The sequence below is a fragment of the Hyperoodon ampullatus genome (assembly GCF_949752795.1).
Source record: "Hyperoodon ampullatus genome assembly, chromosome: 7".
NCBI lineage: Eukaryota > Metazoa > Chordata > Mammalia > Artiodactyla > Ziphiidae > Hyperoodon > Hyperoodon ampullatus.
Window position 1 is genome coordinate 99,371,278 of NC_136920.1, and position 72,089 is coordinate 99,443,366.

At 41.7% G+C, this 72,089-nt stretch overlaps 2 protein-coding genes and 1 pseudogene across 4 annotated transcripts; 2 read left to right on the forward strand and 1 right to left on the reverse strand.

Moving 5' to 3' along the window:
* Nucleotides 1-12,633: 12,633 nt before the first annotated feature.
* On the forward strand, nt 12,634-17,075 carry LOC307055669 (nucleus accumbens-associated protein 1-like; annotated as a pseudogene). The gene is made up of 2 exons: nt 12,634-14,174; nt 16,971-17,075. The product of its transcript is annotated as a nucleus accumbens-associated protein 1-like (transcript).
* Nucleotides 17,076-19,078: 2,003 nt separating this feature from the next.
* RBM7 (RNA binding motif protein 7) lies at nt 19,079-26,113 on the reverse strand (the record flags this gene model as incomplete). Of its 2 annotated transcripts, none has more annotated exons than XM_079708545.1 (5): nt 19,079-19,578; nt 21,382-21,463; nt 24,227-24,314; nt 24,958-25,120; nt 26,018-26,113. In XM_079708545.1, the coding sequence occupies 5 exons, from the start codon at nt 26,111-26,113 to the stop codon at nt 19,216-19,218; spliced, it is 792 nt and encodes a 263-aa protein (XP_079564671.1). In that variant the 3' UTR covers nt 19,079-19,215. The 2 variants fall into 2 exon arrangements, with proteins under 2 accessions (XP_079564671.1, XP_079564670.1); XM_079708544.1 differs by having other exon boundaries at nt 21,382-21,472.
* Nucleotides 26,114-26,447: 334 nt separating this feature from the next.
* Nucleotides 26,448-26,843, forward strand: LOC307056099 (uncharacterized protein C11orf71 homolog; the record flags this gene model as incomplete). The annotated part of the gene is made up of 1 exon (XM_079708572.1): nt 26,448-26,843. One exon carries the CDS (start codon nt 26,448-26,450, stop codon nt 26,841-26,843), a length of 396 nt encoding a protein of 131 aa, XP_079564698.1.
* Between the last annotated feature and the right edge of the window lie 45,246 nt (nt 26,844-72,089).

Sequence of the window (72,089 nt, forward strand, 5' to 3'; positions counted from 1 at the left end):
ACTCACCTTTTTGGACTATGTAAACTGTCAATATATTACTTTGACATATAGCCCTTTGATGTATATCCGTTTGTCTCAAAAACTTACATGACTGTGCTTTGACCTCTAACAAGTGGAACAGTCCTCAGAGCTTTCTGAAAGACTGTATCCTGGGTTATAGTCCTCAGGTTGGCTCAAATAAAACTATTTCTTTCTTAGAATGACTGTTGATTAATTTTTTTCATTGACGCAGAAAATAAAGGAAGAAAATTTTGAATGAAGGTGTGAAGTCATTGGTATCAATCTCGGGATGAGGTCTGCAAGATGTCATTGTATTTGGTCATTAGAGCACAAAATTCTGCTGCAAACTTGAAAAACAAATAAGAGAATCTGCAAGTTGAGAACATAGGTAATAAAGGCCCTTTCTTGATACCTTGTAGAGAATGGAAGAGAAGTAGTAACAGAGAAAATGGGTTTGTTTAAAGAGTACAAGCTGATAGGAAAAAGGTCAAGAAGTTAAAGGGAAAGAGGTGGAGAAAGACGTGAAGCTGAGAAAAGGATACAGGCAAAAGATTCTGGGAGAACAAAACATAAAAGCACAGTTGTTGAGATGAGCCTTAGAATGATCATTTTAACAAATGAAATCCTCTCCTTTGAATGAACACTGTTTTTCAAAATAATTCAATTGTCCTGGCAAGATTTTTCAAACATAAGTGCTGACAACAGTAATTTTATTTCTACATGGTAAATTAAGTACCATCTTCAAACCCTTGCATTGAATTTTAAATACCCAAAACAACACAGTATTTAATTTTGAAAGGGGAGAAATCTTGCAACAACAATAGCAACAACAACAAAACTTCATGTGGAAATATAATTGCTGGGAATATTGTATCATTAGCTTAAATCAAATGGCCCTTCCATTTTTAAAAATTGTCATTAACAACAAATAAACTAATATATCAGAAGTATGTTCATGAAATCAGACCCTCTTCAGAGCTTATCATTTACCTTTGAATTTTAGTCATCTTGTGCCACAATTAAAAATTTTAATGACCTATTTGTTTCATCTAATTGCACACATTTGATTTTCTTTTACAAAAATTATCAAAGTGATACTGCTAAATTTAAGCATTGCTTTTGTTAGGGGAACCACTGACTGAAACCGCCTGCCCTGGCCAGGCACAATAATAACCACTTGCATGAGTTATCTTACAACAGGAGGTCCTGGTAAGGAATGAGGAACTAACAAGCTACCACAAACCGGAAGAATTCAGGAAAGGTCAAAAGGAGAGGAGAGATGCCAGTCTGTATGTCCTACCATCCTCCCAGAATCCTTCTCACTGGAATCCATCTTGGTTAAGCCATGTCCGCACCACCAGGAAGGACCCTGAGATGGAATGATTGGCCAGAGACAACCTGGCAACTAATCCCATTACCATAAAACCCGAGACTGCGAGCCACGTGGCAGAGCAGTTCTCCTGGGTTTCCTCTCCCTGCTGCTCTCCTCCCAGGCACCCCTTTCCAATAAAGCCTCTTGCTTTGTCAGCACATGTGCCTCCTTGGACAATTCATTTCTGAGTGTTGGACAAAAGCCCACTCTTGGGCTGTAGAAGGGATCCCTCTTTCTGAAACACTTTAACTGCAAACTCTACAAATTCCTCAGTACTATCGTGCTCTTGGCATTTATTGTATCTATTTTGCTTCCTATAAAAACAATAAGACATATGTGCTGTATGTACTTCACATTAGAGAACACTTTGATTACTAATTCCAAATATCCTAAACAGAAAGACATCTTCCATTTCCTAGCATCTAATTTTGCACTGACCTTAAACTAACCTTTGCATTCCATTCTAAAGGGAAAAGAAATAGACTAAAAAATTAATATATTATTTTCACTTGTATTGGCCACATCTAAACTGTTGTTTCTGTAACAGGGAAGAGCTAAATCGGACTCCATGCTCAATCTGTTTCTTTGACTTTAACCTTTGCTTTTCGTTGAGAATCAGCCTGCCAATGCAGGGGACACAGGTTCAAGCCCTGGTCTGGGAAGATCCCACATGCCGCGGAGCAACTAAGCCCATGCGCCACAGCTACTGAGCCTGTGCTCTAGAGCCCACGAGCCCCAACTACTGAGCCCGTGTGCTGCAACTACTGAAGCCCGCGTGTCTAGAGCCCATGCTGCACAACAAGAGAAGCCACCACAATGAGAAGCCCGCGCACCACAATGACGAATAGCCCCCTCTTACTGCAATTGGAGAAAGCCCATGTGCAGCAATGAAGACCCAACACAGCCAAAAATAAATAAAATATATAAATTTATTTTTTAAAAGAAGAAGTAACTCCTTAGAAAGAGAAGGGATAATATTTTAAAATATTAATGGCAATCTGAAACTAAAATCCAAGTGATTGTGATAAAGCATTGGAGTTGGTCTATATGCTGGTAGTGGGAGAGAAGCACCAAGGAAAGTGACAGTATATTAAAGGTGTTTTCTTGGTGGGGTGCAGGGAAGTCAGAGATAATACTGTTGTGGTGGTGTTGCATTGTGTCATCTAAGCTGGAACTATAGTCCCCAGAATTCCGGTCCATGTCTAGTTTCCATTTAGCTTTCGCATTATATAGTCAAGAATTTGACTGGCCTTTGGTCCTGGTTTCTGGGAGGGAATCTCTAGATTCTCAGAATTTCCCAAGCGATAGGTGTGTCTTTGTTATTCATGGCAGCCCCTAGATAGTTCCCGGATGGGGCTGGCCATACTGGAAAGATCAACCATGTGGTTAGAGGGTTAGGGCTCTGAGCCAAGTAATACCAATTCAATCTCCATGGGGTGGGGGGTGAAGATTGGGGGTTGGAGATTGACTTCAATCACATGGCCAAGAATTCAAGCAATCATGCTCGGGTAGAATAGAATCCCAATAAAACTCTGGATTCGAAGCTTGGATAAGCCTCCTGGCTGGTAATACACATTGATATGCCAGGAGTGTGATGCTTCCTGACTGCCTGGGGACAGGACACAAGAAACTTCCCATTTGAGACCCTCCCAAGGCCCACCCTATGTGTCTCTCCTTTTTTGTCTGGTTTTGATTTGTATCCTTTTGTTATAATAAGACTGTTACCATAAGTATAGCTCTTTCTTGAGTTCTGTGAGTCATTCTAGTGAATTATCAAACCTGAGGGGGTAGTGGGAACCCCCAAATTTGTAGCCAGTTGTTCAGAAGTGCAGGTGGCCTTGGAATCCAGGAGTTGCAGCTTGTGTCTGAAGTGAGAGCAGTCTCACAGAGGACTAAGCCCTTAACCTATGAAGGTTAGCCTAACTCCAAGAAGTTGGTCTCAGAATTACAATGCAGTTCACAAGAGAAATTTGCTTGAGATCCAGAAGTCATAAGGGAAGCAGCAGCCATATATTCCACACGGTGGAAGCTTGGTGGAGGGTGTCATGCACTGTGGTACCTCATGCATGTTGTTGCTGATCTCCTGGCTCACCTTGTTGGTGTGGGGCAGCACCCAGGTCATACAAGTCATCTAAGGTAGAGAATGACAGACAGATACAGGCTCCATTATTTTTCCCCCCAGCAGTTTCCAGTTTGTCCCTGCTCCTGTTCTTGTTCAGCTTTCCTTCCCAACTGCTGGGCTGGCTAACTTATAATGACTTCAGGCCAATACCAGAGGCAGGCAACAAATTGTTCCACCAGCATTCACAATTGCGTCAACTTGAATCCCTATAATAAGTTCCTTATTCATTAATGCTCTTACTTCTGACTCTCTGATTTTACCTTGACTTCCACAGCTGTTTCAGTCTATCCACTGATAGAAAATTATAAATTTAAATGTGATTGTTGAGAACTTAAGAAGAAGCACTACAGGAATAGAAACACTAGGGTTGTCAATCCTGACTTCATGCTACAAGCTTTAAAAAAAAAATGCTGATACCACTCTCCTCCCCAGAGATTCTGGGGTAAAGTTTAGATGTTAAATTGTTTTCTGAAAGGTTCCTAGGTGATCCTAGTATGCATCCAGGGTTATGAAATGCTGCACTAGAAGGAAGAAAAAAAGCAAAGGAAAGGTAATCAATCTTACACACACACAAGGAAGTATAACAGAAATAAATCAAAACATATCTTAATACGAGAGTCACTCCTAAAATCAAGAAGTATTAAAAATTAACTAATAGACATAGCAGGCAAATATTAATAAAGATGTGATATAGTAATATAAAAAATAGAATTCATAGTTAATAGCATGAAAATGGATCAAGGATATTTACATTGATAAAAGTTATAGTATGTGTAAAGAAATGTCATGTTTCTCTTTCTATCTGGCATAGCTTCAGGATACATAAAACAAAAACTGGGAGACATACTCAGAGAAAATAACAAATTAAAATCACCTCTTTTAGAATTTAAAGATCAAGAAGAAAAAAAACATACAAGGTTTGAAAAACATAATTAACAGGACTTACCTACCATATTAGAAGCATGTTTAACTTTAACTCCACACAACTGGTGTTCTCTATTCTTCCTGTAATAAACATCAAAGTCCCTGACATGCTGAAGGCTGGAGGCTAGTAAGCTACTCCTGTATGTCCACCCATGCTTGTTCTTTTTTTTTTTTTTTTTATCAGATTGTGTTACATCCCTGCTCTCTGATACTTCATCACTGTCTGGTATTCTTTTTTTTTTTTTTGAATTTTATTTTATTTATTTTTTTATACAGCAGGTTCTTATTAGTCATCAATTTTATACACATCAGTGTATACATGTCAATCCCAATTCATCACACCACCATCCCCACACCCCCACCGCTTTCCCCCGTTGGTGTCCATATGTTTGTTCTCTACATCTGTGTCTCAATTTCTGCCCTGCAAACAGGCTCATCTGTAGCATTTTTCTAGATTCCACATATATGTGTTAATATATGGTATTTGTTTTTCTCTGACTTACTTCACTCTGTATGACAGTCTCTAGATACATCCACGTCTCAACAAGTGACCCAATTTCGTTCCTTTTTATGGCTGAGCAATATTCCATTGTATATATGTACCACATCTTCTTTATCCATTTGTCTGTCAATGGGCATTTAGGTTGTTCCATGTCCTGGCTATTGTAAATACAGCTGCAATGAACATTGTGGTACATGACTCTTTTTTTTTTTTTTTTTTTTTTTTGCGGTACGCGGGCCTCTCACTGTTGTGGCCTCTCCCGTTGCGGAGCACAGGCTCCGGACGCGCAGGCTCAGCGGCCATGGCTCACGGGCCCAGCCGCTCCGCGGCATGTGGGATCTTCCCGGACCGGGGTACGAACCCGTGTCCCCTGCATCGGCAGACGGACTCTCAACCACTGCGCCACCAGGGAAGCCCCATGACTCTTTTTGAATTATGGTTTTCTCAGGGTATATGCCCAGTAGTGGGATTGCTAGGTCGTATGGTAGTTCTATTTTTAGTTTTTTAAGGAACCTCCATCCTGTTCTCCATAGTGGCTGTATCAATTTACATTCCCACCAACAGTGCAAGAGGGTTCCCTTTTCTACACACCCTCTCCAGCACTGAGTTGTTCCAATCTGTTGAGTTGTTCCAATCCTGCTTATGCTAGGTTTTTCTTTTTTTTTTTTTCTGTCTGCGTTGGGTCTTCATTGCTGTGCATGGGCTTCCTCTGGTTGCGGTGAGCACGGGCTATTCTTCAACGCAGTGGCAGGCTCCTCATTGCAGTAGCTTCTCTTGTTGTGGGGCATCGGCTCTAGGCGCACGGGCTCAGTAGTTGTGGCTCACGGGCTCTAGAGCTCAGGCTCAGTAGTTGTGGTGCACAGGCTTAGTTGCTCCTCGGCATGTGGGATCTTCCTGGGCCAGGGCTCGAACCCATGTCCCCTGCATTGGCAGGCGGATTCTTAACCACTGCACCACCAGGGAAGTCCTATGCTAGTTCTTATTAATGTATGTTCTTAATTTAAATATTATATAAACCAATAAAATATGAACGTGAAAAATAGTAGTTGTTTCTAGAAAACTAAGTTGAATACTTTGAAAAGATCCAGTAAGGATATATCATTATAAAAATCTGCTGTCAGAGTAAGTGTGTGCAAGACAACTGTAAAAAACAAACAAAAAAAAAGGATGTGAACTCTAGAAAACTTGAATACTTCACAAGTGTTTTTCAAACATCTATGGAACCCTTATGAGAGTTGGGAAAAGAAACATCAAGCAGGCATCACTTTGAGCAGGATGAAACTGACAGGCAGCAGGGTCAGCCAAGAATGATCAATATGGTTTCAGATTCTCTCAGCAGCCCCTGGAGAGCTGTGCCTGGGCTGTGGGTTCAGTCCTGCTAGCTCACTGCCAGGCAACCTAGAAAAATCCTGTGATCATCCAGCTAGTGAACTGGTTTGTCTCTCTACAAGTTTTTATCACACAGGCCACATCTTCTGTTCACAAGGCTATAAAATTAGAGGTCACAATAGAAGCATGGAGAAAAAAGTCATTCAGAAATAACTAAATAGAATCTAAGTAATTCAAGTTAGAGGGGGAAAGAAATCAAACATAAAAATACAGACCATTTAAAATGAAGAATGGTCACTGCACTATATATCAAATCCCATGGATTAACTTACACTTCCAGTCAAGAGGGAGTAACAAAGACTAGAATTACCTTTCTGCCTGAAACAATCAATACACAAGCAAAGACAATGGACATCAGGTACAAAGGACAGAGATCCCTGAGAAACAGGAGACGAGTGGGGTGAGCTCTATGATGGCTGCAGCTTGCTGCCTTGAGAAAATTTTCAGGCTGCAGTGTGGTAGGGGGGCAGACAGGCAGAGCTTGGCAAACTCCGAGTTGAGGAGGTAAAGCTGAGTGTTCAGGGAAACTAAGGTCACTAGAATGTCCATTACACAGTACTGAAGAGGATTAAGTTGTACTGAGAGAAAACTAGTGATCTGCAGAAAGTTTCCTCCAGTATTCATGAGAGTACTGATCAGCATACAGGTTTGAAGAAAGTACCCAAGCCTGGGGAAAGAATTGTCCCACAAAATTATAAGTAATACTACCCAACACTCACATAAGATCAGGAACGGTATCTGCTCTCACTGGCCAGACTGAAAAACTTCATAATTCATGGGGTACCTAGTAGAGCATTAAAAAGCGTCTTGCCTCAGTAATGGGGTGAATTAACCCTAGACACAATATTTCTCAAATCCTGCCTAACAAATCTTAAAAGCAAGTCCTGAAGTGATGCAACTGTTAACAAGTAACTGTGTCCCAGAATAAAACTCAAGAATATTTATAGAAATACAAAATATCAAGCACGCAATATGGTAAATTTCACCAATGCCTAGCATTCAACCAAAATTACAAGGCAAGCAAAGAAGCAGGAAAATACATCCAATAAGGAGGGAGTAAATCAAAAGATATTAGAATTAGCAGACAAGAATATTAAAAACTTCTATAACTTTATTTCATATGTTGAAAATTTTAAGTAAAGGTAGTGAAGATATAAAAAAAAAAGATCCAAATCATGTGTTAACTAACTCCATAGGGGGAATTCTTTCACAATGTGTGTGTATGTGTGTGTGTGTGTGTGTAATCATGTTGTACATTTTAAATATATTATAGTTTTATCAATTGTACCTCAATAAAGCTTACCAAAAAAAATGAGAAAAATAGAGATCCAAATCAAACTTCTAGAGAGAAAAACTACAATGTCTAAGATGAAGATTATATTGGAACTAATTGATGATTAGACACTGCATAAAAAAGATTAGTGGACTTGAAGACATAGCAACAGAAACCATCCAAAATGAAACACACAGAGAAAAAATAATCTAAAAAAGAAGCAGCATATCAGTGAGCTATGGGACTATATCAAGCAGCCTAATTAGAGTTTCCAAAGAAGAAAAAAATGGGGACAAAAAAAACTTTTTTTAAATAATGGCCAAAATTTTTCCAAATTTAATGAAAACTGTAAACCCACAGATCTATGCAGCTCAATGAACCCCAAAGCAAAAGAAACATGAAAAAAAACTACGTTAAGGCACATTATAATCAAATGGCTCAAAACCAGCTAGAGAAAATTGACACATTATGTATATATAATGTGTGCATGTTCACAAATGACTCCAAAAGCACCACCAGTCTTTTGATTTTGGGGTTACAAATAAAATTCAGTGAGTAGGGGAATTCACAAAAAAGAAAGCCACAAGTAATGAAGATCTAGTGTATATCAATACAATGGAATATCATTTGGCCATAAAAAGGATTGAAATGCTGTCACATGCTACAACATGGATGAATCTTGAAAACATGATAAATGTGAGAAGCCAGACACAAAAGGACAAATATGAATCTGCTTAGATGTCCAGAATAGGCAAATCCTTTTTTGAGTGTTTTATAGATGACATTTATCAGTTTGAGAAAGTTCCTTTTCATTATTACCTTAACTGTTTTATCATGAAGTGTGTTGAATTTCTTTAAATGCTTTTTTTGTGTCTATGGAGATGATTCTGAGGTTTTTATTTATCTTTTATTCTGTTGATAGGGTGTGGTATATTAATTGATTTTAGGATGTTAAGCCAATCTTACATTGCTAAGATAAATCCTTCTAGGCCATGTTATATAATCCATTTATATACCTCTGGTTGTTTTGCTTGCTATTTTATTAAGGATTTTTGTGTCTATATTTATAAGATATATTGCTCTGTGGTTTGATTTTCTTATTATATGTTTTTTTGTTTCTTGTGATGAGAGTAATACTGGCCTCATAGAATGAGTTGTGAAGTGTTTCCTACTCTTCTATTTTTTGGAAGAGTTTGAGAAAAATTGGTATTCTTTATTAAATATTTGGTAGAATTTATCAGTGAAGCCAGCTGGGTCTGGGTTTTCTTTTTTGGGTAGTTTTTGAGTACTAATTCAATTTCTTTGTTGTCTATTCAGATTTTCTATTTCCTCTTGAGTCAGTTTCAGTAGTTTGCATCTTTCTAAAAACTTGTCCCATCATCTAAGTTAACTAATTTGTTGTCATGCAGTTGTTCATAGCAGTCCCTTATGAAAGAGTCCTTCTTGCATATATGACAGCAGATTTCTTACAGGAAAAAATGCAAGAGGACATTTTAAAAATATAGGCATACTTCATTTTATTGCACTTTACTTTATTGCCCTTTACAGATATTGCTTTTTTTTTTTTTTTAAACAAACAGAAGGTTTCTGGCAACCCTGTGTCAAGCAAGTCTATTGGCACCATTTTTCCAATAGTTGCTCACTTCATATGACTCTGTGTCAAATTTTGGTAATTCTAGCAATATTTCAAACTTTTAAATTATTATTATATTTGTTATCATGATCTGTAATTAGTGATCTTTGCTGTTACTACTGTCATTGTTTTGGGGTGCCACAAATTGTGCCTACATAAAATGGCAAACTTAACAGATAAGTGTGTGTGTTCCAAATGTCCCCTAACCTCTCTCTCTCTCTCTCCCCACTCTGGCTTCCCTATTCCCCAAGACATAACAATATTGAAATTAGGTCAATTTATAACCCTACGATGGCTTCTAAGTGTTCAAGTGAAAGGAAGAGTCAAACATCTCTCACTTTAAATCAAACGCTAGAAATGATTAAGCTTAGTGAGGAAGGCATGTCTAAAGCTGAGATAGGCTGAAAGCAAGGCCTCTTGCGCCAAACAGTTAAACAAGTTGTGAATACAAAGGAAAAGTCCTTGAAGGAAATTAAAAGTGCTCCTCCACTGAAAACATGAATGACAAGAAAGCAAAACAGCCTTATTGCTGATATGTAGAAAGTTTTAGCAGTCTGGATAGAAGATTCAAACCAGCCACAACATTCCCTTAAGTCAAAGCCTAATCCAGAGCAAGGCCCTAACTCTCTTCAGTTCTATGAAGGCTGAGAGAGGTGAGGAAGCTACAGAAGAAAAGTTTGAAGCCAGTACAGGTTGGTTCATGAGGTTTAAGGAAAGAAGCCGTCTCCATAATATAAAATTACAAGGTGAAGCAGCAAGTGCTGATGTGGAAACTACAGCAAGTTATCCAGAGGATCTAGCTAAGTTAATTAATAAAGGTGTCTGCATGAAACAACAGATTTTCAATGTAGATGAAACAGCCTTAACTGGAAGAAGATGCCATCTAGGACTTTCATAACTAGAGAGATGTCAATGCCTGGCTTTGAAACTTCAAAACACAGGCTGACTCTCTTGTTAGGGAATAATGCAGTTGGTGACCTGAAATCGAAGCCAGTACTTATTCACCATTCTGAAAATCCTAAGGGCCTTAAGAATTATGCTAAATCTACTCTGCCTGTGCTCTATAAGTGGAATAACAAAGCCTGGATGACAGCTCACCTATTTACAACACGGCTTACTGAATATTTTAAGCCCACTGTTGAGAACTACTGTTCAGGAAAAAAAGATTTCTTTCAAAATGTTACTGCTCAATGACAACGCAACTGGTCACCCAAGAGCTCTGATGGAGATGGACAAGATTATTGTTGTTTTCATGCCTGCTAACACAACATCCATTTAACATAATATCCATTCTGCAGCCCGTGGATCAAGGAGTAATTATGACTTTCAAGTCTTATTATTTAAGAAATACATTTCGGGGGGGCTTCCCTGGTGGCGCAGTGGTTAAGAGTCCGCCTGCCGATGCAGGGGACACGGGTTCGTGCCCCGGTCCGGGAAGATCCCATATGCCGTGGAGCGGCTGGGCCTGTGAGCCATGGCCGCTGAGCCTGCCTGTCCGGAGCCTGTGCCCCTCAATGGGAGAGGCCACAACAGTGAGAGGCCCACATACCTCAAAAAAAAAAAAAGAAATACATTTCGGGACTCCCCTGGCGGTCCAGTGGTTAAGACTCCATGCTTCCACTGCAGGGGGCACCACTTCGATCCCTGGTGAGGGAACTAAGATCCCGCATGCCATGGGGCGTGGCCAAAAAAACAAAAACAAACAAACAAAAATAAGTACATTTCATAAGGTTATAGCTGCCATAGACACCGTGATTCCTCAGATGGATCTGGGCAAAGTACATTGAAAACCTGGAGAAGCTTCATCATTCTAGATGCCATTAAGAACATTCATGATTCAGAGGAAGAGGTCAAAATATCAACATTAACAGGAGTTTGGAAGAAGCTTATTCCAACCTGAATGAATGAGGGGCTCAAGACTTCAGTGGAGGAAGTAACTGCAGATGTGGTGGAAATAGGAAGAGAACTAGAATAAGAAGTGGAGCCTGAAGATGTGACGAAATTGCTGTAATCTCATGATAAAACTTCCACAGATCAGGAGTTGCTTCTTATGGATGAGGAAAGAAAGTGGTTTCTTGAGATGGAATCTACTCCAGGTGACGATGCTGTGAAGATTGCTGAAATGACAACAAAGGATTTAGAATATTACATAAAATTATTTGATAAAGCAGGAGCAGGGTTTCAAAGGATTGGCTCCAATTCTGAAAGAAATTCCACCGTGGGTAAAAATGCTATCAAACAGCATTGCACGCTGCAGAAAAATCATTCGTGAAAGGAAGAGTCAATCAGTGCAGCAAAACTTCATTGTTGTCTTATTTTTAGAAACTGTCACAGCCATTCCAACCTTCAGCAACCACCACCCTGATCAGTTAGCAGCCATCAGCATTGAAGCAAGACCCTCCACCTGCAAAAAGATTATAAATCGCTGAAGGCTCAGATGATTAGCATTTTTTAGCAATAAAGGATTTTTAAATTAAGGTATGTACACTGGGTTTTTTTAGATGTAATGCTATTGTACACAATAGAATACAGTATAATATAAACATAACTTTTGTATGCATTGGGAAACCAAAAAATTTGTCACTCACTTACTGTGATATTTAGTTTCTAGTGGTGGCTTGGAACCGAACCCACAATATCTCCAAAGTATGCCTGTATTGAAAGGGGAAAAGAAAAAACTGTCAACTTAGAATTCTATACCCAGACAAATTATATTTCAAAAACAAATGTGAAAGAGGCTTTTTCAGACATAGACAAGCTAAAAGAGTTCATCACCAGCAAGACTGCACTATAAGAACTATCAAAACAGGTTCTTCAAGAAGGCGAATACCAAGTGGATAAATGGAGCTACACAAAAGTATGAAGAGCTCCAGAAATGGTAACTTTGGAAAAATATGTTAAGATTTTTTTCTTATTTAAATCTTCTTAAAAGAAAATCTATGTTTTAATACCAACAGTAACAACAGAAAAACCCCAAAGAACAAACAAAAACAATTCTGTGTGGGGTATGTGCATACACACACACACACACACATAAATGTAAAGCTGTTGCACAGTCTAGCAAGCTTGAACAAGGTGTGGGAGGGAAGGTAAAATATATCAGGAGCTAAAACTGGACTATAACTCGAGAGAGGTTTACAAAATTTATGAGAAATACTAGGTACAACTCTATATCCATTAATTTGGAAAGACAGAGGAAATGTTGATTTTTAATAAAGATATGAATTCAGCTGGCCCACAATGAATGGCCTCCGCGGCTGCCGCTGCTGCTGAAGCGGAGGCCGCGGGGCCACGGAGACCGCGGGGGCCGTAGCTCCGGCGCAGGGGGGCGCGCCCCGGGCCCAGATCCGGCCCCAGCCGCCGCTGCGGAGCTGGCCTGGAGCCCCGGGAGCGCGGCCACGGCTTAGCCACCGCCGCCATGGCCCAGACCCTGCAGATGCAGATCCCGAACTTCGGCCACAGCATTCTGGAGTGCCTCAAGGAGCAGCGGCTGCAGGGCCCGTACTGTGATGTCTCAATGGTGGTCAAGGGCCCTGTCTTCAAGGCCCACCGGGCCATGATGGCCGCCAGCAGCTCCTACATCCGGGGCCTGTCCTACAGCAGCCAGAGTGCGGCGGTGGAGCTGCCGGCGGCTGCGCAGCCCCAGTCCTTCCAGCAGAGCCTCAGCTTCCGCTACAGGGGCCGGCTGAGCATGAACATGGGCGACCAGTTCCTGCTCATGTACACAGCGGGCTTCCTGCAGATCCAGGAGATCATGGAGCAGGGCACAGTGTTCTTCCTCAAGGTGAGCTCCCCCCGCTGTGACTCCCAGGGCCTGCACGCCGAAGAGGGCCCCTCGTCCGAGCCCCAGAGCCCTGTGGTGCAGACGGCGAGCTGGCCGGCCTGCGGCACCCCACTACCCCTGGCGTCTCGCGTCCAGACGGAGCAGCAGGAGTCGGACTCTGTGCAGTGCACGCCCGTGGCCAAGCGGCTGTGCGACAGCAGCCAGAAGGCCGGCGGAGGCTGCAGTGGCAACGGACCTGGCAGCCAACCGGCCGCCCCAGCAGGCCCAGGTGGTGGCGGCGGCACAGTACGCCGGAGTGGCTGGCGGGGGTGAGGGGGAAGCCGGCGGGGGGCGTGGCGGCAGGCGGAGTGGTGAGTGGGCCCGGCACATCGGAGCGGACCAGCCCGGGCATCTCAAGCGCTTACACCAGCGACAGCCGCGGCTCTTACCACGAGGAGGAGGAGGAGGACGCAGGCGAGGAGGGCACAGACGAGCAGTACCGGCAGATGTGCAATATGTCTGCCATGTACCGCATGATGAATGTCGGCCAGACCCCCGAGAAGGTGGAGGAGGCCCTCCTTGAGCAGGTGGCCCCCGAGTCCCGGAATCGCATCCGAGTGCGGCAAGACCTGGCGTCTCTCCCTGCTGAGCTCATCAACCAGATCGGCAAACGCTGCCACACCCCAGGCTCTATGATGAGGGTGACCCCTCTGAAAAGCTGGAGCTGGTAACAGGCACCAGCGTGTAGATCACCCGGGCGCAGCTCATGAACTGCCACGTCAGCGCGGGCACGTGGCACAAGGTGCTGCTGCGGCGCCTCCTGGCCTCCTTCTTTGACCGGAACACGCTGGCCAACAGCTGTGGCACCGGCGTCCACTCTTCCAGGAACAGCCCCAGCCGCAAACCGCTGGATAGTCGTGTCCTCCACGCTGTCAAGTACTACTGCCAGAACTTTGCTCCCAGCTTCAAGGAGAGCGAGATGAACGCCATCGCAGCCCACATGGGCACCAACGCCCGCCGACTGTGAGGAAGAGCTGGACCGCCAAGGTCAAGCTGCTTATGGCCGAGGGTGACGCCTACACCACCTTCGTCAGCTGCACGGGCAAGATAAAGCCGGACATGATGGGTGTGGAGCACGGCTTCGAGACGGCCAGCCATGACGGCGAGGCCGGCCCCTCGGCCGAGGAGGCCCTCCGGTACCTCCCACCGGACCCTCCCGCGGGGAGGGTCACACCCGCCCTGTCACACCCGCCCGCCATCTTGGGCACGAGCTTTTGTCTGTCCCTCCCCGGGACCCGCGGGGGGCACTGCATGCTCCGGCCCCTCTGCCCCCCGCCTCCGTCCCACCCCCTGACCCCAGTCCGATCGGGGATCCGGGCTGGGAGAGGACGGCAGGTGGTGCGAGGTCTGCGTTGCCTTCTCTAGCGCACACTCGTGCACAGTCAGGGGGGCTCTTGCTCCCGCTCTCCTAACCCCGAGCAACTGTCTCCCCACTCACCAGGCCAGGCACAGGGAGGGGCTGGCCTGGGGAGCTTGGGAAGACCCCCTTCCCAGGCCCCGGGCCACCTAGCCGGAGCATTCCTCAGCCTCCGCCCCACCACTGCAGCCCCTTGGGACTCACAGGGGCCCCGGGTTCTCAGGACCCCTCCCGCCACCACCTCCCAGTGCTTCCACGTTCCAAAAGCGCCTTCCTGTCTCCCTCGTCTGTCCCTGCGCCTGGGGGCTGGGATAGGCGCGGCCATGAGGACTGCCCGTTTTACAGCTGAGGAAACTGAGGCTCAGAGAAACTCCATGACCGACCTAAGGTGGCGGGCTGTGGCAGGCCCAGCGCCCTTCTCTTCCCCCACCTGTGCTCAGCCTCTCTTGCTGCCACCAGCCCCCTGCGGCCTGAGAGGGGCAGGTCCTGAGAGGGGGGCCCTTGGGCGCAGACCGAGGGTCTCTGAGGATAGAAGGAGACGTTTCTGGGGCTCGCGGAGGCGTGTGGGTGTCCATGTGCGCGCGCGTGCGTAGCTGCTTTTAAACAGATGAAGACGTGAGAGGCAGTAGGACCAGGGGTGGAACCCAGGGGATCAGGCTGGGGGTGCTGCTGCCTTTCCCTCCGTTCCCCACGCCCACCCCGACCCCGACCCCGACCCCCCAAGGCAGGGCTCCCAGCCCCCAGCCCCTGTACATACTTTTTTTTCCCCCCGGTACGCGGGCCTCTCACTGCTGTGGCCTCTCCCGTTGCAGAGCACAGGCTCCGGACGCGCAGGCTCAGCGGCCATGGCTCACGGGCCCAGCCGCTCCGCGGCATGTGGGATCTTCCCGGACCGGGGCACGAACCCGTGTCCCCTGCATCGGCAGGCGGACTCCCAACCACTGCGCCACCAGGGAAGCCCTGTACATACTTTTTAAAACATGCTTTTAGCTAATGAAATATTGAAGTATGAGATTCCTATTATTTTTCAAACCAACGGGACCGTGTCTGATGCCCCCTTCGGTCCTCGGGACTGTGGAAGGCAGGACGGAGTGGGGAGCCGGGGGCAGGCTGAATGTGCGTGTGTGTGTGTGGAGTGGGGGCGTGCATTGCCGAGGGTGGTCCCCCAGGCCCCGCTCTGCCTGGGCTCCCGTGGGTCTGGCCGGCTCCCACTCAACCCTAGGGCCTCCCCCCAAGGGCTACATTGCAAGGGTGTCCCTGGTTTGTCCAGTTGGCTGAGTCCAGCTCCTGGCAGGGCCGGGTCCGCTTCATGGTTACAGATCGTTTGCCGAATCTTCTTTTACCATTCCTCTATTTCTATCCTTGCCTAGCTCCGCGAGTGGTTTTGTGGATTTTTTGAGTTCTACATGTAAACTTGGAGGGTTCTTTTTGCTTTTTAACTCCCCACCCCGCACCCCTCCCCACACACTCTGGGTGTCATTTCTTTGCAATTTCACATTTTTGTCTCTAGCCCTGGTTCTCACCGCCTCTGTCTCCGTGCAGTCTGACTAGCCCATTGCTCCCAGCAGCCTCTCTCTCTCCAAAGGCAAGGGGATTACAGGAGGGGGGGGAAGGGGGGCCAGCTGGGCCACTGGGATCTGACCTGGAGGCCTGCTCACCGCCCCCCAGGAGCCCCTGCCAGCCTGAGGGGAGCAGGTCCTTCCTGACATCTGCTTGCTGCGAGGGGAAGGGTCAGTCCGGCGGGGCCCTGGCGCTCTGCTTTCCTAGCCCAGCCCCAGTACCTTAGCCCTCAGCCGACCCGAGTGCGTGGGGCTGGGGCTGGTGGGGGGGGAAGGGTCGACAGCCCCAGCTAAAGCACGAGCACCTTAGTCGCACCTCCCCTGCCCCCTCAGCCTGGCCTTGACACCCCACCCCAGCACAATATCCTGGTCACTTGGCAAGCTGCCGGGCCGACCAAGGCCGAGGGGTGGGGCTGGGGCTCCAGCCAGGCACCCAAAGGAAGCAGGAGTCCCCAGGCGCTCCCCTCCTTCCAGGCCTTAGCGGGGGCCAGCTCTCTGGGACTGGGGTCTCCTCCCTCCCCACCCCCTTGTCCTGGGCAGGCCCCTGTCCAGCCCCTCCTCGCCTTGTCCTCGGGTGGGACTTGCCCCGTCCCTCCTCCGAGCCCCTGCAGCACAGGGTTGGGTTGCAGAGTGCTCTTGTTTCAGGGACTCCAGGAGGTGCCCCTGGCTCCCTGGACTGTGTGTATAGGTCTGGGGAGGGGGCGGGGGAGAGGGGCTGGGCAGGGGCGCAGGAGAGGAAACTCCTCACCAGGAGAGCCAAAGACAGGGTTGTGCCTTACCCCAGGAGCCACCCCTGCGCCCTCCCGCCCTGTCCTCCCTGCTCTTGGACAGCCTGCTGCTTTTCCTGCTTTCCCTTCCCCTGGCCCTGCCCTGCCCGGAGCTGCATGGACCCCCACCCCCGGGCAGCCAGGAAGGAGAAACATGAATGGAGAATCACCGACCAACGCGAAAAAGACTCTGGGGGCCCCCCCTCCATGTCACCCGGCTGCCCATTCACCCATGTCTCTTTCACGAAGCACAGACCACCCGCCCCGTCCGCGGGGAGTGCCAACACCCTCCCTGCCCTGGGCCCAGGCCCTCCTCCCCGGGCCATAAGTGAGATCGCACATGAACTACTGTAAGAAGAGGAGCCGCACTGGGAAATGTGAACCATGAGAACATCAGTGATACTGATGAGAATAAACTAAATGCCTTTGTAACAAAAAAAGATATAAATTCCTTCTACAAAACTAACAGAACCACAATTCCAAAACCCAACTAAGGTAAACAATTATTTTAAGAAAACCTAATGAATACAGATCCAATAACTTCTTAAAAATTTGAAAAACAAATAGAATTCTAGGGTGTATTAAAGGCACAGTATGTTGTGATACAATTTTTATAATAGGATGCAATGATGGTTCAGGGTTCGGGAATCTATACCAAAGAAGTTTTCAGTGTTGAAGCCTCCTTTTTTCAGTCAATTATTTGACAAACGTTCCTTTATTCATCAAAAATTTACCATGTATGTACATATATTTAGTTTGGTTACTTTCAACTGGATGAGGGTGAAGTGAAAAAGATTCACTGGAACCTCACAAGGGGTGTCCCAAAAACCATTAAAAAAGAAAAAAATTATTCTGGACCAGGGTCACCTGTGAATCAACAGGAACAGATCTGAGCCACAGATAAGTTGCAATAAAGCAGTATTAATTTTTGTTAATATCTACAAATGCTACTGAGTACATTTTCATATAGGTAAGACACCTGAAAATAACAGGCTCATTGGAAACAAATCCTTCTACTATGAAACTGCCTAAGCAAACAGAAACTTGATTTTAACGCTCTGAGTAATTGGATAGCTAGCTCCATTTACGTGGACTCAGAAAAGCTGCATGCATTTAGAAACAGAGAAAACCAAATGTACAAACTCCTAGAGACTAGGGAGAGTAACTAAATTAGTTTACAGTGCTCAGAAACAAACCATGTGTTACTGAAAATCTGATTCTAAAATATAAGTTTGATATGTTCAAAAGGCATATTTCAGGATACTCTAATTAACACCATGTAATCACTGAATAAAAGTATGCTGCTAGCTTTTTGAGTACAATGTTAGTGATGTCAAAAAAAAAACACACCCCTCCTTTTTGTTTTCAATATATTAAAAAGCAACATAGTACAAATGTTGTAGTTAATATTAAAAAGGATCCAAATTTTTCAAGGAATGAATTTTTATAAACAAGTTCTACAATGAAAGGGAAACGGCATATTGATACATAAAAGTTTTGTTAAACAAGATTTTAAAAATTTTAAATCAAAGTGTTTTAGACTAAATTCTTTCAAATGTTCAAACAAAAACAAAAGAACCCTGTACAATCTCCATGATAAAATGTGTCCTTGCACTTTGAAAATGTTAAAATTTTAGAAATTTGAGTGATAGAGGCAGCACTTAAAGGTTTCATGAACCTTTTTTCCCAAAAAAGAATACTTTCAGTAAAACATTTTACTATTTTATCTGACTATGCATTTACATTTTTGTTCTTCCAGAAAAAGATTTACATTAACACTGTATTTTTACTGTAAAAAAAATACATTTAGAGATATTTAACTTCCTGAGTGACTTCATACATCGAACATGATTTAATGAGCAAATTCTAAAATTTTACAATGAAATAGCATGTGTAGATGTATACTTGTATGCTCACTTACAGTAAAACTCAAGATCATGTCACAGAACTTACACTTAAGTTCTCTAAGTTAAATATGATTTATCCCCAAACTTGACCAAAAGGTTTTCTCAAATGTTAGTAAAATGAATCACTGAATTTACATTTTCTCGTTTAGTAACAAAATACTGAGTCATTTCAGACTATCAACTTGAATATTTTCCATTATATACACCAAAAATCTGACTCCCTAACAAGAAATTTCTTGCAATACAAAAAGGTAACAGATAATTAAAATATTTGCTTCATAATACAACTAATCCATATAATACATCCCTTCCTCAACTGTCTAAAATGATTAGGAATTGTGGCACTTTCTTTAGCATAAAACCCTTTCCTCTTCTTAAAACCCTGAGGTGAAAGGTTATTAATGTAATAAAACTAGAACCACAATTCTCGTTTCTGTATTGGACTGCAATTAGGTTTTAAAAATTTTATAAAGAAATGTGGCAACTTGTAAAGCTGCTCTATAGACTTTTTTTAAGAAAAGATTCCCAGAAAAAACGTAACAAAAAGGGCCTAGAATGACACTATGAAAACATCCTTTTAATACTTGTTAGTGTCGAGATGAGCGCCATTTTCCATCTCTACCACTGTCTCTTCTGTTATCATAGTCATGGCTCCAGCCATCGTGGTTTCTCTCTTCATAGAAGAAATCATCTCTGTTTCCTCTGTAATGATGGTCGGACCCATGATCAGTGTAACGCTGTTCACGGCTATAATGTCTATCCACTACGTAGGGATGAGAATTCTGTCTGACTTTTCGCTGTGATAATGGTGTATCTTGGCGCCACTGGGAGGTTGAAGACTGGTTAAAAGTGTGATTATGTGACTGAACTGATGGGGAAAATCCTGATTGATCCAGATGTGGAGAACCAAATTTCCCTCCATATGACATCTGTCTCAAAACACTGTTCATCTGAGTGAAGAGAAAAAGAAGGGAATGTGTTAACCACAAATATTTCTAGATAGCAAAGGCAACAGCTATCAAGCCATGGTCAAACGAACACAATAATGGAAAAGCAAAATCATTCTTGCCTAGCTGAATCTTAAGGTAAACACAACTAAAGTAGTACAATAGCTTCGTTCATTCCAACGTATACCTACAAGATATCTGTACATAACTACTACTCTTTGTCCTCCAGAATACAATTTAGAAGGGAAAAAGTAATATAAAACGACTATAATGTAAATCACTGTATGATGAACACATTAAAAGCAAAAGCTCAGTATCTTTAGGAAGGATTTAATGAAGGCGACATATGATCTGAGTATTAAAAGTATGGATGGAATTTTTTTTTTGGCCATGCTGCTGCACGGCTTGCAGGATTTAGTTCCCCAACCAGGGATCGAACTCACACCCTCAGCAGTGAAAGCGTGTAGTCCTAACTACTGGACCACCAGGGAATTCCCTGGATGGAGTTTTTGAAGGAAAATATTTTAAGGGGGAGGTATGTCAAGGAAAGAAGACTGCACAAACAAAAATAACAGGGAAACACAGAATAGGTTCATAGAATAGCAAGTAATTCTGGCTAAGACAGGTTATAGATCTCATGAGCCATGACTAATGGACGGTAAGGCTAGAAAGGTTTATTGGAATCAGATAATGGGAGCAAAAACACAAGGCTAGGGCTTCCCTGGTGGCGCAGTGGTTAAGAATCCGCCTTCCAATGCAGGGGACACGAGTTCGAGCCCTGGTCCGGGAAGATCCCACATGCCGCGGAGCAACTGAGCCCATGTGCCGCCATAACTACTGAGCCTTCACTCTAGAGCCTGTGCTCCGCAACAAGAGAAGCCACTGCAATGAGAAGCCCGCTAGCCGCAACTAAAGAAAGCCTGCACACAGCAACGAAGACCCAATGCAGCCAAAAATAGATAAATAAAATAATAAATTTATGTTAAAAAAATCACCAGGAAGATAAGCAAAACAGAGTTATAATAGTAATTTTGAAATGGTGTGTGAGATAGACTAGTGAGAAGAAAACAGATACAACTACTAAGTGACTAGACGAGTGGTTCCCAAATTCTGCCTGTGGACAGACATTAACCAATGATGATTTTTTTTTAATGGTCTACAGCAAAATAAGAAAAATATATAATATGTTTATAAAAGTTGATATCTCTTTATATTGGTCTCTCAATTTTATTTTATTTCACTTATATTTTTATTCTGCAGACCTGTGCAATACAAAAGCCTAGGGATCACAATTCAAGATTGTGATTTGGGCAAAGAAAATAAAAAGGAAGAAACAAACGTAAGAAGAAGAAAAAAATGAAGGAGCTGGAGACTGATCAAAGACAAAGATGCAACAGCAAAAGATACCTAAGATTTTATCATTGGTGATATTATTACAGAAAAAAATGGTATGTTCACAAGGGAGGTGGTCTAGAAGACTGTAGTATATTAACATATTAAGTATTAAAGACAGCACATGATAAGAAGTTACTCGGCACAGGTTGCAGAGAATGAGTATCCAATATTTGCAACACACACACACATCACACCAACAATGGTTAAAGAAAAATACAAATGTGACAAGCAGTTGTTCTTTTTATCTTCAATCTTTTAAATATATATTTCAGCCCAGTGAAAACTAAAATGAGTGACCTACAAAGATCATGCTAGTCTAACTAAAATTTAAGAAATGAACTTAAGAATTAAGAATGAATGTTTTAAAAAAGTACGAGTTTTTTAGCAACTCGAGTTGAAAAATCAGCTTACCACTGCTTGTCTCTGAAAATTTTCTGAAGAAGAAAAAGATCTCTGAATTATTGGTGTTGATGGAGTCATGTTATCCACTGTCCTTTCGTACCTATGAAAAGTAAGAAAACCAACATATAATCATTCATTCAGTAAATGCTTACTACATACCAAGCCTGAGCAAGACACAAAGATAGGAATGAACAAGACCAACAAGGTATCTGCTCTCATGGAGCTGGGGTAAGGATTCAGACAAGACAATTTCACATGGTTATAAAGACATAGTAATAAATGACTAAAGAGCAAGTTGAGGTGAGAGAGATAGGGGGTTCTATTTTAGCTTGACTGGTCAGGACTGGCCTTTCTAAAAAGGAGACATTTGAAGTTAGGGCTGAACAAGATTACCTGGAGGCAACACACTCCAGCTGAGGGAAGGACCAGTGCAGGGGTAAGCACACTACAGCCTGTGCGCCAAACTCAGTTTGTGCAAACGAAGTTTTACTAGAACTTAGCCAGGCTCTTTTGTTTTGGTATTATCTGTGTGGTGCTACAATGGCAGAAGAAACTGGCTCCTTATAGAAAAAAAAAAATTTGTCAATTTATAGAAAAAAAATTGTCAATACCTGGGCCAGTAATGCAAAGGCCTAGACTGAGAACTAAAATGAAAAGGATTTGATCAATTAGACATAACAGGTAAGGGAAACAGAAGAAATAAAAGATAAAAATCTAGATTTTTGGCTTGAGCAATTAGGTAGAACTTTACTGAGATAAGACAAAAGAATAATAGGTTTTGGGGAGTAAGGAGTTCTGTAACGTAAACAGAATATTAATCTGAAGGACTTAAACCTTATTCCTCACTTCCTACAGAGGTAACTTGCTCTACAGAAAAACTCAGAAAGGTTTTAATTTTATTTTAAAATATGCCTTTGGAATCAAATCACCAACTGATTTATCTTACAGTTTAGATCTTTTTATTTTGGGTTTTCTTTTTTTCTTCTTTTTTTTAAGCAGAACTGATTTTATTTGTACGCTGTAAAGAAAGCTACTTTTTTTAAAAAAGAGCTTTTATTCTTTATATATATATGTATAAAAATATATATATATATAAATAAACCCGTGCCCCCTGCAGTAGAAGTGCGGAGTCTTAACCACTGGACTGCCAGGGAAGTGCCATATTTTGGGTTTTCTTAAATCGGATTATGTACCTGTATGCTAAGGGGGTAAAAAAGTATAATTTTACTTACAGAGAGTATAAAAATCAGGTACACTCTAGTGTTTGATTAAAACTACAGTATTTACTTGTATATTTCTTCCCCAAGAATTTCTAAGAAGGGTTAAAAACTCTTTCTTTTCCCTCCACCTAAGATACCTTTCAAGAGTCCATAAAAGTGGTTAGAGATGCTTTGAATTCCAACTACACTGGAAAGCATTTAAACACAATTAACTTCAGCTGGGAAGAAAAGACTCTAAGAGGGTACCCTTTTCACATTACTGCTCTCTTACAATTTCACCTTCCAAACTCTTTTCATATCCACACACATCTCTCCAGCTCTTGGCACCACCTTAATCCAAAGCAGCAACCTCACTCCCATAGCTTCCTTGCTACTAACACCAATACTTTGCTACCAACAGCTTCCTAGTCACCCTTGTCCCCTTCAATCCATTCTCTCCCAGTACAACCAACTAACTCATTAAAATACAAACCTGTTCCTCTTACTACCCTACTGAAAACGTCTCAATGTCTTCCAATTGTTCTTAGGGTGAAATTCCAAAATCCTAATTATGGCCTATAAGAAAGACCCTGTATCATCTGCCTCTATCTACTTCAACAGTATCGTCTACTACTCTTCATTTTTTATTCATTATGATCTAGGTACACTGCCCTCTTTCAAGTCCTCATTCACTTACCTCTCCTTGTTAAAACTTTCTAGAAACTTTCTACTCATATCATGGTGGGTGTGCTCAATCACACTGCCTGCGTTTGAAAACAAGCCCACTGCTTATGAGCTGTTCACGCTTGAGCAAGTTAACCTCCAACCTCCATTTTCTTCATACATAAGGCAGAGATAATAATAATCCTTGCCTCATAAATCTACTGTGAGGAATAAATGAGATCATAGGTGCAAAGGACTTGGTGAAGAACCTGACAGGTGACAGGTATTTGTTAACTCTTTCTTGAATGAAGCCATAAATTGATAAATAGCTCTATGGACACACCGGGAAGAAACTGTCCCTGGTGAAATATCAGCCTCCCCAAAGACAATTATTAGTAAATATAAATATGGTACTTCTTCTAATCCTCAGTGGCTAAGAGGTATTTTAGAGATCATTCAAATCAACTTCTTTTCCTTACAAATGGAAAGACAGGGACATAGACTAGCTCAAGATTACACAATTGGTAGAGACAGATCTAGAATCCAATTCTATGAACTCTTAGTCCAGTAGTCTGTTTACTAACAGGTATTTTTAAACTGCAAGCAACAACCATTTAGTGGTCATAAAACTAATGTGACTTTTTGAAAAATAAAATAAAATATAAAATAGAGGATACTACAAGTAGTAAGGGTAAGTAATGTTTTGAGAAATTTTGTCTCAGTTATATACATGTATGTGGGTGTGGGTATATCTTTACAGATGAACATAAATATAGTTACGTACGTATCTATTTTAAGGGAACGATATATAATGGGCCCATAGTCCCCTTAAAATAGATACATATATAACTATAATCCAACATAGCAAATATAGCAGAAGAATAAAGAGGTAGGAGAATAAAGAAAGAAACCAATCACTCATTATACATTTTGAGGTCACTGCCTAAAAAAATTCCTGATAAATGATTTTTAAAATAGGTGAGAAATATTACCTGCTAGGAGATGTGGAAGTAGGGCTTGAACTTCCAACATGATGCTGGGGATATGACAAACTGACCTCCTGTGAGGCATGGCTACTTCCTAAAATGAAACAATTTGAGAAATTCTTATTGATAAAAAACTTAATTTGAAATTTTGTATCCCTCAGCCCAATCACTCCGAAAAAGGTAGACATAGGCTAAAAGTGAAAACCTCAAATTTCAGTAAATTGCTTTATAGTTCATCAGAGTGAAAATTGTTAAGTGTTTAATACCAAATATACCCAAACAAAGGGTTCCCAATAAGGTACTTTCCAATGTATAAATACCCAATCTGGCCATAATATTCTGATCACCACACTAAACTGTAAGACTGACTACAAGGAAAGTTTCATCCTTACATGATCACGCATCAGAATTTGTAAAAGTAAATTACAAAGCAGTCAGGAAAAGTATTTTCAGGAAATAATCCTTGTGCTTTTAGAGTGTGAACCCAAACTCAGTCATTTTAATAATAAAGTTTATGTTCTTTTCACAAACCCAAACTGAAATTTTAACTCTCATTTTAAAATTACAGGTTTCAAAATCCATACTGTCAGTCAATGTTACCCATTTTCAGGGATATATAAAGTTTACTATTCATAAAGCTTAAAGCATTTTCATCCAAAAATAGGTTCTTTAAATAACAAAATTAAAAACAAAGCGGCAAACAACCTCTCTCCTAAACATCATCAGTGAATAGTTACCTGATCTAAACTGAATTTTGATGGGCCTTCCAAAAAGTTTGATTCCATTAAGCAGATTCATGGCATAAGGAACAGATACTTCATGTTTGAAATTCACAAACGCAAACTGCTTTGGTTTACCATCCTTATCTTTTGGAATTTTCACTTTTATTACTGGCCCAGCCTACAGACAAAAAAAGTTTTCAGAATTTCAGTAAGGCAGTTTCAGGAAAATACTCAAATTTTACAAAGTTTAAAGAATTCAAAAATGTAACCAGGGGCTCTAATTTTAAAAATGGATACACTCGGATTTCCATCTCGGTTAAAGATCCTATAGATATGACCGAAAATTAGATTAACTTACTTGGAGGGAGGGAGCCCATAAGGAACCAGAAACCCAGTCACCGACTGAATTTACATTTCACAGCACTTTATGACTTTAACAAGGCGACCAACATCCATCATTATCCCACTGCGTGGAAATTAAGCTTTATCAAGAGTAAGAGAAAGTAGTTTTCTTGGACTAAAAATTCACTTTTGTATCGACTAATCAAACATTACCAGTTGTTGAAAGACAGAACTGGAGGGAACAGGTTTAAAGCATCTTGATACGGATTTTAATACATAAACACTACAGTGCCGCTCTCCTACAGAGTATTTATCAGTCTGTCTTTGCTGCAACTTCGTAAGAAACTTAAGTGGAAAACGGATACTAAGAAAGAAATTGAAATAAAATTTACAAGCGGAAGATGAGAAAAGCAAGAAGAGGAAAAGCACAGCTCAACGAAGGACCCACGCTTACGAGGTCGCTTAAGAGCACTGACTCTTTACCACGTGAATGCCCGATAGAGGACTCTCCACCACCTTTAGTCGTTTCGGCCTGAACTAACCAGGATCCTTCTAATAAAGCGACACGTAGCGAGCGCCTCCCTTTCTAAGCGCGACCCCCACCTCCAGCCCGCCCACCTGTCCGATGCCGGGACGAACCGTGCCGCTTGAGCCAGGAAAGCGGGGATGGCCATTGGGCCGGGCCCTACCCGGGCCGGAAAACGAAAGGGAAAGGCTGATCCCAGCCGCTTACCTGGTGGAAAAGCTCGAAAAGGAGCTCCTCTGTCACTTTCGTTTCAAGGTTGCCCACAAAGAGAGTACGATCCGCTTCCGCTGCCGCCGCCCCCATCTCAGCACTGCCCCCTCCCGAAAAAGGCCGAATGGTCGCCGCCGACGCACCCACTGCGCACTCTCAGAAACCCCACGTCCTCGCGTTCCCAGGCGTCACAAACGTAAACGTCAATCACGTCGGCTCTCAGCGGCGTCGACGTGCGCTGACGGACTGCGCATACTCGGGAGGAGAGCGCTGGGTTAAGGTGGCTCCTTGCTCCGCAGCCGCTCAGGTGATGGCTTCCGATGAAGTCGGTCTCAGTGTTCGAGACCGGCTGGACTGATCAGTGGAGCCGCGAAGAGTCTGCCTTGACCGTGGGACGTAACACAGATACTGCGGGCAGTGTTTGAAGATGGCCCTGAACTATGTGTCCCTGTCTGCCGGCGATCAAAGAGGCCTGGTGGCCTACCGCTCTTCCCACGGCGACCTCAGCTCGTCGGCCTTAGCGTTGGCGATGGTCTCTGGAGACAGCTTCCTCGTTACCAGTCCCGAGGAGATTCTTCCAGGACCTATTCTTCGGTCCACTGGGCGGCTGAACTTCCGGATCGAGAGCCGTCGGGCGCCTGGTGGCGGCCGGAGCCCGACCCGCTTTATAGAGGGAAGGGAACAGGAGGCGCGGAGCCGAAGCCGCCAAGCCAGATTCTCACCTTACCCGGGCCCTGCGGTTAAACTCGACCTCCTACGAAGTGTCCTTCAACAGCGTCTGGTGGCACTTGGAGGTGTTAGCGCAGCCCATCTTTCAGCTTAAAATGAATACGTCTCTCCGCCCCTCAGTTAGCTTGTAAACAAGGCTTCTCTAAAATTCTTTCTTGGTGCAACCGAAGTCTTATTTTTAGAGGGACGTCTTTTCAGTTTAATATAAAAATGCGTGGGAGTCCTGTTACTCTAGCCTAGAGCAAAGTAAAATGTTTACAGTTACTTGATTCAGATGGTTTTAAATAGCCATGATGATTAGATCGGAAGGGAGGAGCAGCAGAGATTTTTTTGAGGTGGTCACAAAGGATGGGATCATCCTTCCCAGAGGTCAATAATCCTTTTATCCTCCCAACAATGGATCCAAATTTGTCTTGCTTTCCACAAGTCTTACACCTCCTCCCTGGCAGATTCTCCTACTTTGAGACTTATAATTCCGAGTTTCCTTACCTGCCTACCTTTCTACCTCAGACTATTCCCTTTGCCTTTACTTCTGTTGGTTTATTACTGTGGCGTATCCTCCCACCTATGGCCCAACACTTCTATCATCTTGTCCTTAAGACTTCTTCCGTTCCCCTCCTCCACTTTTTCTTAAGGAATATCTACAAACTTCAGTCTCTACTGAAACAACAAAAGCAAAACCTAAACCTTGCTACTCTTTCAAATTATTAAACCAATTTACATTTCTTTATTTGCCAAAAGTTCCAAATGAATTTTTACACTTATATTTGTCACTTTATTGCTCACATTCAATCCCAGCTTCCTTAATCTGAATCTTGTCCCAAGCTACACAAAAATTGGAAACTTTCATCTTACAGTTTCCTCTTAGGAAGCTGCTCATCCGTTCACTCTAGCATCTTCCTTAAACGTTCTCGTTTGTCTTTTGCCATTCCACTATTAAATAGTATTTGAAGTTCTTCTCAGTGCTAAGCACTATGGATGAACTTTACATAGCCCGGCTCTCAAGGAGATCAAGGAGTGTACTCAAGATGGAGAGGCTAATAAATCACCACACTGGACTGTTCATTAGGTGCAGTGATGAAAATAAACCTTGGTTGCCATGGCTTTCCGTAATACTGCACTATCCTGATTCTTCCCTTATCTGGCTGATCGGTCCTTATCTGCTCATAATTTTGTCTTAACCATACATTCTCCAAGGTTTAAAGGGTGGTATTGGGAGAAAATTAGTGGGTTTTGTAAGTCGCAACTCCTTATGTAAGCAGGCAGTGTAGCTTTTTCCCAGCGGACTCTGGTCTGTAATTACGTTCAGATAAAGCAAAATTACCACACACCAAACAATTGAATTGTGAGAACTACATTTTAAGAAGAATATTGACAAACCAGAGAGCTTCTGTAAGAGTGATCAATACAGTGAGAGGTCTGGAAACCAGGTCATAAGAAAATCCTTTGAAAGGATGGTAGCTATGTGTAATATGTGCAAGGCAATGTGCTAGAGGCGATTATTCATTGTTTATTCCGATATTTATTGAGCACTTATTCTGTGCCTGCTAGTAACTGTTCCTGCTAGTAACTATGTTAGGCACTTAGAATAAAGTGGTGAACAAGATAGATAAGGTCTCTGCTCTTATGGAGCTTTATGTATGTCATCTAATTCTCACAACAGCCCATAACAAAAATATTATACTTTCATTTTTTTGCCAAGAAACCAAGGCACAAAGAGATGAAGTAAACTTTCCAAGGTCATACAGCTAGATAGAGCCTTGTAGCCATTCAACCCAGATTCCTCATTTGAATCACGTCACACCAAACATGAGTGACTATTTTCTCAATTCTCGCAAAGATAGTAGCTAACTAATGCTATTCTATCAATAGATATCTGAAAAGAAGTTAATTCATGATATATGGATTCCTTAGGCTGGGTGTGGTTGAGAAAGAATCCCAAACCTACATGCTAAGAGTTTTAGATTGGGAAAGAATAATAAAATTAAGGCTGAAGGTAAGAAGGATTTTCATAAAACTTAGAGATGTCTGATGGTGGAAAATACCACCTCACAGGGAAATAAATTAACTCCCCAAAGTTCACATAGAGGCTAAATTCTGTCAAGAATGAAATAAGACTTCTTATTTTATAAGATGAAAAGTCATAGATGACTTCTTCAGTTCTTTCCCATTTAACCTTTACTTCTATACTTTAAATCATAAACTCCAATACATAGGATGATCATATTTACTGTGCAAACCAGGGCACTTGAGAGGGGAAGAGGGGCTATCAATTAATTATGCTTAGGCAATAGGCATAAATAGGGGCTGCCGTAGGCAGCCACGTTGGATCATATCACCCTAGGAGATGGTACAACATTAAATACACCTTTGAAGCCATATTCCTTAGCTTCAGGGAAAGAAGGCTGAGATTTGTAAACAAAGGAGCAAAAGTTTGGCATAAACGTGCACAAAAGCACACAAGAGGAAGAGGACCCAGTGGGAGTGACATAATTTCTGTTTGTTCTCACATAGGGTCATCAGGAGTAGGGCTTTGATTGAATAATAAATAGTGTATATGTGCCAGAAAGAAAATGATATGAAAAAAATTTGTTTGATAAGAGGAGAACCTTGTTCACATTAATGCTCCATCATTTTATTTTTTTTTTGGCTGCACCACGCAGCATGTGGGATCTTAGTGCCCTGGACTGGGATCGAGCCCTCGGCCCCTACAGTGAGAGTATGGAATCTTAACCACTGGGCCGCCAGGGAAGTCCTGATGCTCCATAATTTTAAATCTGAGCCGATGGATGTCTAAATTCTCCTTGTTCTTAACATGTGCACTGGTGTCCAAGTTACAGCATCTGCCTAGAGTCACAAAGACTGTATTGTGGAAGCAAGGACCAACATAAACCTCTTTAAATGAAACAAGTAAGTTTTCCCAAGAGTAGTCAATGTTAGGGCTTCCCTGGTGGTGCAGTGGTTGAGAATCTGCCTGCCGGTGCAGGGGACATGGGTTCGAGCCCTGGTCTGGGGGGATCCCACGTGCCGCGGAGCAGCTAGCCCCGTGAGCCACAATTACTGAGCCTGCGCGTCTGGAGCCTGTGCTCCGTAACAAGAGAGGCCGCGATAATAAGAGGCCTGCGCACCGCGATAAGGAGTGGCCCCCGCTTGCCGCAACTAGAGAAAGCCCTCGCGCAGAAACGAAGACCCAACACAGCCATAAATAAATAAGTAAAATTTTAAAAAATAATAAAATAAAAAAGAGTAGTCAATGTTATTAAAAATCCATATGTTGTTGTACAAAATTACTTTTAATTTAATATCACTGCTTAAGTACAGCATGTTGTCATTCTAAAATAGATGAATTTTCTAAGACAAAAAATAGTCCCCCAAATTAATACTTCCATAAGTTTTTTAAAAGCCATGGTAACTTCCTTTTTGTTCTTATTGGCCATTGTTTTTTATATCATACTAAGCAACTGACTAGTATGTGTCAAAGGGAAGTCCTATTAGTATATTTACTTCCTCTACTCATCAGCTCTAAAACTCTTAAAAAGAATGCCCATTTGGGGTATAGAAAAAAAAGAGGCCAAGGAGATTTTCCCTTAATAGCCAGATTTGGTGCTAAGCCTAATTGTAAGAGGGGTAACTCAGCAGGAAGAAAAGAAAGAAAAGGAGGAAAGTCCTATGGGAGGGAAGAGTAGGTAGACTTAATGGTGAGGCTCAACTGTATTTCGAACAAAATTGTATCTTTTATTCCTTTGATGAACCTATCTAGATCCCACTTAGGTTCAGCTTTTGTCTTCCCAATTTCCATGAAAAGTACTCTCATTTTCCTAGCCAACCAAATGTGTAAGTTTGAGTATCTACGACTTCATACCACCTATTTCCTATCTTTATTGCCTGTGTCAATTCAATTGCAAAGTCCTGCTCATTTTATCTTCACAATGTATTTATGTTATGTTTCCATATATACTTTCATCACCTGGACTGTATTTACCTGGACATCTATCCCGTTTTGTTTGCTTCTGTCTCTCTGCATCCTAAATATATATAGCTCCAGATCAATAAGCCCAAAACATATCTCTCTGATTGCATAGTTAAAGTACAACTTTACAGTACCATAAATTCTTCCAGTGTTTCCCATAGTATATTCCATAGAACCTCTACTAGAAATACAAGATACTCTTTGGAAAAAAGACACGAGGTCAATAAAATTGACAGATGCATGTTTTAACACCTTCTTAGGGTGTCATAATGTGTAATAACATGTTAAAGGGTCTGATAATTCCTTTAGAAAAGGAAACTTCATTTAACCAATGTTTTAACCAATGTTTCACAAATGTATTTGTATTTGTCCATAAATTAAAAAAATTTGCATACTACCTATCTTCCTGAGGAGCCTCAGTTCTACAGAAACAATTAGAAATGCTGCCTACCTAAGAAGCTCCATTGGCTCTCCATGTCAGGTATTAGAAATGGATTTTTATATGGTGTGGCAGAATTTAATAAGTTTCCAGAATGTTATGAGTTACGCAAGCGGGTTGGTTTCCTCACTCATGATTTGACAAAGTTCAACCCCATCTTTATTCCACATGGTTTCTGGTACCTGTCTATGTCTTTGGTGAGTGGGTGGGAGGATGGAGGCAAGCATGTGGCTGCAGATTCCCAGCCACTGAGGATCAAGACTGGCTTTGTTACTAAGGAAAGGCATTAGGAACTTCCCCTGATGAATACAGGTAGGTGCAGTTATTAAGTATGCTAATAGTGTAATGTTAAAAAATTAATTGTTTACTTGGCTTTTATTTCACTGGAATATCTGAAGGCAGCCCTACTTCAAAATACACTTCTTCTGAATCAGAGGAGAAAAATAATTGTCTCCATCTTCCCAGAGACCTGAAAGTAACTGAAGCAGTGCAGCTTTAAAAACTGTACACTCTATAAACAGACTTTTAAGACTTTCCGTAATCTGACCAAGCTATATTGCCAGGCTTCTTTCATGTCCTTAATTCCCCTGGGTGGTTGCTACTCTTTTCTGCCTCTGTGTCTATGCCTATCCTAGACCTTTTAACTAAATTGCTTGTCCTTCTCATTTTCTGCCAGTTAAATTTTTATCCATCCAGATTGATTAAAGTTTCTACTGTTGCAAAGGACACACCCTTTTTAACCAGGTTAAGCAAAAAATGGACTGTATTGACTCACAGAACCAGAAAAGTGTGGTGACTTCTGATATTCTGTCTACCTAACAACTAGTTATCCTTCATCTATAGGAGCACCTTGGTTTTTCCTTTCCTTGGAACCTTCTCCCTCATCCTCTGTTCATGTATTTGGGGTGAGGCTTCACACCTAGCTCCAGGGATAGAGGTATAATCTATTTCTTATCTTTCCTACTACATTGTCTGAGGGCAGACAAATTGTCTAAATTTATCTTTGTATTTATTTGTACCTATTAAGTGCCCAAAGAGTAGATATTTCATAAATGCCTGTTAAATGAATGAATGAACTTCACAGATAGGCTATTTCTCCTTGGAATCAAAATCGCAAAATAGAACATTCCAGGAAGGCAAGTGCAGAAATAAGAGTAATTGTGATAAGACAAAATAAGTTTTCTTCAATTAAAAAAAAAAAGCCATGCCTTTGTAGCTTACCTGGTTTTTTCTTGTTAGAGTGAGAACTACACTCTTTTCACTTTCTGTATTTTAATTGGAGGCCAAATGTGAAAATTATTCTGGCCTATAACTATACCATTTATTTAACCATCTCCAAGAGCTGAGTATTTAGAATTGTTCTAATTTTTCACTATGTTAAATAAATAAACATCTCAGTTTATAAGTAAAAAAGTAATAAATTTTGTTTAAAGGTGTGCTTCGATTTGAAATCAACCTGCCTCTAGGAACATAACCTAACCCAAGATGTGGACAATATTTATGCACATAAATATTTAATGTATTAAAATTTTTCCCTCCCTATAACTTCTTTAATTAATTAATTGTAAAATTTATTTATTGTTGGCTGCGTTGGGTCTTCGTTGCTGCGTGTGGGCTTTCTCTAGTTGCTACGAGTGGGGGACTACTCTTCGTTGCCTTGCAGGCTTCTCATTGCAGTGGCTTCTATTGTTGTGGAGCACAGGCTCTAGGCGCATGGGCTTCAGTAGTTGTGGCACGTAGGCTCAGTTGTTGTGGCTCGCGGGCTCTAGAGCACAGGCTCAGTAGTTGTAGCACACGGGCTTAGTTGCTCCGTGGCATGTGGGATCTTCCTGGACCAGGGCTCGAACCCATGTCCCCCTGCATTGGCAGCCAGATTCTTAACCACTGCACCACCAGGGAAGCCCCCCTACCTATAATTTTTAAAATAGGGAAACTATGTGTCCAAAAAGGATGACAAGTAAAGGAAAAAAAAAAAAAGAGTGCTCGGGCTTCCCTGGTGGCGCAGTGGTTGAGAGTCCGCCTGCCGATACAGGGGACACGGGTTTGCGCCCCGGTCCGGGAAGATCCCACGTACCGCGGAGCGGCTGGGCCCGTGAGCCGTGGCCGCTGAGCCTGCGCGTCCGGAGCCTGTGCTCCACAACGGGAGAGGCCACAGCAGTGAGAGGCCCGCGTACCGAAAAAAAAAAAAGAGTGCTTACTACATGCCAGGTCGCTACTGGTTATTTCCACAAGGATTATTTTATTTAATCCTCACAATCAATCTATGACAAGGATTGGCAAACTTTCTATAAAAAGCCAGGTAGTAAATATTTTAGACTTTGTAATCCAAGAGGCAAAATTGAGGCTATTATGTAGGTATTTATGGAACAAGAAAATTTTCTGCAAAATTTGTATTGATGAATTTCAAAATATAATAATTGATACAGTTTTTTGTAATGCTAATGTAACCGGGCAGGACCCTATGGGGCCTTCCCAGGACAGACTCCTCCCCCATATCCTCTGCTTTAGATCCTCTCTGAAATACCTAGATAATAGTATCTGATGCACACTTCCTGAGTTGTTTTACAGATGCTAAAACCACCAACAAAAGGAAGAAATTAACTACTGGATGATCATGACCCCCAGACCTACTGGCACCTAAGGATGCATAACGTTAACCCCTGTGACACAGCCCTGTTACCGCATCATAAACCAATCAGAGCATTGTGCATGAGCTGACCACATACCCTGTGACCCGCCCCACCCTCACCTGGCCTTTAAAAATGCTTTGCTGAAACACTTTGGGGAGTTTGGGGTTTTAGAGCACAAGCCACCGTCCTGCTTGTATTAGTGCATTTACGGTAAACGCTGCACTTTCCTTCAGCACAATCCAGCGTCAGTAGATTGGCTTTACTACGTGCAGGCGAGTGGACCCAAGTTGGGTTCAGTAACACTAATACTGTTAAGGAGAAGATGGAATTTTTTTTGCTTAACTGGAATTCAAAGTTGGTATTCCCTATCATCAAAATCAATAGCAGGGCTTCCCTGGTGGCACAGTGGTTGGGAGTCCGCCTGCCGATGCAGGGGACACCGGTTCGTGCCCCGGTCCGGGAAGATCCCACATGCCGCAGAGCGGCTGGGCCCGTGAGCCATGGCCGCTGAGGCTGCGCGTCCGGAGCCTGTGCTCCGCAACGGGAGAGGCCACAACAGTGAGAGGCCCGCGTACCGCAAAAAAAAAAAAAAAAAGAAAGAAAGAAAAAAAAAATCAATAGCGAGTGCTCATCTGAAAATCCTGATTTTTAATGAATTTTATGTATTTTATCTTTGAAAATATCTTTGAAATTTTCTTTTCATGGGTACTGCCAAATACTAATATCAGTCCATGAACATATGGTTTTACTTGAGCATATTCATTGCTTGGAAGGCATTTATGCAATTCTATTAAATTCTTCTGATATTTGCCTTTAAGCATGTCATTACATTGTAGATTAATTGCTTTCAATTGAAGTTTACGTGCAAGTTCCTCAATTGCACAGTTAATGGATTTTGAAATACTGGAATTTTCTTTGCACTTAGATCTAGGTCCAAAAGACTGTTGAACAGTAGTGTGAACTCAGAAAATATATCTACTGCAAATTTGTTTGGATATGGAGATCTTACTTCTTAACTTATTAACAGCATAGTAAAGTATATAAACCAGCTTGAGATTGCTTGTGATTCAAACAAGGTTAGTTGTTGAAATGAGTCTACCACAGTATAGGTATGGTGTAGAAGTACTGTTTTGCTTTACAGCTTTAGGTTTAATTCATTGAGAAACATTATCAAGCCTGTAGCAAAAGCTAATTTCCAAAGCCATTTACAGTTCGATAACAGTGGTCTAGGGCAGTTCTTCTAACCACTTAAAAATGTACAATCCATTCTTAGCTGGAAGGTTCTATAAAAATTGGCAAAGGGCTGGGTTTGATCTTTGAGCCTTAGTTTACAGAGGATTTTAGTAACCACCCAAGGGCACAAAACTATTTAATGGTAGAGTGGAGATTCAAGTTTGACCAGGCAGCCTGACCTCAGAGCCCATACTCTTGGGGACTATGCTATACTACTTGTGCTAAGGTAGCCAGCTAGCAGCTGGTGGCCAAATCCAGAGGGAAGTTTTCTTTAGCTAGCAGTTTGGACGTTTTTTCCCCTTTAAAATAGACAATAATATGTACAAGACAGTGTAAGTAAAATGCAACCAATACCCATGTGAATGAAAAAGGTTGCCTATCATATCAGTAAACAAAGGATGTTGCGGCCACCAGGTCACTGCAGCCACACTGAACAGTGAGCCCTGAGGGAACTCAGGGTGGAGACAACCCAGCTGCCTACTGCCAACTCTTTAGCTATTGCAGCCCCCTAACTGTGCACCCAGAAGAGCCTCAGGATGGGAGAGCACGCACGGCATACTGGCCCTAGAGAGCCAAGGTGCACATCAAAGGAATGGCTTCAGTGAGCCCAGACTCTTACATCTTCCCATACATAGAAAAGCGCTAAATTCACTGACTTGAGATATCTGGTGTTCTTTAATTAACAATAATCTTTTGATGTTCTGACTACCTGGTCTTTATTGCAAAACTCCCATATATCCTCGCTCCTCCCTTACCTCTTCAGAGCAGTCCCTCAGAGCTACATGAGAGGCTGCCTCTGGGGCTTGAAGTCCTCAGAAAGTCTGCCAGATGAAACAATTCTCAACTTTTAGGATGTGCATTTTTTTCAGTCAACACCTGGGTGCTTACTACCCAACTTTAAATATTACCCCGCTCTTAAAAATCTCTTCTGTTTATCTCGCTTTGATAACATTGTGCTCACATCACTTTCTCCCACCTGACATAATCACTGTCCTGAATTTGGCGTTTTGCACTCCCTGCTTTACTTTTTTTTTTTTTTTTTTTTTTTTTGCGGTACGCGGGCCTCTCACTGTTGTGGTCTCTCCCGTTGCGGAGCACAGGCTCCGGACGCGCAGGCTCAGCAGCCATGGCTCACGGGCCCAGCCGCTCCGCGGCATGTGGGATCTTCCCGGACCGGGGCACGAACCGGTGTCCCCCGCATCGGCAGGCGGACTCCCAACCACTGCGCCACCAAGGAAGCCCCCTGCTTTACTTTCTAGAACTACTTTCATTACATGTGCATGCCTAGTGTATCTCTAAGTGTAACACAGAATTGTTTTACCTGTTTTAAAACAATATAAATGGTATTATACTATACATATTCTTCTGTGGCTTGCTTATTTTCTCCACTTGATTTTGCCATCATATATTTAAAAATAAAACTAAATTTGAATGCCTTTGGTGGGATATATGTTTTCAGTTACCCTCTATGTCTTATACCCTTACATTTCACATATTTTAGTTACCTACCTGGCCTCTTATGCCATTTGAGCTTGCAACCTCTGATTTAAGATGGCATTCCATTTAGCCGTTCAAATATGAAGTTTTAGATAACATAGGAATTTATTTGTGTAATGACATTTATGTTATATTATATATGACAAAAGCTGGATGTAAAATTGTATATATGATATGCTCTAACCTATATAAACAAAATATATAGAGAAAAGACTAGAAATAATTTTGCCAAAATGTGATTTTTGGGTGACGGCATTTAGTATAATATATGCTGATTCTGTTTTTCTGAATTTACAAAATAATTGTTAATTTTTATCAAAAATTGTTGAAATTTAAATAATCTGTAAAGTATTTTAATAAAGACATTATTAGTCTCTTTATTCTTTAATCATGTTAACTTCAATTAGTTTATGTTCATATTTTTAACTACAAGACATCAATCATCAATCAATTCCTGCATTGTTCTCCTGGTAGATCATTTCAACATAATCATGGATGATAACCCGGTACAAGGGATAGTCTAGGGTAATGAACAACTGTGTTAGCTCCGCTGAATCATTTGTCTTAAACCATATCAAACAAAGATTGCATTAACAGAAAGGATAGCCTACATGGTATTTCTAAAAAAGCAGTTCAATAGGTAAGAATTTGCCTCGCTTTCTCCTGTGAAAGGAAGAGTGTCCCCCAATGTAAGAACATGAATATCTGATCTGTAGAGAAGAATACGAAGCCAGATAAAACTGACAAGTGAGATCCATTAGCTCTTCTTGCTCTGGCTCCAAGCTGACCAAGCAAACATCTATGTAGCATGTCTTTAAGAAGAGAATGGGGGCTTCCCTGGTGGCGCAGTGGTTGAGAGTCCGCCTGCCAATGCAGGGGACACGGGTTCGTGCCCCAGTCCGGAAAGATCCCACATGCCTCGGAGCGGCTGGGCCCGTGAGCCATGGCCGCTGAGCCTGCGCGTCCGGAGCCTGTGCTCCGCAATGGGAGAGGCCACAACAGTGAGAGGCCCACGTACCAAAAAAAAAAAAAAAGAAGAGAATGTATTCATCAGCTCACCTGAGCTTTACAAGGTCCTGTGATTATTGGCACTCTGCTTTACGCATTTACTTTTTGTGGGTTTGGTTAGCATGAAACAGTCCAGAGAATCTAATTACATTTGGAGGCCCTTACATGGATTTCCTTGATTATGAACCTGAAGATTAGATCCTAGAACGAGAGGTCCATATCAATGTACTGCTGTTTCTAGGAAGTCTTATCTAGACAGTCCTCTGGGTCAGCATCTCTTAGATCACAGTCCCTTCACACTCCCTTCTGTGCTTCACAGGTTCAGTTTGATGATAATACTCAATTCTATCTCCATTTTTCAAATTATTAGCAAGCCTATATGTCCAAAGTGAAGACTTGGCAATCACAAGTGCCAATTTAAGTATATTCCAATAAAATCCTACCATTTACCTCTTATTAACTGAGTAAATGAACACAGCGAGGTATTTTTTGCCTGGGTTTTCTGGTTATACCTGACCTCTGACAGTATTTCACATATAAATTATTATTCATAGCCTACTTTCGGGTAAAGCAAAAGATGTTGCCATAGCACAAAGAATTTTCAGATTGTTGTGGGAGAATTCTGTAAGTCTTGCCAAATTAGGGCATACCAGCAATTTTGAAAATAATCCAATATGTTGATGTGGGAAGACTGTGCATATAAATTCTTTAATTATCTCTCCTTTTGGCTTAATTTTAGCTTCGTGGTGTGAGAGTGGCTCTGCATTTTGTACTGCTGCCATAATACTGGATGGCAGTTCCACTTGGCTCCTTTCTCGGCCTGAGTTCAGAGCAATACAGCAGTTATGTGATGTGGACACAGTTTCTATGCTAAAGCCATCCATTTTAATAAAGTAAAGGTCTAGCCCATTGAGCTAGTTGAATACAGCTGTTGCATTGATCTCTTCGGATGCTACAGCCGTTGAGTTCATTTCCTTAATCACATTTTCCATACGGGTAAAAGCATGAAACTGCTTGGTATCTTCCAGAATGCATGCATTCTAATTTCAGAATTTAATCAAATGTAACTGGCTTCCTGACAGAGTAAACAGAGCAAAATACTGCATCCAGACCAGCTGCCAAACTAGCAGCCTGAATTTATTTTTCCTTGCTTTTCTAAATGCATCTTGAATTTTAGAAAACATAGTCCAGGTTCAGGAAATTTAGCGTTTTTGAACCAAGACCAGTCACCTCTAATATTCTTCCATAAATACATCCATTAAATTTCAAAAGTCAGGTAGCTGAGTTAATCCTTTCTCACATGTTTATGGCCAGAGAAGAAAACATGTTCCTCTTTTCTACTGAACACAGGGATTGTGTACATAGACCCTTGTCATTTGGGCTAATCTAATAGTATAGAATACCTGTAAATATCTATACATTTTTTTCTGATTATTACTTCTGTACTTCTTACTTGAGTCTTATAATCTAACCCATATCTAAAATCTTTCTAGATATTTTCTATGCCACTTTTAATATATCATTCCATATATAAATGTCAAAACTTTATTTTAGTAGACTCAGTGTAGCAACCAGGGCACATAGAAATGAACGAGTTAGCTGGGCAGACTACCTATTTCTCAAACCACTTGGCTTGTGAAAAATGGCTTGAGGAGGTACAGAATACATTACCAATTCCTTTGTTATTGATAATTCTAATTTTTCCCTCTGCAAAACAGACTCCTTTGTTGCATGTGTGTCTTTTATTAACCGCACATATTTTATTTATATTTATGTTTCAATTTCATTTATCCTTTAATACCAGGAATGGCCTTTGGAGGGGATGCCTGTATGGACTGAGAACTTTATCATTCACTCAGGAGATACTTAGAAATACACATGGCCTCAATTCAAACAGATACCAGTTTCCACAAGTAGTTTATTTACACCCTAAATTCCTGAAGTCCCTGGAATTCCTCCCTCCTCCCCCTGCCCAGTTCAGTTCACATCCCCAGCTCCTTTTCCAGACTAACTCCCAGTCCCATACCAACATTTAGTTCAGCTATCCCTTCCTCCCAGAAGCCTTTCTTGTTCTCTTGTCTTCTTCACACTCTTTCTTGGTTTCAAATACCATCCCTATGCTAAGGACCCCCAAATTTAAATCTCCAGCCCAGCTCTCTTCTGAGTTTCAGACATCTATGTATAATTGTTTACTCAATATCTCCACTTAGTTGGCATCTTAAACAAAATATGCCCAAACCAAACTTATCACCCTTCCTTCAAAAAACCCAACTGGGCACTAATGTTGAATTAGTTATCTACTGCTGTGAAAAAGATTACTGCAAAATCTAATGGCTTAAAACAACAATAAACACTGATGATCTCACAGTTGCAATGGGTCAAGGATTTGGGGTTATCTTAGCTGGGTGATTCTGGCTCAAAGTCTCTCATGAATTTGCAGTCAAGATGTTGGCCAGGGAAGCAGTCATTTGAGGGCTTGAATGGGGATGGAAGATCCCCTTCCAAGATGGCTCACTTATATGACTGGCAAGTTGATGCTGTCTTTTGGTGGGAGACATCAGTTCCTCCCCACACAGGCCTTTCTCTGGGTGCCGTAGAGAGGCTGGCTTCCTCCAGAGCAAGGTGATCCAAAAGAGAACAAGGAGAAAGCTGTTATATCCATCATGACTTGGCCTCATAAGACAAACACCATCAGGTTCTCAGTATTCTATTGGTCACCCATGCTAGCCACGATTCAGTGTGGAAGGGTACTACACAAGGGTGTGAATACCAGGAGACAAGGATCAATGGGGCCATCTTCGAGGCAGGTTACCACCACTGTCCAATCCACTGCTCATATCAGAAACCTGAGAGTCATCTTTGACACCTTCTCTCTCTACGACCTTCAGTCAATACCAAGTCTACCTCATCTATGCTTTGAATCTATTCTCTTGTTATCACTATGTTGTTTTCATGTGATCAGATCCCACTGAGACTACAACATCTCACTGCATGAAGCCAAGTGCTGAAGGGGAAAGTGGGAGAGAGTTTGACCTCTTCTGTAATGCCACCTTTCTTTTTTTTCCCACGCCACACAGCTTGTGGGATCTTAGTTCCCCAACAGGGATTGAACGCAGGTCCTCAGCAGTGAAAGCGTGGAGTCCTAACCACTGGACCGCCAGGGAATTGCCTGTAATGCCGCTTTATATTTTATAATGGAAGCAGTCCTGGACCATAATTCAAGAAACCACAGTGTTGTTTGTCTGAATGGTACTACACCCTCCAACTTCTTTACCTACAGGATGTTGGAAAATGAGGGAAATTAATAATTATTGAGTGCTGGACACTTAGCATGTGTTATATCTTTGAATTATGACACCAAGCCCCTAAAAAAGGGGTTTTTATCTCCATTTTACACAGCAGGAAACTGAATCATGAAGTAATTAGCCCATGCTGTCACAGCTAGTGAGTAGCCAAGCTGGGCTCCGGATCCAGGTCTATCTACTGTGGATCTTGTTTCAGGTTCTGCTTTCCCAGAATTTCTCCTTCAAGGCACCTACCTAAAGTCAAGGCGGGAGCCTGATTAGTGTGGTCTTTTGATAAGGAAGTTTCTATCTTGATATAGAATAAGGTGAAAGTATGAGTTAGAAATAGGCTTTTAGATCTTCCTTTCCCCTCTAAAGAAGTAAATAACATTTGCCTCAAAGAAAGGTCAAGTGATCATAGGCTAGGAGGAGAAACTGGTCTTTAGGAGAATCAAGGCCTACAGCAGGGGGAGAATTTAAAGAAAGATCAGAAGCCAACATGAGTGTGTCAAATTGAAAGTTGGAGGGAAAGAAAAAGATTTCTGCTTCCAAAACCAGTCTAAAGCATTCAGACTGTGCCTTGTTTGGTATAAATTTGTCAGTAGGTAGATGGCATGTGAATCAAAGGTGAAGTTTTTTAGAGGGAGCAACAATGGTGCAGTGCCCAGATCAGAAACGTGCTGGTCTTTTACTGCATTCAGAGGTCTGCATTCTTTTTTCTCTTTAGCTCTTTCACTTTGCTGGGGCTACTGGAAAAGAGTCTGTCATTTGTACAGCTCGGTGACAAACAGGAAGACCTGACGAAGAGACAATGAAACAGGGAAAATAAGACAAAGAAGCCTCTGAAGCAAAACTCTGTTTCTCGGGAGGTTAAGTTGCAGTTGACAAAGGGGGTTTCAGAAATTGGACCCAATTCATGTTCTTGACTTGTGTCCTCCTCAGCTCTGGGGACCAAGTGTGGTAAGATGACAAGAGCCTGCCTGGGCTTTAGGGTGGGAGAGAAGTGGGTTCCACTCTCATTTCCGTCATTTGTAGCTGGGAGTCCTGTGTGTCCCTCTCCCAAGGGCTCAAAGCCTCCATTGTGATTCATCAGCTCAGGTGATAAAGAAACACGTGGGGCCCCTCCCACCCCGGCTTATTGCATATTCCAAGAAGAGAATTCCTAGGAAATACAAAGAAATGAGTCTTTAATCTCTGACAGTTGAAATGCCAAATACCTTGGCCCAAGACTGGGCAGAAAAGACACTTTTTTTAGGTAGACAGTGGGCGCAGCAGCCTTGGTCAGATGCAGTTGCCCAGGGCAGCTGTGCAAGTTCTGTTTTGTTCCCGTAGGTCCCCCCATGGGCTGGCTCATTCCGTCCTCAAACATCTGCTTGCTGTCATGTTAGGAAAGCTGCACCTGCTTTCCACTTTCTCAGGGATGTTGGGAGGGTTCCTGAAGGGCTGTAATGAAGGGAACTGGTAGATTCTCAAGATAGATATTGTTTAATTGCTTAAATTGTGTCTGTGAGTAAGCTCATGCGTGGAGAGCTGACAACTGCCCGGGGCATCAGCCCAGGTTCTTGGCAGTAAAGGGCAGGCCCAGGTGAGGTCTGGTTTGCTGCGGCCACTTTGCAGAGTGATGGACGTGGACTCCGGCCATCCTCATATGAGGCTGAGTATGCGCAGAAGCAGAAAGAGGGGATGTGGCTCCTCAGGCTCTGTGGCCACTACCTCCAAGACTCCCCAGAGAGAGATTTGGTGTTAACAGGAAGACAGGATCAATATGCAACACCCAGGCAGCCACACTGTGTCTGTTACCCTTGTTTAATTTGCTCTGTGTAGGAAGATTAGACTGGATAATCCAGTTTGGCAGTTTTTCTGAGTTTGGAGTACTTTCAGTTTTTCAGAATTCTTGCATCTGTTGATGGCTCATTCAATTATGTGGCCACCGTAATCTGTTTGTAAATCACTTGAGTTCACAAGGGGATGTCACATTCTCTATTTTCTTTGGCTTTTGACAGTTCTGTGAGATCTACACAACTTGGATAAGGTTAAACTTTAGGGATCCCCAAAATGCAATAGCTCAAGCAAGACACCTGTTTCTTCCTCACATAAACAAACTAGCTCAGCAGGCTGCTTGCCTCCCTGCAATTATTCTGGGCCCTGGGTCTTCTCCATTTTCTTTCTTTGTCCAGTTTTGAGTGGGCACCTTATCTGGGGTGCAGTCAATGGAAAGGGGAAAGCGTATGACCTTGCCTGGTCTGGTCTCAAGGCACCATGGTGGCTGGGAATGGGACACATCACTCCTGTCACACATTACTGGAGAGAACGTAGTCACATCTGCACAGAAGGTGGTGAAAGGCCAACTAGCAGCTCAACCTTGTACCTTGCTACACCTCCATTACTCTGGAAAAAGGGAGAAATGAAAGACAGAAGGCTGTGTCATCCTTCCATAACGTTGGTATTAGATCCTTTTTCTACAGACGAGGAAACAGATTGAGAGAAAGAAACTTCCTCAAAGGCGCGCAATTGGTTAAGGGCAGCACTGGAGCAATAGCACCGGTAGTTTTGGGCTCCTCAGTTCTTTTCTTTATCCCTACCACTCTCCCAGGACAGTGGGACAGATCATTTGAAATTAGCGCTGCCCCCAAAAAGCTTGGGTGTGTAATTAACATCAATATATGCAGCCAACGGGGTAAATGCTAGCTAGTGACAGAACTGTATCCAACTCCTCTGCCTTCCTTCCTGACTCTCAAGCACAAAGACTCTGTGGTCATAAGTGCTCTCCCTGCTGGGGTCTCAGTGCCCCGAGAGTGGATATGAGCGGACATAGAGAATCAGACAGTCTCTTTACCCGCCTTCTCAGGTTAGCTACCTTTGCCACGAAGGTTTTTCTGTGGCCATTCCTGTTCCCACTGGCTTCTGTTAGTCCAGAGTACCTCATGCTCTTGATTGCTGGCTTCCCCAGTACGATCAGTCTGTGGAGAGTGTGAATTCAATGGGCAAAAGAGACCCAGATTGAAGCAGTTCTGCTCAGCCATCTCCTGCATTGGTGCACACAGCCACCACCACCCAGCCACCTGCCTCCTGCCGGGACGCCTACAGGAAATCAACGATGTTGTGTAGTGTGACTCAGATCTCAGACTCAAGCTTGGCTTTCCTTAGGTTTCATACATAAATCTTGTAATTCTTGGCTTTGATGACTCATAAATTAATTCTGGTGGATTTTTTTAAAATAAATTTATTTATTTTTGGCTGCATTGGGTCTTTGTTGCTGCTCGTGGGCTTTCTCTAGTTGTGGCGAGCGGGGGCTACTCTTCATTGTGGTGCGCGGACTTCTCATTGCGGTGGCTTCTCTTATTGTGGAGCATGGGCTCTAGGCGTGGGGGTTTCAGTAGTGGCACACGGGCTCAGTAGTTGTAGCTCGTGGGCTCTAGAGCACAGGCTCAGTAGTTGTAGCGCATGGGCTTAGTTGCTCCATGGCATGTGGGATCTTCCCGGACCAGGGCTCGATCCCGTGTCCCCCACATTGGCAGGTGGATTCTTAACCACTGCGCCACCAGGGAAGCCCTGTAATTCTGGATCTTTGTCAGATCGCAGCCCCAAAGCCCTCCTGAAAGACTTGGGGTTGGCAGGGGAGTGTATTACATGTGTTCATGTTTTAGGGCCAGCCTCTCTAGCCCCTCTTGCTCTGACATGCTCCCTCTCTGTGGGCCTCTGCCCTGCTGAGGTAAAAATGCTCAGCCCCCATTGCTCCCAGTCCTCTCTGCCTCAAGCCCCCTGATCTGCCAAGAGCTGGGATGGAGGAACATCCCCTCTGTCTGTTTCACCACAGCAGAGTTGCTTGGGCCCCAAGGTGTTGCTGAGTCCAGTAAGATGGCTTGTAGTTACAAGCACGTCCAAGAGTGTACGAGCACTCCTAGGATGACAGGGCTTGGGTAAGTCCAAGAACCAAGGGCTATGTATGTGTGCATGCCTTCCCAATGAATTCTGTGCCCTACCTTTATCTGGAAGTTGGATTCCTTAGAGAGTCCTTCCATCCCTAGTTTGTCAAACAATTCAGTGTGTATCTGATTCCCAGGCATTGACATGACTTAAGCTTTTTTTTTCCAGGAGGAACCTTGGCTACTAGAGCCTAGGGAATAAGGCAAGGAAACCTCAACCATAAATTTAAAAATATAAATAAATAAGCAAATTAAACCTCACCCAAAACTGTAATCCAAATCTCAGCTCCAGGTCATCACATCTTCTGTGCCACCAGGAAGCAAAAGTACCACCCCCACCAGTCTCTGGCCACTGCTGAGATGAATGCTTTCCTGCAATCTGATGCTTTATTAGCGTTTTTAGATGTATGGCATTTTAGTCACGGCTATTGCTTTATTTCTAGGCCTCATCCTCAGACACACTGAGATAAAGGAAGTATTTATAAACAAATTTGTGTGGCTACAGAAATGACCAGGTAGCCCAGACACCTGTCTTTATGGAAAATTATTAAATTGTTCTGTCAATCTCCCAAAAAGACTACTGGAAAAAACTTCCCATCAAGCAAAGCTAAGTTTATTGAACTCACTGCAATAAAGGAGAGTACCACCTTGAGTGTCTCAGTCGTATCTCAGAGGGGGGAAATTGGGGAAGGATATTTTTAGTGTTTCAGGGCCAGGGCTGGATGATTTAAGGCAGGTCTTCCAAGGCAGAGAGCTAGTTTGGATTGAGCAGAGTTAATGACATGAGAGCTTTGGACTGATGACCCCACAAGTCAAGGGTCTTAGAGTATCAACAGGCAAGCTGTTAATCTTGCCAAGTGAGCTATTTTATTTATTTAGTTAGTTAATTTATTTTTTAACATCTTTATTGGAGTATAATTGCTTTACAGTGGTGTGTTAGTTCTGCTGTATAACAAAGTGAATCAGCTATATACATATACATATATCCCCATATCCCCTCCCTCTTGTGTCTCCCTCCCACCCTCCCTAGCCCACCCCTCTAGGTGGTTACAAAGCACCGAGCTGATCTCCCTGTGCTATGCGGCTGCTTCCCACTAGCTATCTGTTTTACATTTGGTAGCGTATATATGTCCATGCCACTCTCTCACTTCGTCCCAGCTTACCCTTCCCTCTCCCCATGTCCTCAAGTCCATGCTCTATGTCTGTGTCTTTATTCCTGTCCTGCCCCTAGGTTCTTCAGAGCCATTTTTTTTTTTTTTTTTTTTTTTTAGATTCCATATACATGTGTTAGCATACAGTATTTGTTTTTCTCTTTCTGACTTACTTCACTCTGTATGACAGTCTGTAAATCCATCCACCAAGTGAGCTATTTTAGTTGTTCAGTACTAACTTCCAGAAACAAGTCTCTCCTGGAGCGAGTAGCTAAGTTTCTTTTGTCTAGTCCCAGGCCTATGTAGCACAGAAACAGGAAAATAAATTTCAGTTCCAAAAATGTCAATGCATTTGTATTACACATGTAACTATAGGTTGTCTTGTCTTTTTTATTTCATGCATGTTTATCTTATCTCCTTGGCTAGATTCAGAACGTTTTCAGGACAGCAGCCACAGCTTACATTAGGTAACCTGACTGTATATAGCACAGTGTTAAGCACAAGTATCCCACACAACAAGCATCACCTCTTCCATGAAATCTCCCATGATGCCACCTCCAGGTTCTCAGTCATTTCACAGGACTGTGTTCATGCCATGATTTTGGTGCCTGTTATCTGGGGCAAGATGAGGCTTTCTTCCCACATCTTTTTCTCCTTCACACTTTCTTGGGAGAGGGTCTTTGGTAAAATAGAGTGAAGAGACAAGGATGTGGGTCATAATAGTTCATTGAAATTAATCCATAAGAAGCAATCATATTAGCAAGAGAGGAAAGGTGTATTTGTTTAAGAATGTGAAGGAAGGAAGGAATAAAAGCCTCTTCAGCCATTTCAAGCATGCGGGATTTGATTCTGCCTCTCCAGGTGGAGCTGGGTATTTGGGGAAATTGGAGACATCGAACAAAATCGAGGATGCTGTAGGGAAGAACAGCGAGGGAGACTGGAGGAAGAACGGTCATCCTGATCCTGGCAGGTGACTCAGTGGGAAAAGCAGAGGAATGTTCTGCTTCAGCCTTTGGAGCTACATCCAGCTAGCCCGTGTGTCTGCCTATTCCTTTACTAGATTACAAGGTCCAAGAAGGAGGGCCAAGACTATGGCCTCTTCATTCTCATGTCTACTGCCTCCCAAGGTGACATCTCTTCACAGGGGGTTTTGAACAGAATTGATCATGAGGCTGACTTCCTCCAGTTACGGAGGGCGAATCAGCCTACCTGTCAACTGCATCACAATTTGATATATTTGTTGTTTCGATGTCCAGATGTTTGTAAAAATGATTGTACCCCATTGTATCTATCTTCATGGTCTAAATTTGGCAGTCATATACATTAGCCAGCCTATAATCCCCTCTGTTATGTCCTTCATTAAGTGTCTCTTCAAAATGTCTTTTGAAGTGCAGCATCACTATATCATTTTTACGGATACCAGTCTCAGGACAAGTTTTCCCTCCAGCAGTTTCCTTAATTGGTGATTTGGCAACATTGTTTTTTTTCTTCCAACCTGCCAGTTTCCTTCATTGAAAGCAAAGTCTGTCAAATGAATACGTGCCCATAGCACAATTACCAAGCACAAAACGAAACTGCAGATATACATTAGCTTACCAGGGTAGTGCCAAGAATATTAAAAAGAAAGAGACAAACATATGAGATTGACAAGAGAATGGAGCATTTCATTTTTTCATTCTGTTTTATTGTTGCAATATCCCATTTGATGGCCTCCGGCATTCAGAGCATCAGCTTCCTGCCATGACACTAATGAAGAAATGTTGCTTTTTGTTCATTCTTTAACCAACTGTGTTGCTCTTTAATGGGAATATAGCACTTGCCCCCCTGTTCATGCAGAGTTATGAACAGTCGGGTCTCTGGGGTACCTCTGATGTGTAGAGAACCCTTTTCCCTTTAGCATTTCTCTGATTAGATGGTAAGTACACTTTCCATCAATAAATTCAATGTTCTAGATATTTCAACATATGGGCAGAAACAGCAATGTTTTTCCAGCTTGGAAAAAAATTAAAAAGCCCAAGGGGGAAAGAGTGATCATTTTATTTTTCATCACATTTCTCTGCTTTGTAGAATATATTGTTTTCCTTTTAATTATTTCCTAGTCATTTTCTTCCATCTTCATTAAGTGTTCTTAAGTCCTTATTAAATATTCTTCAGTTCCTTATCAAAGCACCTCCATTTATAACCACTTTGGTTCATCATTCGCACGTGACTGACTTCTAAATAGTTTTTCATTTAAGCAGAAAGTTATTCTGCCACTTGGACTGAATGTCCACCCTGGCTTGATTTCCCACAGAGCTCAGTTAGTTTCTTCTCTGTTTTCTTCTTTGGGGTTCCTTCTGCTTGCCCAGAAGTGTGGAATTTGATCTTATGCCAGTTCTCCGAGACTCCAAAATAAGTGAGGGCTGGGTTTAAGCTTCATAAATGGTGAGGGCAGTGAGACGCACATACTGATTCCCTATCATGAAATCTAATTGAGTCTTAGGTTAGCTCTGAACGGGCCAGGACATAACCTAAAATCACTAACAAAGCAGACCTGCTTCAAGATCAAGGAGCAAAGAGAATATCTTCTGGAGAGTAGAAAACAAAGTGGTCGCCCTCCAACCCCACCCCTGGCCTCCTTTGGAAGCATTTTATTTCTAAAGGATAATGGACAGATTTTGATGTTACTACACAGTAAACGAGTCTATCACATGAAACATCAAATTGAATAGAAATAGGTATTTCAAAGGAAGTTCTCATATTATAACAAAATAGGTCAATAGATTAGGAAATTTCAGTTGTGGAAAAGAAAAATTGATACGATGTTTTTAAATATGACTTTAGTTTTCAAATAGTACTGAAACTGTTGAGTATTAATGATAACAAAGGTTTGCTAATATTTCTACCATTATTACTATTGCTACTATTAACAATTCAAATCATTGAAGCACTGTTAGAAAAGATGGGAGGAAAATAAAGGAAAAATTAAATGGCATGGCCGGCCCTTGAATTAGGAGGCCAGCATGACCATGTGGAAATAAACATATAAATGGCTAGCAAGAAAGCAGAGTGGAATGGCCTAAGTTCTAAGTAGGCCACATAGAGGAAGGAACAGGTCATTCCGACTTGGGGTACTGGTGAAAGAGTCCATACTTAAGCTTGGCACTGAGGTATGTGAAAGGTTTTTTTTTTAATTTATATTTTATTTATTTTTATTTTTGGCTGTGTTGGGTCTTCATTGCTACGCGCAGGCTTCCTCTAGTTGGGGTGAGTGGGAGCTACTCTTCGTTGCAGTGCGCAGGCTTCTCATTGCCGTGGCTTCTCTTGCTGCGGAGCACAGGCTCTAGGTGCACGGGCTTCAGTAGTTGTGGCTCCCGAGCTCTAGAGTGCAGGCTCAGTAGTTGTGGCTCATGGGCTTAGTTGCTCTGTGACATGTGGGATACTCCCAGACTTGGGCTCGAACCCATGTTCCCTTCATTGGCAGGCAGATTCTTAACCACTGCAACACCAGGGAAGTCCGATGTGAAAGGTTTTTGGTGGTGAAAATTTGTTGGATTTTTAGATTGAGGGAACTGCATGACCAAAGCCATAAGGGCAGGAAAGTAAAGCCAGGGAATGATGAGTAGCCTAAAGCAGAGGGTTGTAGAGGAATGCATAGGGAAACAAGGCTGGAGACATAGCTTTGGGGCCTGAGTGCCTTTCCAGTACTTTCTATTTTAAGGAAGTGCCATGATGGGCTACAAGGAGACTAGCAGAGTGGGTAAGACTTCAAACCCCAACTGTGATATTTGATAGCTTCGTGCACTTGAGCAACAGTTTTTTGATCCATAAAATGAAGATAATAACAGTAGTTACCAGCTGGAGTTGTGAAAATCAATGCATGTGAAAGAACTTAGTACATTTCTAGATGTAATATAAGCTCTCAATAAAGGGTAGCTATTATTATTATAAGTACTTTAATATGATAGATTATTATAGCAGATATTAATTGGAAATACAAGAAAGGTAAAGGAAACAAAAAGAATTTTTTTGGAAGTTGTTGCATTGGCCAAGATGTTAAAGGAAAGATCAGATAAGGGATAGAGTTAACAAAACATGGTGGCTTATAGGATGTTAAGGGTGAAGAAGAGTATAAAATGAATCCACCTTTCTAGTTTGGATGAGCAAGACTGTAGACTGTAATGCTATTATCTGAAAAAAGAAGTTAGGAGAAGAAGCAAGTTTGGGTTACTGGGGAGGAAAGGGGGCATTCAGTTCAGTTTTGGACATGATGAGTGTATCTGTTTCAGGGCTGCTGAAACAAAGTACCACAAATTAGGTGGCTTAAAAACAACAGAAATTATTATCTCATAGTTCTGGAGACTAGAAGTCTGAAATCAAATGTCAGCAGATCTGCACTCCCTCTGACACCTGTTGGGGATAGCCCTTCCTTGATTCTTCTAGCTTTTGGCATTTGCTGGCAATCCTTGGCATATCTGGGCTTGTAACCTCATCACTCCAATATTCACTTCCATTATCACAAAGTTGTCTTCTTCCTGTGTGTCTATGTCTCTTCTCCTCTTATAAGGACACCAGACAATTGGATTGAGGGTCCAACTTACTCCAGTGTGATCTCATCTGAACTAATGATATCTATAATGACCCTATTTCCCAATAAGGTCACATTTACACATACTGGATGTTATGTGTAAACATATCTTTTTAGGGAACTCAGTTCAACTTATACCAGTGAGTTTCAGATACCTATGTCCCATCAAGGTAGAGATGTCCAATGGGCAGCTGAGGGGTTCTGGTCTGCAGCTCAGGAGAGAGGTCAGCGCTATAGACGTGTGGTTGAAAAACCATCATCTTAAGGTGACAGTTGAAACATGGGAGTGACCATATGAAATTGGTCAGAAAAAGAACATAGAGTAAAAAGAAGGAAAAGGATACAACCTTTTATAATTCTTCTCATAATTAATGCTAACCTCTGTTCCAGGACAGGCCAAGAATTATTGAGGGTGGGTTTGGTGGTACGTAGTTGTTGAGTAAGAACTGAAGCAGAATTGGCGTGGGATAAAAGCTGACAGCAAGGATAAGCCCTAAGTGGTCTAGCTAGGGATATTGGGTTGGGTTGCAGCATCAAGACTTCTGGGTAATAGCAAAGTCACATGGCATAGGAAACCACATGCACAACAGAAAGCCAATTTCTGCTTCCTGGAAGGAGCAAGACCAATAGTTATCCGGAGCAGTCATTTCCTGGACCAGCAGCAGCTGGTCCCAGGTATTAGAAATGCAAATTCTCAGGCCCCACCCCAGACACTTGAGGCCAAAGCCCAGCAATCTGTGCTATAATAAGCCCTCCAGGTGATCCTGATGTGCATGAAAGTTTGGGAACCACTGATGTAGAGAGTGCTAAGCATCAGTTCACAAACTGAGAAATTAAAAGTAAGAGGAATATTGCTGAGTGGGGCATTTCACAACAAACTTTTGACCAGAAGTGAAGTTCAGAGCTTTGACGACTATTTTCTCTTTAAGTCAGAACAAAGAAGAAGAGTTTTAAGTTAACAGAATGATTAATAACTGTTGAAAATTAGTGCAATGGCATCTAACTGTATCTTTGTATATCAAATTATTGTAATATAATGGCAATCATAGTTATTATAGATTAGCCTTTATCACGTTTATTAGTATAAACAAGGTCAATATTTTATTAGGGACATAGCATAATGTAATTAGGACATAAAGCCCTTCTTTTAGACAAGCAGAGGTGGCATATTCCTGGAGGTGTGCAAGATCTTCCATTTGGGGACTGAAAGAATATGTTAGGACTTATATATCTTAAAAAAAAAAAAGAATTAATCCTTAATATGCAAATGGACCCTGGCATCTTTGGTTAGTCCATCTGTCAATGGACACATTTCTCTGGTTTCCTAGAAGGAAAGTGGAAATTCCATACGGTGAGGGGTTTAACAGTGTAGCCCTCATTCACTCTGTCCCATTCATTAGATGGCAATATACTCTAGTATATTGCATGCGTCTGGATAAGTGGATTTTTGGACCATATTACTTAGTTTTACCTAAGGTCACCATACCCTAAATAGACAAGTATCTTTCAAATATTCCTAAAAAGAAAGTGTGGACTGAAGTTTAATTATAATCGTGAAAGTTTAAGGGAATAGCAAAAAAGTGGGAGAGGCAGCCTAGTTCAGTGGATAAGAACAAGGATTCTGGAGCCAGCCACCTAGCAAAAGTGTGACTTTAGGCAATTTATCTAAACTCTCTGTGTAAAAATGGGTAATGATAGTACTCACCCCATAGGGCTTTTATGAGAATTAAATAACATTTTTGGAACACTTAGGAGAGTGCTTAGCAGAGTGCAAACAATATGAGCTTGTTAAAATGAAAAATAGTTTGAATTCTTTGCCAGTAACATTACAAGACATAAATAAAGATCTATTTGGGTCTAATAAAAAGTTAGCCAAACAATCTTGAAATTACCAGGAAGACCATTTAAATTATGGATTTAAATCCACTGTCATTAACTGTGAACCTAGCCCTCAGTATATAGTGTACTTTTAGATCTTAGCTAATGATAGTATGAAGTCATCACAATTAAAATTATACTTGAAAGCCCTATTGTATCCATGTCTCATTTTTTAAAGTTCTATTTTTGTATATGTTTTTTAAAATATTTATTTATTTATTCTGGCCATGCCAGGTCTTAGTTGCAGTACATGGGATCATTGTGCCGGCATGCAGGCTCTTTAGCTGCAGCATGCAGACTCTCAGTTGCGGCATGCATGTGGGATCTAGTTCCCCAACCAGGGATTGAACCCGGGCCCCCTACATTGGGAGCACAGAGTCTTACCCACTAGACCACCAGGGAAGTCCCTGTGTATGTTTTTGTTTGTTTGTTTTGTTTTATAAATTTATTTATTTTATTTATTTGTTTTTGGGTGTGTTGGGTCTTCGTTGCTGTGTGCAGGCTTTCTCTAGTTGTGGCGAAAGGGGTCTACTCTTTGTTGCAGTGCGAGGGCTTCTCATTGTGGCGGCTTCTCTTGTTGTGGAGCCCGGGCTCTAGGCACGCGGGTTTCAGTAGTTGTGGCTCGTGAGCTCTAGAGTACAGGCTCAGTAGTTGTGGCACACGGGCTTAGTTGCTCCGTGGCATGTGGGATCTTCCCAGACCAGGACTCGAACCCATGTCCCCTGCATTGGCAGGCGGGTTCTTAACCACTGCGCCACCAGGGAAACTCCCTGTATGTGTTTTATAATATACAAAATATATTAGCACATTTGTCCTTGTATGTAATTTATACATAACTCAACATTTACTGTGGGTATATATTTTAAAGTGTTTTGGGTTTTAATGTGTGTTTTGCTTTGTTTGAACTGATAGCATACATAATCAAGAACATTAGAGACAACTCCTATAGAGCAGGGGTTGTCAAACCATCTCCCATGGGCCCAATCCAGCCCACTGCCTATTTTTGCAAATAAAATTAATTGCAACACGGCTACACTCATTCGATGTGTGTATCTACTTACACACTACAACTGCAGAACTGAATAGTTGTGACAGAAGCTGTATTTCCACAACGCTGAAAATATTTACTATTAGGTCCTTTACAGAAAAAGTTTGCTAAGTCCTGGTCTAGACCACTCCTTGCCTGCCAATAACTTGGCTGAATTGTAGACATCAAATCTAGGATGAATCAGGTAACCTCAGAAAATCAAGCCTTGCGAGGACAAACCTGCAAACTTGAGGCAGACAGCACACTACCAGAGGTTAAGGCTGTGACACTGTGGCAGGGAACACAAACATGGGTTGTCCCCAGCCACTGGCTTCTCCTTGGGAGGAGAGCTACTCCAGCAACTGGTAAATTGCAGAGAGAGTTCTGCACCAACCCATGTTTTTCCCTGAGTCTGGGAAGGTTCTCCCTAAGGACCTCTTTCATATTCAGCCTGCAGGCTATCAGTCACAGGACAGTGATCTTCTGCTTGGACAACATGTAAGGAAGAGTTGGAGCAGAAATGAACTGTTGGCAGAAGGAAGGTTTGCTCCTGTCATTATTATGGTACCTGAGGTATCAGACTCGAATAAACATGCCTCAGCCTTTCTTTGGGTCATTTATTAATAAGACAGTTCAGATCACAGGTAAAGTGTTCCACCACTGTTTACAGATGATCAAAGATAAACTGGAAAGAGAGGAAGTGAGGCTTTTGGCCACACCTGTGCGTGTTTCAGGGAATCTACTGTTTTAGAGCGTTTTGTTTTCTCAGTGGCCTTGGCCTAGAAAATCTGTCAAACAGAAAGCAAATATGAGTTCACTGCCAGAAAGCATTGATGATTCAGTAACTGATGGATTGCCAGGCGATGTGACCTTTGGGTGATTGGGAAAGTGAACCAGCTGAAGGACTTAATTCAGTGGTGCCATATCCATAGTCTGGGACTCCTGAGAAGTTGGTCCTTCAGCACTCAGGTAAATAAAACCACCAGGAAATTCACTTGAAAAGTAACCACCATTGGAATTGTTCTTAATCACATCTCTCAAATGTTAGTAATAGAGTGGTTTCATTTTTATTGTCAAAATCCATCATTTATTAGATCACAGATCTACAACAAGGGACCAGTTTTTTCATGTATATGTTCTTTATTTTAAATTTAGCTGTACCAGTGGAAATATTGAGAACCAAGACTTCACTTAGTCTCAGGATGCCACAGAAAAGATTGTCCATGACATAATGACAACCCAATTCAGCTAAAAAGCATGAAAAGTAAAAACTCTTGGACTTCCTGGGTACTAGGCATGACAAGGATACTGTTTGTGAATCTTACAAAAAATCAACAACTCTTTTTGCACTGGTCTAGGGGACTCATTGTGTAAACTCAGGAGAATACACCAGAGCTAGTGTAAGAGAAAACTTACATATCAGGCATAAACAGTATTCTAGAAGGGCACTGCTTCTTAGGCTCTATCTGTCAGCGCAGAGAATGGGCTTTGCTCCTGAGAGAAACTGTTTGCTGTTTGTTCCTAATGATGGTTAATGTATGAACAAACCAAACTCCCAGAGCTATAACTGATATCATCAAGGATGCTGGGACACAAAGGCGCTAATGAAGCGGAGCCATGTGACTCGTGCTTTGAAAATGCCTGTGGTGGAGGGGGGAGAGGGAGAGTTTGGCTAAATGAAGTCATTTCTAAGAGCAGTAGATAAAAGGGCAGGGCTAGAGCAAAGCAGCTGAAAACAATTACATATTTAAATTCCCTTCACCCTGTGTGGCAGGAAAATTTTATTTTATCGCTTTCTCCTCTGACATGTCAAAATACGCAAGCTTTTGCGTCCTTAGGGCTTATGTTCTCCGGTGGAAAAAAATAAGAAGCTGGATAGCCAAGAGGGCATTTTGGTACCAAGGGATGAACAGGTATGACATTCAGGAAACAGCTCTGTCGTTCATCTTTCCTCCTTCCATGGAGCTGACTGCACACGTCATCTGTGCCTGTCTCTCTGCTTAGCTACCCACATGTTCCATGTTGATGTGCTGCCTCAGTGACTTATTCTGCCCAAAGACCGTTACAGTTCTGAGGGCTCCAGAAATGGAGCTGTTCTATGGGGCCGGGGCTGGGGGTTAGGGAGAAAAAAAGGAAAACCTGAATCTCTGCATGTTTTGCCACTCTCAAAAAAAAAGGCTGTCCCTAATCACACAAAATGATAGAGAGAGCAGTTGAAAAAACCACTGCAAATGACCGTTATTTCTCTGAATAGCCTAAAAGAACAGGTCACCCTAGCTAATACACTAAGTGTACTTTTCTGTATATGCAATTTCCATCACATTCTCTGAATGCTCGGGTGCTGTGCTGGCTGACATCTGCGTTGAGCAGGGAAAGAGCATTTTTTGTCTTCCTGTGCAAACTTCTAGCAAGGCATTTGTATATGGGCTCCATGATTTGTTCTAGCAAGTAAGTCACGCATCTGTGGTAGGAAGAAGAAAGATAGTTTTGAGTTAGAAAATGAGGGCTATACAGGCATAAACAGAGCCGTATCCACGTAACTAAATCTAAAGACGTAAGAAGGGGGAGGCATGCAGCTCCTCTCTCTGTTTGCACTCCGCATACAAGATGATCTAGAATTGTCAAGTGTTGGTGTTTCAGCCCTCTTCATTCTAATCTACTGGGCAAGCAAGTAAAGATTGTGCTGAAAAGCGGATCACTGATTGATTTCATTGTCATCCTCCGTACAGATGCCCCGCCTGGACCAAGTTTCTGGATGTGCTACTAGATCAGAACTTGGCTAGAATCAAACAAAAATCCAGTCCTGTTTGTCACAGAAAATGCAGTGGTGGTGAGGGGTTTAGGCACCTCACTCTTGTCCTCTTTAGGTCAATGGCTCCATTTCCAGGAACAGCGGCGGTGGTCAGTGTGGGCTGGCTGCCTCGGGCGAGCTCCCTTTGTCTCTGGGGACACAGGGCCCTGGTGAGGGAGCAACCACCTCTGTCCCTAGAGAAGGTGCCATAAGAACCGCTCTAGGGGTGCAGCTGCTGCTCTCCAGGGTTGCACAGCGGGATCTTTGGGGTGATGTTTGTTACTGGCCAACTCAGTTCAACACACGTATTGAGCATCTGTTATGGGCTAGGAATGGGGAGAGATTAGAACAATAAACATGTTTTTAAGATAGTGTTTCTCGGGCTTCCCTGGTGGCGCAGTGGTTGAGAGTCCACCTGCCGATGCAGGGGACACGGGTTCATGCCTCGGTCCGGGAAGATCCCACATGCTGTGGAGCGGCTGGGCCCGTGAGCCATGGCCGCTGGGCCTGCGCGTCTGGAGCCTGTGCTCTGCAATGGGAGAGGCCACAGCAGTGAGAGGCCCGCGTACCGCAAAAAAAAAAAAAAAAAAAAAAAAAAAGATAGTGTTTCTCAAGTGTCACTCAATATTCTCCCCTGTTAAGCAAGTGACACCTGTTACTGCCTCCAGGGGAGGTGTCCCACTGAGTGGAGGGTACTAAAGAGCATCCCTGCCACTAGGAACATTAAGTCCTGGATGTCAACCTGCTGCATGGTTTGCAGGTGTCAGGGTCGCCAAGAAAGACAGGACTCACACAGGCACTGGATGGAATGATGCTTTATTCACCGAGAGAACAGACAGAGCAAGGTAAGGTCAGGTTCAATAGTGTGGCTCAGTCTCCCATGGCTGGCAGGTCTCATCCCATAGCAGGGAGATGGTCTGCATGCACCCCTCTTGTCTGCAGGCAAAGGACCCCGTTGCCTCCCATTAGCAAAAGATATAGCAGTGGGATTAGCCCGGTGCCATATAACACACATGTGTAGGCAGAACAAAGGAGTACACATGAAGCCCAGAACAGGGAAAGATGCTCCTAAGTGAGGCCATGAGGGCTCCTTATCTCCACATAAGGAAATGTTCCAGGCCCAAGGCACACTCTTATGCAGCCATGTGAGGGTGTAGCAAATTACACATGACTGCCTTTCCCATCATGCCCCACACCAATGAGTGGTAAGTTGGTGGGCAGATATATGTAAAAAAGATACTAATTTTTTTCGTAATATAAACAACAGAAAGTGAAGTGCAATGTAGGCTTCCTAGCTGGTGAGGACAGAGGCAGTGATACTCACGGGGAGTGTTTTCTCCGAAGCTGGAAGAGATACTATCTAGTGGAGGAATCTAATAAATACACCAATGGAAGACAGACTGAAATCAGGGCAGGAAAATTTTGCCTCAGGAAAAATATACAATTAAGTATCAAGAATGCCTTTTACAATGATTTTTAATAGTAAATTTTCCAACAATAATACCCATCAGGGAAAAGAAAAGAGAGAAAAATCTGTGCACTATAATATAAATATACATAATTCTGATGAGTTTAAAAGAGTAACCATGAATCTTCTCTTATTTTTTGTATTTATTTATTTTTTCAGATTCCAGACATTCTTTTTTTTTTTTTTTTTTGTGGTACGCAGGCCTCTCACTGTTGTGGCCCGCCCCCGCTGCGGAGCACAGGCTCCGGACACGCAGGCTCAGCAGCCATGGCTCACGGGCCCAGCCGCTCCGTGGCATGTGGGATCCTCCCGGACTGGGGCACGAACCCGCAGTCCCCTACATCGGCAGACGGACTCCCAACCACTGCGCCACCAGGGAAGCCCCCAGACATTCTCTTTATTACGTGTTTGATCCAGAGGAGAAACTATATGCAGGAAGCGGGGCTGAGTGGGGAGGGGCCACCTTGTCTGGGAGCCCCCAATCACCACCCTCTTTGAGAGCCAAGTCTTGCCCTCCCCGCCCCTCAGAGCACCCTGACTGTAATCCTCTCTAACTTAGTTTTAAAACACATCTGCAATCTCAAAGACTTTATCATTAGTGTCAAATTTCTGGGGAACTCTCACTGAAAGAAAAGAACAAAAATGAGAGGAAAGACATAGCCTATCAACAGTATTTGAGTCCACATTTCTAGTTCCCGTGGTGTCTAGCGCATCCTTGAATCCAGAGATTGTTCCTTGATTCTGTGAACTACCTCAGTATCCTTCCAATATATTCCATTTTGGGCTTAAGCTACTTTTCATTGGGTTTCTTTTCTTTCTTTCAAATAAAAAATCCTGAATAACAACACATCTTTATAGATAAGCCTCTTAATTCTGGGCTGGGAGTTAAGACACTCTAATTCTAGTTCTCCTTCCAGTTGTAGATCATTACAAGTCACCCAACGTCTCTGCCAAAGTCTATTGGCTGAGGAGAAGTCCACTTGGTTTCCTACAGATCTATAGTCCTGTCAACTGTGAAGCCTTATCTACATACTCAGTTAAGAAATTCTGATATTCTAGGATGGACAATCTAGAGGCCTGTTTGCATAAGGACCTAATGTAGGAGCTTATAAATCTACATTATACTGGGAGAAATTATCAAGAGGATTTTGAGACAGATGGTTAGGCCTTCGAGCACCTGGATTAAGACTTTAAACTATTGAGTTTCTGCTCCATGAACATGCTATATCTCTCCATTTGTTTGGGTCTTCTTTAATTTCTCAGTCATGTTTTACAGTTTTCAACAGAGATATTTTGCATGCCTTTTACTACATTTATCCCTGAATATTTTATTTCTTTTTGATACTATTGTAAATGAATTAAAAATTTTCTCAATGATTCACTGCTTGTACATAGAAATATAATTGATTTTATGTGTTGACCTTGTTATCTTGAGACCTTGTTCAACTTAATGTTTTAGGTCTAGCAATTTTTAAATTTTGAATCCTTAGGACTTCCTACATAAACAATCACGTTGTCTGCAAATAGAGAACATTTCACTTCTTCTTTTCCAATGTTTGTGTCATTTCTTTCTTCTTCTTGATTTTTTGCACTGGTTAGAACCTCTGGTACAACGTCGAATGGAAGTGGTGAGAACAGTCATCCTTGCCTTATTCCCAGTCTTAGTGGGAAAATTCAGAATTCAGCTAATTTGATGTTAGCTGTAAGTTTTTCATAGATGCCTTTCATCAGATTGATGAATTTTGTTTCATTCCTAGTTTTCTAGGAATTTTTTTTATCATAAATGAATGTTGAATTTTGCTAATTGCTTTTTCTCCGTCTACTGAGATGATAGTAGTGTGTGTCTCCTTTATTCTGTTATCATATTAACAGATTACATTGGATTATGCTGATTGATTTCAAATGTTAAACTAACATCAGTATTCCTAGACTGAACCCCACTTTGTCATTATGTATTATGTTTTACGTTTATTGCCAGATCTGATTTGTTAATATTTTTGAGGATTTTTGTATGAGGAATTTTAGTCTTTGGTTTTCTTTTCTTGTAATAAGGGCTACATTTTTGTGAATAAGTAATACAGAAATGCCTGGACTTGTGGGGAGGTATATTGAGGTTGGTGTACTTTTTGGTGATTCTCAAATTATACCGGTAGAAAATTAATTGGCCCCTCTACTCTGAGACACATGTTATTTGCTTAAACAGTGCTATAAAAATATAGCTGGTGAAGTGTCTTAGGTGATTTCAATGACTCAACCCAACTGACTGCACAGCAGTTTGATAAATCAGGCATAAAAATGTCACTAAATTGGCAGAACAAAAGATTCAGCCAGATGGATAGATGGATGGATAGACAGAAGATAAATAGATGGATAGATAGATAAATGACCCCCTCCCCCATTTTATTATCATTTTCTTGCATTTAGATTTCTAAATGTCAAAATGAGGAAATTCAACTTATTGGGATGAGAAGAGAAAGTTTTGGGGTCATCTCAGTAATCCTTATGCGGAGAAGTATCTAAACCATTGGCAAATTCTGGCTGGCAGGTCCTTATTAGTGACAATTCTCAATGGGTTTTTTTTGACAGTTCTTGGTTTAGTTTTCATTTGAAGACCTCCTTTTAAAGGCCACTATCCCACATCACTGTCTTAACTGGGAGGAAAAAAGATACTTACATCTGGCTAAGAACTATCAGAAGGATAAAAACAAATTGATGGAAAAGAGACAAGATAAGTGTCTCACATTGTTTTCAGATGTGAAGGCAGTGGGCAGAATATGGCACTAATGTGTTAAAAACACATATATTTTGACAAAACTGACACAAAATCTTTGAGGAGGTCTGCCTCCTATGACAAAAAGCAACCTCGTCCTTTCTTAAGAGGACCAATTTTGAAATCAGAAATATGGACAAAGACATATGTACAAGGCTGGGCTTTGAGAATACAGTTATGATAGCAAATTTTCTAGCAGTAGCAGAATTGTTAAATAAATACTTGTAGAGCCATATGATAGGATCTAATGCAACCACTGAAAGTCATATTCATGAAGTATATGCAATGTTATAGGAAACACCCATAACAAAATGTAACCGAATAATCCAGATACACATACATTCAAATATGGTAGCTCAATGAAAAATAAATAATTAAAAGTAGTCAAATGAACAACCCTCAAATACCAGATATATGCATAGAATAAATGCTGGAAGGGAATTACTAAACTGGTAATGGAGGTTATCTCTATGTAGTAACAAGAATATATGTGATTTGTTTTTCTTCTTAGAGTTTTCTGTACTTTTAAATTCCTTTCTAAAACCTATATTATTTTTCTAATAAGAGAAAATATTTTAAAATAGATTTTTTTAGACTTGGTTTGAGACATGTGTCACATGTCATATATACTACAAGAGAATAATTTTTCACTCGGCTTTCGAGATACACTTGTGAGACAGCCAGGGATGTAAGATCAAGGGATAGCTGTGTTTCAGTACAGACAACTTACTTGGTCTCTTAGTATTTCAGTGATAGTTCCCATGAACTAAGTTTGGTTTTTGAAGGAAGGTTCAAATAGCCACATCCCAACAGCTTGACCACTCTCATTGCTGGCATGTAGGGCTGCCAACTTCCCCACTCCCAGGCCTCTGAACAATAATACTGGATACTGTTTTGCACACAGGCCAGGCGTACTCTAGACAATCAGCCCATTTTGAAGCCAGTACATACACATGTTTGATCCTGCTATCTAGACTGTATCTATAAACAGTGTCTATACAGGGGTGAGCAAAACACTGGGGGCTTGGCAGTGGAAGACCTGGATTTGAGCATCTACATGACAATGGGCAAATTCCTAACTGCCCAGGGCCTCACTCAGCTCAACTATGAGTGAGTAAATTAAATGATCTTTCCCATACCTCAGTGGCAGAATTGTTGTGAATTTCAAGAAGTCTATGTGTGATATTGACAAACAGATTCTAAATTTTATATGGAAAAGCAAAAAACGCAGAATAGCCAACACAACACTGAAGAAGAGCACAGTCAGAGGACTGACACTATATAATTTCACAACTCACTATAAACGTTAGTAATTAACACAACGTGTATTGGAGAAAGAATAGACAAGTAGGTCAATGAAACAGAATAGACAGCCCAGAAATAGACCCGCACAAATAAAGGCAACTGATCTTTGACAAAGGAACAAAGTAAATGCCATGGAGAATGGATATCTTTTCAACAAACGGCCCTTGGACAAAATGGGTGTCCGCATGCAAAAAAAAAAGAATCCTAACACAGACCTCACACCCTACACAAAAATTAACTCAAAATGGATCATAGACCTAAATGTAAAATGATAAGTTATGGGCTTCCCTAGTGGCGCAGTGGTTGAGAGGCCACCTGCTGATGCAGGGGACACGGGTTTGTGCCCCGGTCCGAGAAGATCCCACATGCCGTGGAGCAGCTGGGCCCGTGAACCATGGCCGCTGAGCCTGCGCGTCCGGAGCCTGTGCTCCGCAACGGGAGAGGCCACAACAGTGAGAGGCCCGCGTACTGCAAAAAAAAAAAAAAAAGAAAAGAAAAAAAAGAAAAGTTATGAAACTACTAGAAAACAACATAGGAGATGGATTTCCCTGGCGGTCCAGTGGTTAAGGCTCCACCCTTCCACTGCAGGGGGCATGGGGTCGATCCCTGGTCAGAGAAATAAGATCCCACATGCTGTGTGGCCTAGCCAAAAAGAAAAAAAAAGAAAACAACATAGGAGAAAACTTTAATGACCTTGAGTTTGGCAACAACTTTTTAGGTACAACAACAGAAGCAGGATCCATGAAACAAAAAAAATGGATAGTTTGGATTTCATTAAAACTAAAACTTCTGCTCTGTGAAAGACACTGTTAAGAAAATGAAAGCCTCAAACTAGGATAAAGTATTTGCAAAATGCATATTTGATAAAAGACTGTTATCCAAATTATACAAATAATTCTTAAAATACAATAAGAAAACAACTCAATTAAAAATGTGCAAAAGATCTGAATAGACATGTCACCAAAGAATACATACAAGTGGCAAATGGCATATGAAAAAATGCTCAACATCATATGTTATTAGGAAATGGCAAATTAAAAAGAGCAATGAGATATCACTACACACTTATTAAAATGGCAGAAATCCAAAACACTGACAACAAATGCTGGAGCGGAAGTGGAGCAACAGGAACTTTCATTCATTGCTGGTGGGAGTACAAAATGGTACAGCCACTTTGGAAGACAGTTTGGCAGTTTTCTACAAAACTAAACATACTCTTACCATATTATCCCACAGTCATGCTCCTTGGTATTTACCAAAAGGAGTTGAAAACATATGTCCACATAAAAACCTGCACACAAATGTTTATAGCAACTTTATTCATAATTGCCAAAACTTAGAGGCAACCAAGATGTCTACCAACAGGTGTATAGATAAACAAATTTGTACATCAATAGACAATAGAATATTAGATAATAGAATATTATTATTAATATTATTAGACAATAGAATATTATTATATATAGACTATAGAATATTATTTAGTGATGAAAAGAAATGAGATATCAAGCCACAAAAAGACAGGGAGAGACTTAAATGTGTATCGCTAAGTGAAAGAAGACAATCTGAAAAGGCTACGTACTTTGAGATTCCAACTACATGATATTCTGGTTAAGGCAAAACTATGGAGACAGTACAAAGATCAGTGGTTGCCAGTGATTAGGAGGGAGGGATGCATAGGTAGAACACAGGAGAATTTTAGGGCAGTGAAACTATTCTGTATGATACTATAATGAACACATGCCATACATCTGTCAAAATCCATAGACTGTACAACACAAAAAGTGATCCTTAATGTAAACTTTGGACTTTAGTTAACAATAGTGTATCAATATTGGCTCATCACTTGTAACAAATATATCACAATAATGCAAGATGTAATAATAAGGAAAACTGTGTGGGATGGGGGACATAGGGTGCTGTATGGGAACTCTCTGTACTTTCTGTTCAATCTTTTGTAATTGTAGAACTGCTGTCAAAAGTAAAGTCTATTAATTTTTAAAAAGTGTATGTGAAAGCCATTTCGAAGTAAAGCACTATATGAGGATATTTTGGATGCAAGTAACAGAAGACGTAATTAAAAGTAGCTTAAATCAGTGGTTGTTTATATATCTTTTGATTGTTCATTCTTAACGGTAAAAAAAGTATGAGAATGCACTCAATTTATACAATGAATATGTATTTATTTGTATATGAAGTATATACATTACCCATACCAACATATTCTACACAGTTTATAAATGTAGGCAAAGGTGGAAATTTTAACAATATAAGTAAAAGATATAATAAATAATTTTTTAAAATAATTATATTTTATTATTAGTATTTTTAGCAGGAACACTGTGCTTTATTATTTTTGAAACTTGAAAATATTATTTTGAAATTTGTGAAAACTCAATTTGGATGTCTCATTTAAGTTGTTTTTTTAATAATTTTTAACAAATTTATTTATTTAATTAATTTATTTTTTGGCTGCGTTGGGTCTTCATTGCTGCGTGCAGACTTTCTCTAGCTGTGATGAGTGGGGGCTATTCTTTGTTGTGGTGCCGGGCTTCTCATTGTGGTGGCTCCTCTTGTTGTGGACCACGGGCTCTAGGGAGTGCAGGCTCAGTAGTTGTGGCTCGCGGGCTCTAGAGCACAGGTTCAGTAGTTGTGGCACACGAGCTTAGTTGCTCCACGACACGTGGGATCTTCCCGGACCAGGGCTTGGGCTCGAGCCTGTGTCCCCTGCATTGGCAGGCAGATTCTTTTTTTTCTTTTTTTTAATTTATTTTTTGGCTGCGTTGGGTCTTCGTTGCTGTGCGTGGGCTTTCTCTAGTTGCAGCGAGCTGGGGCTACTCTTTGTTGCGGTGCGCGGGCTTCTCATTGTGGTGGCTTCTCTTTGTTGCAGAGCACAGGCTCTAGGCATGAGGGCTACAGTAGTTGTGGCTCGCGGGCTCTAGAGCACAGGCTCAGTAGTTGTGGCACACGGGCTTAGTTGCTCTGCGGCATGTGAGATCTTCCCGGACCAGGGCTCGAACCCGTGTCCCCAGCAATGGCAGGTGGATTCTTAACCACTGAGCCACCAGGGAAGCCCAAGTTGTTTGTTTTTATACTAGATTTTGGTGGCTATCAGTATAGAAAAAGATCCCTCACAAATGATCATAGACGTTCATAACTGGCTGTGCTTTCTGAAGCATGATACCCTATTCCAGTCCCAGACCCAAACTATGGAACTGGGCAATACATTGCCAACTTCCCTAATGAAAGCTATTGTTCTTCTAAACCAACTGGAATTTTAGTTTTAATTTTTAACAAATGGGTTCAAAACCTATTGAAATGCTCCATTAAAGAAGTTTTTTTTAAAGATGGTTAACTATGTTCTTATTGGTGATAACACACTGACATAATTTTTATCAACAAAATACATAATAATTTAAAAACTTCCAAACATCAATTTTAGAAAATTCCCTCCCAAGGTTTTGTAAAAGTTCTATTATTTAGGATAATACAATACTTGAATCCACTTAACAGGGCATGTATAAATTATAGCATGTCACAGTATGCTGGAAGTAAACAAGCAAACAAAGAAAAAATGGGGAAATCGGCGTTCTGTTTTGTCTCCCTCCCACTCCTGTCTCCAGGGTCGATCTGCAGACACAGCATCTGACAAATGATGGACTGAATAAAGCAACTGATTCCAAACTGTCTATTTTAAATAAGTTTTTAAAAATGTGTGTGCCAAAATGTAAATAGAAATAGATGTCCTATTATTTTCTTCCTTCCATTTTGGAGATGACTAACTCAAATTATAGGGGATTTATTAACTCCAGTAAGTTTAGAGAGATTCCAAGACGGTTAATTCAATGGCCAAAGGACATCAGAAAGGCTCAATTTCTTTTCATTTTAAGGCTCTGCCATCCTCGGTATGGTTTTATTTTTTGTCCTTAATCTGTTCTCTCACATCTGCAGTATAGAAACTCGAAGCATCCCATCCTCATCCCATAATATTCAAAGGCAGGAAGAAAATGGGTTTCTCCTTGTCTACCTCATTTATGAATGAGAAAACCCTACCCAGAAGCCCCTATGCAGATTTCTCCTCATCTTTCATTGGCCAGATTACATCATATACTCATGCCTAAACCAATCTCCGGCAAGGAGGATGAGATCATAGACTAATCACTATTCACCTTCTGGGTTCAGAAGAAACCACCCAAAGGAAATAACGATTCTGGTATCAAGAAAGAAAGGGATGCTGTTGAGTAGGGAACCAACAATGGCTGTCACAATGATGCAAATATGATATTCTTACAAAGGGAATGCACGTGTTAACAAAGGTGAATAGCACTCAGGTATGGAAGGGAGACTCTCGCTGTATCTTCCATGAAATCATGGAATCATTCTTTTCTTTATTTTTTCTTTCCTTCCTTCCTTCCTTCCTTTCTTTCTGTGTGTTCATAAAATACATATACCATGTGAGATGTATGGCTATTTCAAGAATAAGCATTTTCAAGGAAGACTCTCCAAACCCTGTTAAATTGCATTTAAAAAATCAAAATATTCTCTTGAAATTAAGTACTATGCTTCCTACATGTCACCAGAAAAACAAAACAAAACCCTAGCCTACTCATGAATTCTGCCATATTTGTTTATATGTTGTTGATAATCTCATTTATTGATTGCTGCTTGCTGCCAAAGAAAAAAATGTTTAACTAGAAAATGCTCTTGTCAGATATTACCAAAGGAAAGTGTATTTCTTTTCAACAAATGTGGTCCATGTATAGGTGATCTCAAACTGGGGAAAGTCACCCTCAAAAAGTGATCTCTAACATCATTCTGAGATGACCTGGCAAAAACCCAGATCCAAGGAAAGCCAACAGTATGTTTCCTGAATAATATAGAACACAAAATATAAGCTCCTTGAGTACAGGAATCTTTCTTATTTTTTCCAAAACCATATCAGCAGTGCCTAGAATAGTATCTGATACAAAGAAGCGGCTCAATAAATACTTGTTAAATGAATGGATGCATGAATATAAATGGAATGCAATTGTTAATAATATAAGCACGATTAATCCAATCAATTAATATTTCATCATTATTGGAATTGTTCTATCATTATTAGAATAATGTAGTTAGCTTTTATAAGAAAGGTAGCTGAATAGGAAGAATGTGTTAGTGTTAATCTAGTACATTTCAAAGGAGAAGGACCATACCTGGTGGACACAAATTTTCCTACCACTCGTCTTCCTGCAGAGTGGGAATGGCTTCAGTAGGCCTTCGGGGCTGAATGAAATCCCTCAAGACTATCCAAGCTGTAAACTGTGATTAATTTGCCCACGGAACAGTCTTTTGACCACTGATATGGGTGCCCATGTACTCAGTACTGTGAATGGGTTCCTTGGAATCTAGTCACTTTCAGTCACTAGAAAAGTATAGCCACCACTGTAAGTTAATAAATCAGTGTTCTGTGGTAGATAAGAAAGATTTTATGCATATCTAAATCTCTCATTTTCAGGGGAGGTCCAGGAAAGTCCTTCCTGAGGTGCCAGTTAAGAAGGGGAAGGGAATTATCATGCTCAGGGTTCTGAACTTGTGTTCACCTCTCAGAATCCTCTTGTGTCTGTCTCAGAACTATACTGTGCAGGTGAGATTTCCAGGACAGCTTCTAAGGCAGCATCCTCAAATTGGTGGCTCCGGTTACCTGGTCCCATCCCTGAGTGAGCTTCTGGGTGACAGTTCTCCTATGAGGGTCCCTCAGGCCAGATGAAGTCCAGAAGTCCTAAGTAACCCATAGAGAGGGCATTGCTATATCTCAAGCATGAAATAACCCATTTCTTCACTTCCCTCCAAAATCATAGATCCTGGCTACAAATATTATGATCTGTAGCTGTATGAGGAAGATAGGAAATTGTCCTAAACTATCTTAAAGTGATTTGGGAGTAAAGATTACCCTGAAGTTTCCACAGATGATGTGAGGAGCAGAAGCTGTGGGTGCAGAGGCCAGGTCCTCACTTCCACTAATTATCTAGTTATGGTGGCACCTGCCCACAGAGCTGGCTTTCTCTGCTTTTCCCTGTTTATCAGGTACTGGGACTGCAGCACACCTAAATATTTTACTGCTTCCATGTAGGAGTGGCTCTGGAATGGATATGTGTGATAAATATCTGCAACCTCCCAGAACTCTCCTGGGAAGACACCCAAGGCTTCTTGCTGTGTGCGCTGCATCCCAAGGGACCATATGAGTGTGAAATTCTGCCTGCGGAGGTGGAGAATGGGAAAGTCTGGGGTAGAGTCTGAGCCATTGTCTTTGAGGGGATTACGATAGCAGCAAGTTGGGAAAAGTGATGAGAAGCCTGGACCATTGCTTCGAAAAGCACTGAGATGTTCACAACTTAAATTCATCGGTTTCCTGAGGCATGGAATATGGATGTGCTTGTCCCACTTATGGATCCAAGTCTGGTTAAACATTCTCAAACACCCTCTGCCTGGCAAGGTTTTGAAACATCCCCAGGCTTTCCCAGTCAATGCTTGTGATGCACTGTGAGGTATTCTGAAGGCAGTTGCTGGTTCCCAGAATCACTCTTTGGGTAAAGCCCTCTCCACTGCATCAGGTGATGGAGTTGGTGCTGGCTCTGGTAGGAATACGGTTCCTATTCCACTGAATCCATCTCAGACTAGAGGTCAGCTGAGTTATGAAGAGTGGCATCTGCTTAGGCCAAATATAGCAGGAATGGTTGGCTAATTAAGGCAAGCCTTCATAGGTGGGGATAATTAGCAATGAAATAGATCAGGAAAAGGAGGGTCCTAGAGAACGTCTCAAATAGTGTTGGTGGTTGGACACTCACTCTTATTGGCCAGCTTCTTGGGAGCCTGATCAACTCCAGATAAATTGATTAAATGTATTTTGTGAATATCTAGAACTAAGACCATACCTGAATTACTTCTTATGACACCATCAACATCCTGTCCTTTGAAAGTCCTCCTGTGCACCTAATGGCATTTCTGGTTAGCAACATTGATATTTCCTATTTTCTTCCTGAAAAATTCTGAAATTTCCTTTGACATCTTAGAACAATATTTTAAGAATGTTTTCTTTTGCCAATCTTATATTTATTATTGAAGGGTGCTTGAAAACTGACCTTGGGAGAAGGAAGAAGATCAACAGTAAAGCCACTAGGCATGGACCCAGCAGAGCAGGAAATAATCAGAAACCACAGCTGAGAAATTCTCCATGAGCAAAGATAAAAATGCACATAGTATCTCAAAGCTAATAACCCAGGAGGGTAACTGAGAGAACAGCTTCATGCAACCTTAAAAAGTATAAAGTAGTAATGGGGGTGTTGAGTGGAGGATAGTTACAAGCAAAACCACAGAGTGAAGGCTTGGGCATATAACTGACTGTACTAATAAAGGGGGGAAGGTGAAGGGGACATTGTAGTTAGACATTTTGATAACCTGAAGAAATGATGCTCTGCAGGCTTCAAGAGAATTGACTAGTAAAGGCAGATGGTTTCTACTATCAATTAATTAAAAGTTAGAAGTGAGTGTAACTGCCTGCGCTGAGTTTGTACCCAATATTTGTACCTAATGTAAAAATGCATTAGGATTGAATTAGAATAGAGAATAAGCAACATGTGGAGGACTTATTAAAACACAGATGACCCCCAGAGTTTCTATTCAGTAGGTCGGATTGGGGCCTGAGAATTTACATTTCTAACAAGTTCCTAGGTGATGTGATGCTGCTGGTCTAGGACCACTCGTTGAGAATGACTGATTTAGAAGAACAGCAAAAATACTTACTATAACAACTCTGTTCTTGACTCACACCCTCACATTCCACAAAAGTGAGGGATTTTTCGTTTTGTGCATGTACATCAGAATTAAAAATCATATTACGAGAAAATGAAAATAGAATGCTTTTTCTAACTATTAGATTATTTCTTTTTATGATTTAAAACATGGAAGAAATTCAAAGTAAAAAATAATGATAGATAGAATTATGTATATAAAAATGTAGAACTCCAAAGTAAGGGAATTTTTCAAAATTAAACAAAAAGAGGTGTAACAGAATAAGAAAAACGTTTGCTGTAAATGTTTCCCATAAATATGGCAGCATATGTAAAGTTTAAAATGTATTGAGTCATTCAAACGAGGTTCCCAGTGGAGACAAAGTCTGGGACACACACAGGCAGTACATACATTAGGAGCACCAACATAAACCAGCACTGAAACACTAAACCTCAAAAGTAATTAAGGAAATCCAAATGAAAACAATTATAAGGGACAGTTTAACACATATTAGATAACAGTATAAGGAAGAATGATAACATTTCGTACCTGGAAGACTAGTGGGAGATGGTTGTTGGCAGAAGTATAAATTGGTTGTTGTTGTTGTTTTTTTTTTTTTTAGTAAGAGCCATAAAAATGATCATACCAGAAAATGTATCCCATATAAGTAATTCATAAGAAGAACAAACCTATAATTATAAAAATATTTATAGCAGAATTTATTTATGACAGCTAACAAATGAAATTACCAAAGTACTCAATAGTAGGGAAATAGTAAAACAAAGTTATATTAACCTAATATTCAGTCATTAGAAATGAAAATGCATGAAGATTCTGTAGACCAAGGGAGCTGCATGCTGCATTGACATGTAAGGGGGAAAAAGGACTGGATTTGGAGTCAGGAGGCCTGGAACTAAGTGACCTTCTGCTAAGGATTCAGACTTTCTAAACTTTGTTAGTCTTTTATCAGCTCAGTTTTTCTCCAACCCAGCAGTTTTCAAACATTTTGACCACTATCAAAATTAAGAAATTTTACATTCTCATCTACTATACTCCCCTCCCGACCCCCCACCACTGTGATTAAAACACGGTGATCTATTCTATTCCATGCTATTCTACATTTCATTCCTTTCCACCCCATTTTAAAATGCTGGTCACCAAATTGTTTGGAAACCTACTAATCTATCACAACCAGCAGTTCATAAAACACCAGGCTGATTTATAGGTGTGCTCAAAGGTTACCGCCACTCTTTCTCCCACCCTTCCCTCCAACATCCCCACTCTCCCCCAAGCAAACACACACACACACACACAATATATACCCAAAGGAAGCTCCAGTAAAGGTCATGGCCAGAATGCAACCATGCATGGCAGTAATTGTAGTAGGCATGCAATTCTTATACCCCATTAGGTATTGGACATACATGTCAGGAAGTAGAGTGATTTTTAATGCAACTGTACTGGGTAACTTGCTTCTTAGATGGTGTTAACAGGTATCTTGAACCACTCTTAGGCCATTTCTTCCTTCCCTCTTCTCCCTTCTATAGCTCAAAACCCAGGAACCATATGACATACTTATAAAAAGTCACATGGAACAAATGTATCTGTTTCTACTGGGTTGGTTGCACTTGGACAGGCCTGACGGATACTGATCAGACAAGGATCTGGCTGCTCATTCAGCCTCTAGTAGGGGCAAAATCTGTGCTTGTCTAGCCCAGCTCAGAAGCTCCAGTTGGTAGTGCTGAAATTTTTCTATGGGTCTTCTATGACTTAAGCTTTCCAAAACAGTGATTCTCAAATTTTAATATACTTAAGAATAACCTAGGTATTTGCTACAGTTGCAAATGCCGTGTCCCATTGATGGAGAGTCTGATTCAGAGATGTGGTAGGGGGACTTCCCCGGTGGTCCAATGGTTAAGACTCCGTGCTTCCACTGCAGGGGGCACGAGTTAGGTCGCTGCTCGGGGAACTAAAATCCTGCAGGCCGCTCAGCCAAAAAAAAAAAAGAAATGTGGTAGGGTCCTGGAAATTACATCTTTTAAAAATAAATTAATTTATTTTATTTTTTATTTTTGGCTGTGTTGGGTCTTCCTTGCTGTGCGCAAGCTTTCTCTAGTTGTGGCGAGCAGGGGCTACTCTGCGGTGTGTGGGCTTCTCATTGTGGTGGCTTCTCTTGTTGCGGAGCACAGGCTCTAGGCACGCAGACTTCAGTAGTTGTGACATGTGGGCCCAGTAATTGTGGCTTGCGGGCTCTAGAGCGCAGGCTCAGTAGTTGTGGCACACGGGCTTGGTTGCTCTGCGGCACGTGGGATCTCCCCGGCCCAGGGCTCGAACCCGTGTTCCCTGCATTGGCAGGCGGATTCTTAACCACTGCGCCACCAGGGGAGCCCTGGAAATTACATTTTTAACAAACACCCCCAGGTGCTTTCTCCATATTTGGAGAAACCCTTCTGTGGGCCCTATTGCCAAGGTGGAGGGCTGACTGGGATCTGGGTATGGGTGCTCTTGGCCACAGTTTTCCATCAGGCATGCCCAACTAACCTTAGTTTTCTCATCTGTAAAACATAGGGAATATGCCCTATCTGTAGGCTTTTTCCAGCTTTACTCGTGTATGATATGTCTATAA